A 72,089-nucleotide genomic window follows, 5' to 3' on the forward strand; every position below is an offset into this window, starting at 1 on the left:
TTGTTGCAAATCATAACACACACACAAGTCACAAAAACCCTAGCTCTCCTCTCTCTCTCTCTTTCGCGAACCGAAGGCAGCCAAGCATTCCTCCTCATCGAAGCTTTCTTGTAATCGGATCACCCTCTATCTTTTGGTTAGTGTCTTGCTTTATGATTTCGTGTTAATTGATGTTATGATTTCCATGTTAGAATGTAATTGTGATGATAAACTAGAACCGATTGATGATGCTTGTTAAGCTATTGTTATCGTTCATGTTGCATGAAAACCAAATGGATACATGTAATCGGTTCATATGTGTGCTTTGTAATATGCTCTTTGGATGTTATTTTTATAGATCCGAATGGTAGTATTGATCGGGTAGGAGGACATTATGTTTAATCCGAATGAATGTTATCAAGTTGTGTTCTTGAACTAAGATTTGAGTTGTATGTTATTGTTCATGTTGATCGGATTAGGGTTCATACGAATTAGTAATATAATTGCTTGTTTGATCGATATTAGGTTAACCGTATGTTTGGATATTGTGTTGATTGATCTGTTTTAGAAACTGCCAAACTTGTTAACTGATATCACGGTAATCATGAGCATGAAATCAGGAAATCTGTTACAAATTGATAGACTCAACACGGTTGCAAGTCGAGATCGTGTGATCTCGACCTGAGCATGATAACCCGAGACCGGCGTTGCGAGTCCCGTTGCGACTCGAGACCTCACACCGACACACAGCAGCACGAGCCGAGACCACGGTTGCGAGTCCCGTTGCGACTCGAGACCTCACACCGACACACAGCAGCACGAGCCGAGACCACGGTTGCGAGTCCCGTTGCGACTCGAGACCTCACACCGACACACAGCAGCACGAGCCGAGACCATGGTTGCGAGTCCTGTTGCGACTCGAGACCGGACCATGACAACTCGAGATCATTCCTTTTGCGACTCGAGACTTGGAACCAGCCCAACTCGAGACCGCTTGGTCCCGACTCGAGACTGTGAGCACGGACACCTTATTGGACTGTTTAATCTTATTGGGCCGAGAATTTGTATTATTGATTTGTTATAATATTTGGGCCGGAGGTCATTGGACCGACTCCTAGTTTTACAAGCTGGATATGTTATGACAGTTAACTTATGTTACGTGTTTGCCATGATTATTACGTGCACGTTATCTGCTAGCTTACGTGATACATACGTGCAATGCTTGAGTCAAAACCTGACTTGTGTGGTAACCCTGTTAGGACGAGATTGACCACTTTAGTTCAAGGAACCTTTTTGTGTATCTGCCGAGCAAACCAAGGTGAGTTCACACAGCCAAGGCATGGGATTCCCGGGTTGGGAATTGGGTTGGAATGTTTGATATGGAATGATTACTCGTACTTACGCAATCACTAGACTATAGACCATCGTCCTCAGGATAGTCAGGACACTTACGTAAAACCTACGTAAACTAGTATCTACCATTGTCTCCCGGGTCGGGAGGACACTTACGTAAATCCTACGTAACCTAATACCCACTACTGTCTTCCGGGTCGGAAGGACACTTACGTAAATCCTACGTAAACCCCACGCGTACCACTGTCCTCGGGGAAGGGCACTCACGTAAATCCTGCGTGACCTTGTACGTATTCCTGTTCTCGGATTAAGAAGAACACATGGTTGCAAATAGTCTAGTAAGTACCAATATTGGGAAGCCCCCATTAGTAAAGATAAACGTGGGAATCCCCCACTAGTAGTACATATATGAGGCATGGGAAACCCCCACCATTAGTACATACGTGCATGGGAAGCCCCCATTAGACGAACTTACGCATTACTGTTATGAACTTACTTTCTGTGAACTCGCTCAACTAGTTGTTGATTATCTGCTGCATGCCTTGCAGGACCTTAGGTACATTATGGAGCTTGCACAGGGAGGAGCAGGTCGTTGTGGGATACGGATCGTGAACGATATTTGAATTTTATAACTTATATTGGGTTTTCATTATTATGCTTCCGCTACTTAAACAAAGTTTGGTTTGAACATCAATCGTATTGATTTGGGTTTTTGAACTACTTTAACTATTATATGCTTGTTCAATATGATTGGTGGCTTGATCCTGGTCATGTCACGCCTCCAAGCGGTGGTACTCCGCGGGTGGATTTTGGGGGTGTGACATTTTAAACAATATTTTTTATACAATTTGGAGATTGGAATTTTAAAACAATACATTAAATCAAAACACTTATTTTATGTAAAACAACAACAAAAATACAAAACATAAATTATAGCTCTATTGACCATATAACCACAATCATAGGTCAGGTCTTATTCGCTGCCATAGTTTTCCATCTTTAAAAAGAACCGATATCATCCCGATATATGAGATATGAAGAATCGGAACTCAAACACTCATAACATTTGTGAACAAAGACTTGATATAATCTTGGAATTCATCTCCAACGTTTTTTAACATATCATCATACTTATAGAGCGTGTCCATTACACGTGCCAAGTTGAACATACGCATTTTAAGAGCCATAGGAATGTCTTTACGTGTGAGCAACTCGTGGTTCATATTTTTCGTTTCATCTTCCACTCTTTGGTTGAACCTCCCAAATTTTGATGCTAAAATATTTGGAAAAATATTTGGCTCTTCAGCCCTAGGCGCTGGTTGCATAATTATCTTATCAGGCAAGAAACTGTTGATGCAAAAAATGGGGAGAAGCCTGAAAAACAAGATATGATAGCCATAGGAGCTGCAACAGCCAAGAAAAGGACCGATGATTGAAGCAGGGGCGGAACCAGTGTTATGTGAGCCGTAGCACGGGATACCCCTCAACTTTCTTGGCGTACTGCAATTTTTTATTTCATTTCCGTTTTTTTTTTGTTGCGATACGCTTAATCAAATGTTAGGATACCCCTGAATGTAATAGAAGAGGATAAGATGAAATGAAGTTTCAGAGAAAATGAAAATTTTCGGTTACATAAAGTTGCAGGTTACATAGCATACTTTCTTGAAGAAGGAAGAAGGTGAACTCATAATAATTAATATTTAATATAATATTATGAGTATTGGGATACTAAATGAAAATGAACACTACTAAATCTGGAAAAGTCAAAAGTCACTTTTCAAAATATCCAAGTAATGTTCAACCTTTTATTCAATTTACTATAAACATTCTTTTTTTTGAAAAATAATTTATTGTAAACATTACTTAATTGTTTTTTTTACTTTGTTTATTTATTATTTTATAGTTTTTCCTGCATAAAAGATTCCCTGAAAATGATATGCATCAACATTTTTTTATAAACTTTAAGGTGGTTATTTTTTAAACTAACAAAAAGGCTAAAAGTGAAAATAATACTTGAAAAAAGATTAAAATAGTTCTTTTTAAATACATAATAATACTTGAAAAGATTAAAATGGTTCTTTTTAAATACGTGATTTAATAAATTATCTTTTTTGTTTAAATGTAAAGAAATATTATATAAACATGAAGAGTATATAAATGTTTTATCTATTCTATGGATATACGAATAAGAAAAATTTTAAACTCCAGTCATAAAATTAAAGATAAAGATCTTAGATACGATTCGTAATATTATTTATTATAAACTAAATATTATTTATAAAACCTGTAGATAACATTTAAAGTTTTATAAAAAAAAATATTTGATAATGTTCTCGTGTGTGTGTGGTACACACATTAATAAAAAAAATGATAATCAACATATGCTTTAAATTGTAAAAAGAAGAATTTAAGGGCCTATTTTTACTAGCTGCACAAGGCCCTTGAATTCTCAGGGACGAGTCTAGGTAAAAAAAAATTGGGATACCCCTAAATTTTTCTTCTAGTTCCGCCACCGGATAGAAGGGCCATTGCTATGGTTGAAAAACAAAAAGAGCCCTTTGTTGGTGACATAGACCATGAAGAAAGAAGATCAAAATTCAAAAGAGATCAAAGAGGTCTAAGTGTTGCCTTGGTGAAAGATCAGATAGAAAGTTAAAGAGCGAGGAAAGAGAGATGTGAGGCAAGATATAAAAATAAATAAAATTGATAAAGTTGATATGAGGCCTCCAATAGTTATCCAAAAATCCAAAACTCTGGCAAAATTTGAAGCTTAAAAGAGACAAGTTCCTCAAACTCAACCAGCAGTTCAAACTCAAGAAAAATAAGAATGTTATAAAATGGTGGTTAAACGTGTTAGCTGGTTTGGTCTTGTGACTGCCACAAAACATACAATTCGTAAAATCGCCCTGACTATCCATGAACACCCAAAAGTTTATTATTGGTGATTATCTAAGTAAAGGAATGAATCAGTATATAATGTAAAAGTTTTTAATCTCTTTTTTATTTTTAATTCACAAATAATTAAACCAATTGTTATAAATAGGACAGTTTAAAACCATACATGTTAAGGAAGAGCATCTTGAAACAACTTAATTTAAATGAGAAAATGAAAAAACTAACTAAAAAACACGTTGAGGTCCGCAAGGGCGTTTTTTATATTATACATGTGATAAAGTGCCTTTTAATATATATATATATATATATATATATATATATATATATATATATATATATATATATATTGGATATACTGCATATATGCATTATGCATTATACGAAACACAAAAATTTTGAGAAAAAAAACGTTTTATTACACATGTGTAATATAACATGTATTACATATCTTTTTTCCTTGCGGACCGCAAAGACTTTTTCTTGCGGTCCACAACGTGTTTTTTTAGTTCCGGATATATGTATTACATACGTGTAATATAGCTTCGGATGATTTTTTTTTTTTTTTTTTTTTTCTCGTTAAAAGGAGTTTCTGTTGATCCTTCCCTATATGATAATTTATCAGTATGTGGTTTTATTAGTATAAAAAATGGAGAGACCATAGACATGGATGAACCATTCAGGATGGATAATACATGCATTCAAATATAAGTAAATCAGTTATTGTGGGCTTATAGACAGATTAGAATAATTATAGAATTTTCAAACTACTTATATTAATCCAACTTTAAAGAAGACAAATAAAAATGTTTATAAGGTGTTGGTCAGACGTGTTTGGTCTTGTGACTTGTAAAATCCACCCAAAAAAAAGCAGATTAGTGTCTCTTTTTATTTATAAATACCCGAACACATACTCTTCTCATTCTGCAATCACAGTTTCCTCAGGAACGCTCTCAGGCTGCAACAACAACAACAACAACAACTTGTTCACTTGCAATATTTCTCAAAGGTAGAATTCTTTGTTTCATGATCATCAACTACTGTTTTATGTCTTTGTTTCTTGCATTCTTCATCATCATGTTGTGTGGTCATCAAAGAAATTAATCTTCAAAGCAATAATTAAAAATGTATCTATTTGATGCAAAAAATGTATCTGTTAACCTTTGCGTCGTCACGTGGGATTCGTTACATTCAAGTTTTGTAAGCTTTTTTTGATATATTTTTTCATTGCTGTAGCATTAAACTTATATAGGTTTGATCTAATTGTTTATGTTTTCATCGCGAATGCTTTTAGTTATCGATGCTTATACTTTAATATATGTTCATGGCATTCACTGTTTTTTTATGTTAATTTCTGTTCAATTTGGTATTGTTGTATGTGTTCAAGTAGTTACCAAATTGTTTCGATTCTTGGGTTCATTATAGATCTGAGTTTGATTTTCTATAGGAGCTAATCACCTAAATTAAATTGGTTAATTATGGAATAACTTAACTTGATTTATTGAATTGATTGAAATTTGCCAACATAAATGCGACAAAGTTTCTGTTTAGATGCAAAGATTTGGAATAGTCGTAAATCGCGTTAAATTCGAGGGGAAAATTAGGTTCCCAATAGTATAAAAGATATTTGGGGACAAAAATGTGTTTAGTCATACAATCATGAACTTGTGTTTGATTGAAACATGACGCTAACAAGTAACGTTGTCTGTTTTCATGTTTAGTTGTGGATAGATGGATAGAGATGTTGATCAACGTGTCGAATGGCTCCATTCTGAACAATATTCTGCTGCTGGTAAAATCTTTGGAGAGCCACAAAAGATCGCGCGGGTTGGAGATGAATATCAGGCACAAATCCCATCTTTGATGACAGAAAGCGAGCGATCCCAACTCAAGAAGGTACCCATCTGTGAATGTGGTCTGTCAATTCCTGTCACATGGGTTCACAGTCAACATAAGAACAAGGAAGAAACCATGGATATTGAAGCAAATGCTATGGGCTGGAAAACAGACAACGATTTGGTTCCAGTTCCTTGTTCACAAACTGAAGAATCTTGGAGCGCAATTGAACATGATAGCTTTGTTCTTGGTTTATATATATTTGGTAAGAATCTTCGTGTTGTGAACAAGTTCATGGGGAATAAAGGTATGCAAAATGTTATATCTTATTACTATGGGAAGTTCTACAGAAGCAGTGAACACCAAACATGGTCAGTGTATCGGAAGAAAAAAATTAGCAAGTCCCTTCCTGGAAAAAAGATTTTCAGAGGGTGGAGGCTGCACGAGCTTTTGTCTCGCTCGCTTTCTAATGTAACCGATGAGTGTAAAGCTAAGTTGACACAGGTACTTTTTTTATTGCTGATTTTTCTACACTTCAAAACATTGGTTATTAATGTATGGTTTCTTGCAGGTCATTAGAACGTTTGAGGAGGGTAAACTTTCATTTGAGAAGTATGTGTTCAGTTTAAGAGATACAATGGGCCTCGATCTTCTTGTAGAAGCCGTAGCCATAGGCAAAGGAAAAGAAGACCTTACAATCAAGACCCAAACGCGATTAAGCAGCAAAAAAGTAGAATCTACTTGCTCTTCTCTTAAAACGGAAGAAATTGTTGATATTTTGAAGGATCGCATTGGATTAAGTAAAGCGCGGTTAAGTGAGTTCTTCTGGGCTGCTGTGTGGCCTCGTCTTTTAGCTAGAGGATGGCGCTATGAACAGGCTACAAACTATGCGTTCCAAAACTCGAAGAATCTAGTGTTTCTTGCACCTGGTGTGACAAAGTTTTCAAGGAGGGATCTGGTCAAAGGAAGTCAATATTTTGACTCGTTGACTGAAGTGCTGAATAAAGTTGCATCTGAACCGCACCTTCTTGAACGCGAACCTGACAATGATGAACAAGATTTGATGAAATGCACAGTTGTGGATACCTGTTTGGTTGGGATTGTTAAAGTCAGAGAGCTCACAAATTTGACTGTTTCTAAACCTGCTGATATGCAAGCATCAGCTAATGTATCTGGAGAAACTACACATGACACAATAGAAGAATCTCAGAATGACGATGTGAATCTTAACACAGTGGAAAATACCAAAATGGATCCCTCTACAGACGAGCAACCAGAAAAAAATCAGAAGTTGGTATTCAAACGAAAAACAAAACGTCAAACTGTTGATAATATTAAAAATGAAAACAGCTGTGGTCCACATGAAGACATGGAAGATGCTGCATGTTCTCAGAAGAAGCGTATGAAAATAGTGATCGACTTGAACAACCCACGAGCAGGTCCAGGTTCAGATGATGATGAAAAACAATCTTCTGCTAAGCAATCAGTTTTATCTGAAACAACCACCAACCAGAATGACTCGTTGACTCCTCTTGCCAATGGTCAACGACAGAGTAGAAGAAACCGTTTGTTGACCACAAAAGCATTGGAAGCTATTCAGAACGGATTTATGGACCCAAAAAAGAAGAGGAAAGAGCCGGAGGCGTGTTGGTGCTCGATAAACAAACAAGCTTTGTTTTAAGGCTCAAGCTCGGCTCGGGCACGAATCTCGTATGATAAATGAGAGAGTGAAATTGATAATTATATCATTTTGGTATTCAGTTTCTGAATCTCGTATGATAAATGAGAGAGTGAAATTGATAATTATATCATTTTCTCCTAAATTTCTATCAGAATGCTTGCTTATTACGATCGTGCCACCACGTATAATCAAGTGAAGATTGTATCAGATCCTGTGGTTGTGGTTGCTGCGTACGCACCATACGTTAACCGGCCTATATATTAAACAATACTTGCACAATTTATAAAAGTCTAGTTGTTTTTATACAAGTTTAACATCTTCTAATACTTGTTTAAACCCAAAAAAAATGAGAATTATTATTTTCCCACTAAGTTTATCAAAATTTTACTAACTAGAATAATATTTGGTGCTTAGTAGTACCTAGGATCTTTGAAAATCGTTAAAGATCTAAAACGCATGCGAATTCCGGGCAATTCCAAACAAAAACAATAAAGTAGGGTCTTGTTGTGCTTTCACCTAAGTTCCACTTATGACCTATTATTCCATATCAAACCAAACATATTGGACAATTCATGGACTTCTAAACACTAAGTGATCGTCGTCACCAACGTTCGTTTTGGGTATAATATTGTTACACAATACAATAATTTTTTCTAAATCCACCATTTGCAAATCCATTGCACACTAGGGCTCTATTAACTTCAAATTGACTTTAATCACATATATATTAAGTCTAATTGTACCATCACGAAATAACGCATTTTAATTACAGTGCGGATAATGATCGGGAAAAATACGGGATGTCACATTCCAATCCTCCCTCCAAATTTTGATGCTAAAATATTTGGAAAATATTTGGCTCTTCAGCCCTTGGCCCCTGGTTGCATAATTATCTTATCAGGCAAGAAACTGTTGATGCCAAAAACGGGGAGAAGCCCGAAAAACCAGATATGATAGCCATAGGAGCTGCAATTGCAAAGAAAAGGACCGATGATAGAAGCAGGGGCGGAACCAGTGTTATGTGAGCCGTAACACGGGATACCCCTCAACTTTCTTGGCGTACTGCAATCTATTATTTCATTTCGGTTTTTTTTTTTTTTTTTTTTTTTTTTTTTTTTTTTTTGGCGATACCCTTAATCAAATGTTAGGATATCCCTGAATGTAATAGAAGAGGATAAGATGAAATGAAGTTTCAGGGAAAATAAATTTTCGGTTACATAAAGTTGCAGGTTACAGAGCATACTTTTTTTAAGAAGGAAGAAGATGAACTCATAATAATTAATATTTAATATAATATTATGAGTATTGGGATACTAAATAAAAATGAACACTACTAAATCTGGAAAAGTCAAAAGTCACTTTTGAAAATATCAAATTAATGTTCAACCTTTTATTCAATTTACTATAAACAATTTTTTTTGAAAAGTAATTTATTGTAAACATTACTTAATTGTTTTTTTACTTTGTTTATTTATTATTTTATAGTTTTACCTGCATAAAAGATTCCCTGAAAATGATATGCATCAACTTTTTTTTTAAACTGTACGGTGGTTATTTTTTAAACTAACAAAAAGGCTAAAAGTGAAAATAATACTTGAAAAAAGATTAAAATAGCTCTTTTTAAATACATAATAATACTTGAAAAGATTAAAATGGTTCTTTTTAAATACATGATTTAATAAATTATCTTTTTTGTTTAAATGTAAAAAAATATTATATAAACATGAAGAGTATATAAATGTTTTATCTATTCTATGGATATACGAATAAGAAAAATTTTAAACTCCAGTCATAAAATTAAAGATAAAGATCTTAGATACGATTCGTAATGTTATTTATTATAAACTAAATGATATTTATAAAACCTGTAAATAACATTTAAAGTTTTATAAAAAAAAAATATTTGAAAATGTTCTCGTGTGTGTGGTACACGCATTAATAAAAAAATGATAATCAACATATGCTTTAAATTGTAAAAAGAAGAATTTAAGGGCCTATTTTTACTAGCTGCACAGGGCCCTTGAATTCTCATGGGCGGGTCTAGGTAAAAAAAAAATTGGGATACCGCTAAATTTTTTCTTCTAGTTCCGCCACCGGATAGAAGGGCCATTGCTATGGTTGAAAAACAAAAAGAGCCCTTTGTTGGTGACATAGACCATGAAGAAAGAAGATCAAAATTCAAATGAGATCAAAGAGGTCTAAGTGTTGCCTTGGTGAAAGATCAGATAGAAATTTAAAGAGCGAGGAAAGAGAGATGTGAGGCAAGATATAAAAATAAATAAAATTGATAAAGTTGATATGAGGCCTCCAATAGTTATCCAAAAATCCAAAACTCTTGCAAAATTTGAAGCTAAAAAGAGACAAGTTCCTCAAACTCAACCACTAGTTCAAACTCAAGAAAAATAAGAATGTTATAAAATGGTGGTTAAACGTGTTAGCTGGTTTGGTCTTGTGACTGCCACAAAACATACAATTCGTAAAATCGCCCTGACTATCCATGAACACCCAAAAGTTTATTATTGGTGATTATCTAAGTAAAGGGATGAATTAGTATATAATGTAAAAGTTATTAATCTCTTGTTATTTTTAATTCACAAATAATTAAACCAATTGTTATGAATAGGACAGTTTATAACCATATATGTTAAGGAAGAGCATCTTGAAACAACTTAATTTAAATGAGAAAATGGAAAAACTAACTGAAAAACACGCTAAGGACAGCAAGGGCGTTTTTTTATATTATACATGTGATAAAGTGCCTTTCCAATATATATATATATATATATATATATATATATATATATATATATATATATATATATATATATATATATATATATATATATATTGGATATACTGCATATATGCTTTATACGAAAAACAAAAATTTTGGGAAAAAAACGTTTTATCACACATGTGTAATATAACATGTCTTACATATCTTTTTTCCTTGCGGACCGCAAAGACTTTTTCTTGTGGTCCACAACGTGTTTTTTTAGTTCCGGATATATGTATTACATACGTGTAATATAGCTTCGGATGATTTTTTTTGTTTTCTCGTTAAAAGGAGTTTCTGTTGATCCTTCCCTATATGATAATTTATCAGTATGTGGTTTTATTAGTATAAAAAATGGAGAGACCATAGACATGGATGAACCATTCAGGATGGATAATACATGCATTCAAATATAAATCAGTTATTGTGGGCTTATAGACAGATTAGAATAATTATAAAATTTTCAAATTACTTATATTAATCCAACTTTAAAGAAGACAAATAAAAATGTTTATAAGGTGTTGGTCAGACGTGTTTGGTCTTGTGACTTGTAAAATCCACCCAAAAAAAAGCAGATTAGTCGTCTCTTTTTATTTATAAATACCCGAACACATACTCTTCTCTTTCTGCAATCACAGTTTCCTCAGGAACGCTCTCAGGCTGCAACAACAACAACTTGTTCACTTGCAATATTTCTCAAAGGTAGAATTCTTTGTTTCATGATCATCAACTACTGTTTTATGTCTTTGTTTCTTGCATTCTTCATCATCATGTTGTGTGTTCATCAAAGAAATTAATCTTCAAAACAATAATTAAAATGTATCTATTTGATGCAAAACATGGATAGACATCTGTTAATCTTTGCGTCGTCACGTGGGATTCGTTACATTCAAGTTTAGTAAGCTTTTTTGATATATTTTTTCGTTGCTGTAGCATTAAACTTATATAGGTTTGATCTAATTGTTTATGTTTTCATCGCGAATGCTTTTAGTTATCGATGCTTATACTTTAATATATGTTCATGGCATTCACTGTTTTTTTTATGTTAATTTCTGTTCAATTTGGTATCGTTTTATGTGTTCAAGTAGTTACCAAATTGTTTCGATTCTTGGGTTCATTATAGATCTGAATTTGATTTTCTATAGGAGCTAATCGTCGAAATTAAATTGGTTAATTATGGAATAACTTAACTTGATTATTGAATTGATTGAAATTTGCCAACATAAATGCAACAAAGTTTCTGTTTAGATGCGAAGATTTGGAACAGTCGTAAATCACGTTAAATTCGAGGGGAAAATTAGGTTCCCAATGGTATAAAAGATATTTGGGGACAAAAATGTGTTTAGTCATACAATCAAGAACTTGTGTTTTGATTGAAACATGACGCTAACAAGTAACGTTGTCTGTTTTCATGTTTAGTTGTGGATAGATGGATAGAGATGTTGATCAACGTGTCGAATGGCTCCATTCTGAAGAATATTCTGCAGCTGGTAACATATTTGGAGCGCCACAAAAGATCGCGCGGGTTGGAGATGAATACCAGGCCCAAATCCCATCTTGGATGACAGAAAGCGAGCGATCCCAACTCAAGAAGGTACCCATCTGTGAATTTGGTCTGTCAATTCCTGTCACATGGGTTCACAGTCAACATAAGAACAAGGAAGAAACCATGGATATTGAAGCAAATGCTAAGGGCTGTAAAACAGACAACGATTTGGTTCCAGTTCCTTGTTCACAAACTGAAGAATCTTGGAGCGCGATTGAACATGATAGTTTTGTTCTTGGTTTATATATATTTGGTAAGAATCTTCACGTTGTGAACAAGTTCATGGGGAATAAAGGTATGCCAAATGTTATATCTTATTACTATGGGAAGTTCTACAGAAGCAGTGAACACCAAACATGGTCAATGTATCGGAAGAAAAAAATTAGCAAGTCCCTTCCTGGAAAAAAGATTTTCAGAGGGTGGAGGCTGCACGAGCTTTTGTCTCGCTCGCTTTCTAATGTAACCGATGAGTGTAAAGCTAAGTTGACACAGGTACTTTGTTTATTGCTGATTTTTCTACACTTCGAAACATCGGTTATTAATGTATGGTTTCCTGCAGGTCATTAGAACGTTTGAGGAGGGTAAACTTTCATTTGAGAAGTATGTGTTCAGTTTAAGAGATACAATGGGCCTCGATCTTCTTGTAGAAGCCCTAGCCATTGGCAAAGGAAAAGAAGACCTTACTATCAAGACCCAAACGCGATTAACAAGCAAAAAAGTAGAATCTACTTGCTCGTCTCTTAAAACGGAAGAAATTGTTGATATTTTGAAGGATCGCATTGGATTATGTAAAGCGCGGTTAAATGAGTTCTTCTGGGCTGCTGTGTGGCCTCGTCTTTTAGCTAGAGGATGGCACTATGAACAGGCTACAAACTATGCGTTCCAAAACTCGAAGAATCTAGTGTTTCTTGCACCTGGTGTGACAAAGTTTTCAAGGAGGGATCTGGTCAAAGGAAGTCAATATTTTGACTTGTTGACTGAAGTGCTGAATAAAGTTGCATCTGAACCGCACCTTCTTGAACACGAACCTGACAATGATGAACAAGATTTGATGAAATGCACAGTTGTGGATACCTGTTTGGTTGGGATTGTTAAAGTCAGAGAGCTTACAAATTTGACTGTTTCTAAACCTGCTGATATGCAAGCGTCAGCTAATGTATCTGGAGAAACTACACATGACACAATAGAAGAATCTCAGAATGACGATGTGAATCTTAACACAGCGGAAAATACCAAAATGGATCCCTCTACAGACGAGCAAGCAGCAAAAAATCAGAAGTTGGTACTCAAGAGAAAAACAAAACGTCAAATTGTTGATAATATTAAAAATGAAAACAGCTGTGGTGCACATGAAGACATGGAAGATGCTGCATGTTCTCAGAAGAAGCGTATGAAAATAGTGATCGACTTGAACAACCCACGAGCAGGTCCAGGTTCAGATGATGATGAAAAACAATCTCCTGCTAAGCAATCGGTTTTATCTGAAACAACCACCAACCAGAATTACTCGTTGACTCCTCTTGCTAGTGGTCAACGACAGAGTAGAAGAAACCGTTTGTTGACCACAAAAGCATTGGAAGCTATTCAGAACGGATTTATGGACCCAAAAAAGAAGAGGAAAGAGCTGGAGGATGGGACCCACAGACGTGTTCGTGCTAAAATGGGTCATGGATCAAGTTGTGGTGCGCGTTACTTGGTGGATGGAGTCATTGATGGTTCTTCCCATATGGTCACCGAGTCTCCGAAATGACATGAGGTTGACTTTTATAAGTAGTTTTCCTAAACCTGATCATGAGTTCAATTATCAAAATATGCAAAGTTAGTTGGTTCTTGTTTGATTAATACTTTATAATTCTAATATAAGGTTTTATATTTTCGGGGTGTTACAAGTCCACCCCCTTAAAGAGGTTTCGTCCCGGAAACCTTTATTTAGTAGTTCTTTGGTTTGGACCCAACTACCTTAGTTTCGTTTTTCAGACCTCATTTCTTTTTGTCAAGAGTTATCATTTGCCTCGACGCATGCGTCTTCCATGTGTAAGTTCCCATGGACTTTAACTTGTGTCCTGTATTTCTTATCTTGCCGCCTACTCGGCCTCAATTTGCCACTTGACCACTCAATAATACGAGTTCTTTAACATGTTTATTCTATATTACCCCATATTGTCAAGTGTTTTATGTGAGTCACAACACTATTTTGACCCCGGGTGATCTTGTCGGCTAGACTGATCAATCACCGTCACCTCTTGTCCCGTTAATTTGGGTTTATCCCTTCACCATATTCGGAGTTATGTGAGTTTACGATTTTCTATCCCGTATCTCGCGCTACAGCCTAATTATATTCTATATCACTTTTCATGACCATGATTGCATCGCATCACGTCGTGTTTAAGTTCTTATAAACTTTTCATCATCAAAACCTTCTTTCTAATGTATCGTTTTGCACCTATCGGTGTTAAGACCTACACCCTTTATTATTAACCATTTTCTATTTTGTCTCATAATGTGCATATTTGTTAAACGTTGTTTTTCACCGAAACTGAATTCTTTATACAATCACACCTATCAATGTGATCGTTGTTCTTCCTCATAAGGATTTTTATCAATTACATGTTACTTGGATAGTTACCCGTATCCAAGTTTCTAATCCATATTTATTGATACTTTATTAAGTTTCCGGGTTTGAGTGACGCGCACCCCTTCCCATGGCAATATTTATCATGACTATTTTTGCCTAGGTTCCGCATACTCACTATTGTATATTTTCTTATACACACACACACACACACACACATATATATATATATATATATATATATATATATATATATATATATATATATATATATATATATATATATATATATATATATATATATATATATATATATATATATATATATATATATATATATATATATATATATATATATATATATATATATATATATATATATATATATATATATATATATATATATATATATATATATATATATATATATTGCCCACGGCATCAGGTTCTATCTTGACTTCGGTTGCAGTTAATTGGAAAGATCTGGCCCATGCCTTTTGTGCTTCCATCTGCACATCCTTCTCATTCAACTCCGGGCACTCAAATTTCCTGTGACCCGGTTGGTAGCAATTGTAACAAACCGAAACCTTCCCTGGGCAGAGCGAAGCCGTATGCCCTGTCTTTCCGCATATGGGACACGGTTTATCCTTAAAGAGACACTCGCCTTTATGCCCCTTTCCACATACCTTACAGCTCGGCGATCCGCCCTTCATATCCGGCTCCTTTGCCGATTCAGTTGTTCGTGCCTGCTTTGTAGGGCTTGGGTTCACATCCTGCGCCCTTCGTTCGCCCCTCTCTACTTGTTTCTTCAATTCAATCTCCCGCTCCCGGGCGGTGTTAATGATTTCAGTGAGGGTCTGGTACTTCGAAGGAGTCATAAACTCCCGATATTCGGCACTTAACATATTATAATAATAATATATTTTCTGCTCCTCATTCGTCACAAGTTCGTCACAAAACCTTAATTTATCGAGAAAGATGCCCGTAATCTTGTCTATTGATTCACCCTTTTGTCTCAACTGGATGAATTCTTCCTTGATTCTGTTGATGACCGCCTTGGGACTGTGATGTTTAAGGAATGGTACCGTAAACTCATCCCATGTCATGGACCTTGCCGCATCGGCTCCAATCTCTTTCTTTTTGTTATCCCACCAGTCTTTGGCTTGACCTCTCAACTGACCCGTACCGTAAACTACAAAATCGCTTACGTCACAGTGGGTCCTTTTAAACACTCCTTCAATATCACTTAGCCATCTTTAGCATATTATCGGGTCAACTTCCCCGTTGTAACTTGGCGGTTTACACGCCATAAACTCCTTATATGAACAACCCTTACGTTCTCCAGATTTTTCTTTCACAAGGTTGACATTGTCTTCCAACCTTTTAACCCGTTCCTCAACTAACGAAAGCACTGTATTCTGGATTTTGTCTATAAAACCGGATAGACTATTCTCGATTGCCTTTCCTACCTCTTCGGCAATCACCTCTTTCATTTGCTCGGTGACTATCGGCACCGCATCATTATTACCCTTTTCTTTCGTCTCGAATCTGAAATATTTATACCAATTGTTAATCACTTCATTTATAATATATTTTATTCGCTTTGGTTTAGCCAAGTTCATAACTTGCTTTAACCGTTCTCATTTAGTGCACTTTCCGGGTTTGAGTGTGTTAACGCGCTCTTCCTGTGCACGTCAATTCACATCTCTTTTGTAACATATAATTAAATATACTAAAATAACTAATTCTTACCGGATGATCGATCAAGCTTGAACCGAACATTTTGTTGACAACCTTGAGCTCTGATTACCAACTTGTAACACTCCGTTTTTTTATAATAATTTATCATAAACTAAGCATTTATAAACCAAAACTTTGATTTACATATCAAACATAAAGAAATTTTCATCGAGTTAACAATTTAGATAAGTACTACTAGTTTAACAACCCCAAAACAATTATTTAAGTGTTAATTACATAGACATTGTTTTAGACATAATTAAGTAATCGCGGAAGCTTCAAAATATCGTTTTCGGTTCTTGGAATTGTGCTTGATCGCCATCCGGATTAAGTCCATCATCACCAACGGTCAAAACCACATAAACGATTAGTTTTGACACCTTAGAATCAATTATAAACAAGTTCCATGGTTAAAAATGAGAAACAAACAAAGATTTCAGCGGAGTTGGCATAATCCGTCGCGGCCCGCCATGGCCGTCGCGTCACGCGACGGTGATGGTGTTTCGCCGTGGCGTGGCGCGAAGCCACGTTTCGGGCAGTAAGTTCGTTGCTGGGTGCTGTATATCAGCCCATCATCACTATTTCCCATTTACAAACTTTAAACTATCATAACTTTTGACTCGAGCGTCCGTTTTAGCCGATTCTTTTTCCTTTACGGACCCGTTTATCAACACAAATCACATAAAAATTCAGTTTACGAACAACTGGCCTATGATTCAGCTCTTTGTTTATTCGACCCATTCGTTTACAAGTCCTACAACTTGTTTTTGTTATCATCTCTTGTTTCAAGGATTTTACCCATTCCCGAGTTTTCAAACAATAGCGTTTCGCTCCCCTACCAAGAGTTGCTTACGCCTTAACAACATGCATTGTCTACGAGGATTTTAACATGCTCCTTTTAACAATTTGACAAGCATAACTTCTAAATTTTAAATCCCCATACAAAGGGTTTATTTGCAACAAGTTTAGCGTGTCCGCTTCCCGGATTACGCTTTAATTATGACCATTCATCGAGTGATAGGTCAATCGCTTCAACAATTACAACTCGACATTGTTTTGACCCGTTTGGATGTCGAATGGAGGCCACCATTTCAAAGACATACCAAACTCTACATCTAACACATGTTTTGACCCGTTTTATTTGTCTAAGGCACTTCGTCACTTCCATGACTTAACGGGTTTTACTCTTTGGCTAAATTCTAATACAAAAAACTAGAACAAATAAATAACATAATGTAACGAAACCATAGGTCGCGTACCTTTAAAGCACACCCTTCAAACGCGTATCACCTCCGACTTGTCCGCTTGACGATCCGGATTCTTTACCTAAAGATTTCCATTCACAACCAATTTAGAACTCTTTTATAATTAATAACGCATAATTCATTATGATATTCGAATCTGCATTTTTGTCCAATCTTTAACATTTTAATCCTCATTTAGGCGTTTTAACAAACACCTAGCGGTTCAGATTTTACATAATCAATACTAAGTTCATGTCTTGTTATTTCCATTGCTATCAACTTCAATTAAGCACATCAACACATAATTTTAACCTCAATATTCCAGAAATTTCTTCATAAATTCATATTTCACTAGAACAACCATTATGATCCTAGTGTTCACCTAATTTCTACAAACCCATTGATCACCTACAATGGTGATTATAAACCCTACAAGTATGATGTAAGGTTTTTACAAGAAATCATCTAGGGTTTATCCCTAGACATCATATCACTTCTAATTTCATCTATACAACAATCATGCAGGCTCAAATTCAAAACTCAAGAGTTCATTTAAAATTTGAAGTAGAACCAAATATCAAATTTTCACATACTTTACAATCCCTTCGTCGAGGTGATCGCTAATACGTATTCAGTTTTTGATTTAGACTTGATTTAGGCTTCCAATTTGTGAGATTTTGTGAAACTTAGGGTTTGAAAAGAAACCCCCTGATCGCCCCTGTGTTCTTGTTCGACCAGACACACACATGTGTGTGTGTTTGGTGTGTTAATTGTTACTTTAAACATTTAAGTTTCAATTTTTACAAGTTTGGTCCCCTTTTATTTTGCTATAGTTTAGGTGTTTAACCTTATTTTAAGTTACTTCAAGACTCGTGGGTTATAAATTCCTAGTTAGTTGGTTCTTGTTTGATTAATACTTTATAATTCTAATATAAGGTTTTATATTTTCGGGGTGTTACATCCACTTAATAGAATTCATGTTACTTACGAAAACGCCACCGCGCCAATCTAGTCCATAGATTGTTTTGATTTGACGATCCGTAAGCGTTCTCACCGTTCTCACACTTTCTACCGTTTCCTCTAAATCCAGACCCTATATATATATATATGTATATATATATATATATAGAGAGAGAGAGAGAGAAAGTGTAGAATACAACACCCCTAATCGTAAGTTACTAAGTTACGTACGCGACAACTAGATGACGACACATGTCATTCTTTTATTTTCATACCAAGGGAAAATCAGACAATTACCTTCAACACCAGAGGATTACGAGTTCGTTACACCACTATCTCGGTAATTTTCAATTGTATCAGTTTCAAATATTCAGAAATTTTAAAATTATCCATTGCGGTTAAAGCTCTGCAATTAGGGTTTCAATTAATTTCGATTTTAGTGGATCCACAGACCAGTTCCAGATGAAATACAGAAGATGTTGAAATGGGAGATGATCATGATTCGATTAAAGAAGTTCGAAATCTAAATTCAAACAATTTCGAAACAGGGGATCCGTCCAGCATGCATCTTTTACATGTTTTCCAACATGCGTGATTATTTTTTCTATAATATGCGTGATTAGCAAAACACATTATTACTAGATTTATATAACATGCTTCATTACATAATTATAACATGCGTGATTAGCAAAACACACTTATACTAGATTTATATAACATGCTTCATTACATAATTGTAACATGCTTCGTTACATAATTATAGCATGCGTGATTAGCAAAACACACTATTACTAGATTTATATAACATGTTTCATTACATGACTATAACATGCGTGATTAGTAAAACACATTATTACTAGATTCATATAACTTGCTTCATTACATAATTATTAACATGCTTCATTACATAACTATATAACATGCTTCATTACATAATTATAGAACATGCTTCATTACTTAACTATATAACATGCTTCATTACATAATTATATAACATGTTTCATTACATTATTATATAACATGCTTCATTACATTATTATATAACATGCTTCATTACATAATTATAACATGCGTGATAAGCAAAACACATTATTACTGATTTATACAACATGCGTGATTAGAAAAACACATTATTACTAGATTTATATAACATGCTTCATTACATAATTATAACATGCATGATTAGCAAAACATATTATCACTATATTTATATAACATGCTTAATTACATAATTATAACATGCGTGATTACAATGTCTACACGCAGTGCTGAAGTAGTATATGAGGTTCTATGGCAATGGAAGGTATGGCTTAATTGTGTGTAGAATCGGAAGTGAGAAGAATGTGTGTTGAATCGAAAGCAATAAATGAGATATTTTAGGGCTAGAATTTCGCTCCAATTTGGTATGCAGTTTCTGAATCTCGTATGATAAATGAGAGAGTGAAATTGACAATTATGTCATTTTCTCCTAAATTTCTATCAGAATGCTTGCTTATTACGATCGTGCCACCACGTATAATCAAGTGAAGATTGTATCAGAGCCTGAGGTTGTGGTTGCTGCGTACGCACCGTACGTTAACCGGCCTATATATTAAACAATACTTGCACAATTTATAAAAGTCTAGTTGTTTTTATACAAGTTTAACACCTTCTAATACTTGTTTAAAACCAAAAAAAATTAGAATTATTATTTTCCCACTAAGTTCATCAAAATTTTTACTAACTAGAATAATATTTGGTGCTTAGTAGTATCTAGGATCTTTAAAAATCGTTAAAGATCTAAAACGCATGCGAGTACCGAACAATTCCAAACAAAAACAATAATGTAGGGTCTTTTTGTGCTTTCACCTAAGTTCCACTTATAACCTATTATTCCATATCAAACCAAACATAGTGGACAATTCATGGACTTCTAAACACTAACCGAGTCGTCGCCAACGTTCGTTTTGGGTATAATATTGTTACACAATACAATAATTTTTCTAAATCCGCCATTTGCAAATCCATTGCACTCTAGGGCTCTATTAACTTCAAATTGACTTTAATCACATATATATTAAGTCTAATTGTACCATCACGAAATAATGCATTTTAATTACAGTGCGGATAATGATCGGGAAAAATACGGGATGTCACATTCCAATCCTCCCTCCCAAATTTTGATGCTAAAATCTTTGGCAAATATTTGGCTCTTCAGCCCTAGGCCCTGGTTGCATATTTATCTTATCAGGCAAGAAACTGTTGATGCCAAAAATGGGGAGAAGCCTAAAAACCCAGATATGATAGCCATAGTGTTATGTGAGCCGTAGCACGGGATACCCCACAACTTTCTTGGCATACTGCAATCTTTTATTTCATTTCCGTTTTTTTTTTTTTTTTTTTTTTTTTTTTTTTTTTTGTGGTGATACCCTTAATCAAATGTTAGGATACCCCTGAATGTAATAGAAGAGGATAAGATGAAATAAAGTTTCAGAGAAAATGAAAATTTTCGTTTACATAAAGTTGCAGGTTACGGAGCATACTTTCTTGAAGAAGGAAGAAGATGAACTCATAATAATTAATATTTAATATAATATTACGAGTATTGGGATATTAAATGAAAATGAACACTACTAAATAAATGGAAAAGTCAAAAATCACTTTTCAAAATATCCAATTAATGTTCAACCTTTTATTCAATTTACTATAAACATTTTTTTTGAAAAGTAATTTATTGTAAACATTACTTAATTGTTTTTTTACTTTGTTTATTTATTATTTTATAGTTTTACTTGCATAAAAGATTCCCTGAAAATGATATGCATCAACATTTTTTAAAAACTGTACGGTGGTTATTTTTTAAACTAATAAAAAGGTTAAAAGTGAAAATAATACTTGTAAAAAGATTAAAATAGTTCTTTTTAAATACATAATAATACTTGAAAAGATTAAAGTGGTTCTTTTTAAATACGTGATTTAATAAATTATCTTTTTTGTTTAAATGTAAAGAAATATTATATAAACATGAAGAATATATAAATGTTTTATCTATTCTATGGATATACAAATAAGAAAAAATTTAAACTCCAGTCATAAAATTAAAGATAAAGATCTTAGACACGATTCGTAATGTTATTTATTATAAACTAAATATTATTTATAAAACCTGTAAATACCATTTAAAGTTTTTTAAAAAAAATATTTGATAATGTTCTCGTGTGTGTAGTACACGCATTAATAAAAAAATGATAATCAACATATGCTTTAAATTGTAAAAAGAAGAATTTAAGGGCCTATTTTTACTAGCTGCACAGGGCCCTTGAATTCTCAGGGACGGGTCTACGTAAAAAAGATTTGAGATACCCCTAAATTTTTCTTCTAGTTCTGCCACCGGATAGAAGGGCCATTGATATGGTTGAAAAACAAAAAGAGCCCTTTGTTGGTGACATAGACCATGAAGAAAGAAGATCAAAATTCAAAAGAGATCAAAGAGGTCTAAGTGTTGCCTTGGTGAAAGATCAGATAGAAAGTTAAAGAGCGAGGAAAGAGAGATGTGAGGCAAGATATAAAAATAAATAAAATTGATAAAGTCGATATGAGGCCTCCAATAGTTATCCAAAAATCCAAAACTCTTGCAAAATTTGAAGCTAAAAAGAGACAAGTTCCTCAAACTCAACCAGCAGTTCAAACTCAAGAAAAATAAGAATGTTATAAAATGGTGGTTAATGTGTTAGCTGGTTTGGTCTTGTGACTGCCACAAAACATACAATTCGAAATCGCCCTGACTATCCATGAACACCCAAAAGTTTATTATTGGTGATTATCTAAGTAAAGGGATGAATCAGTATATAATGTAAAAGTTATTAATCTCTTTTTATTTTTAATTCACAAATAATTAAACCAATTGTTATAAATAGGACAGTTTAAAACCATACATGTTAAGGAAAAGCATCTTGAGACAACTTAATTTAAATGAGAAAATGAAAAAAACTAACTAAAAAACACGCTGAGGACCGCAAGGGCGTTTTTTATATTATACATGTGATAAAGTGCCTTTTAATATGTGTGTGTATATATATATATATATATATATATATATATATATATATATATATATATACTGCATATATGCATTATACGAAAAAAAGAATTTTGGAAAAAAAAACATTTTATTACACATGTGTAATATAACATGTATTACATATCGTTTTTGCCTTGCGGACCGCAAAGACTTTTTCTTGTGGTCCACAATGTGTTTTTTTAGTTCCGGGTATATGTATTACGTACGTGTAATACAGCTTCGGATGAAGTTTTTTAGTTTTCTTGTTAAAAGGAGTTTCTCATGATCCTTCCCTTCCATATATGATAATTTATCAATATGTGGTTTTATTAGTATAGAAAATGGAGAGACCATAGACATGGATGAAGCATTCAGAATGGATAATACATGCATTCAAATATAAGTAAATCAGTTATTGTGGGCTTATAGACAGATTAGAATAATTATAAAATTTTCAAACTACATATATTAATCCAACTTTAAAGAAGACAAATAAAAATGTTTATAAGGTGTTGGTCAGACGTGTTTGGTCTTGTGACTTGTAAAATCCACCCAAAAAAAGCAGATTAGTCGTCTCTTTTTATTTATAAATACCCGAACACATACTCTTCTCATTCTGCAATCACAGTGTGACACTCTAGGTTTTTCCGAACGAACACCTTGTAATATTTTGTGTATATAAAGGTTATTAAATGAAAACGTGATCTTTATTTGCATAATGTGTGTTGTATGTACGTATTATATATATTTATGAGAGCCGAGACCACGACCCGAGACCATGACTCGCAACCACTCGGTTGCGAGTGGGCCACTCGGTCTCGAGTGGGCCTTTGGGCCGTAACCGGTTTGGGCCGAAACCCCAAGCCCAACTCAAAGACCCCTTGTATATAAATCCCACCTTTCCCCACCTTCCCTCATTTTACACACACAAACACTTCTACTCTTTCTCTCAACTAGAAACCCCAAGCAACAACCCATTTCTCTTCTTCTACTTTCGGTTCAAGCTCAAGGATCTCGGACAAGAAACTCGGTCAAGACCATCACTCGGACACTCCATCTTCTCGGTTCCTTTCTCTTTGTTTTCGGCTCCTTCTTCACAACCGGTTAGTGATTGTCTTGTGCATAAGACTTATGGATGTTGAATGGACTAGAAAATGCTTGATTAGTAGTATTATGCATGATCTTTAGGATGATTTGTGAAGTTTGACTATGTGTAAACTTTTATGTGTAAAATGCTTGTAACATGTTAAAATGGCTAGAAAATGGTAGTTTAAGAATGATTTTGGCCAACCAATCTATGCTTCATTGTTTCTTGCAAAATGGTGTTATTGAACATAAGATTTCGGCTACAAAAGTGTATGTTTCTTTGTTCTTGCATGATAATCTTGTAAAATATGTGAGTTTTGGTTCAAAAATGCATGATTATGTTAAAGATGAAAACCCTAGAATTTATGAACTTGTGATGAACTAGTTGAATATGACTTGAAGATTCAAAAATGGCTAAGTTTGATCTATTTTTTACTAAAAGTCAGATTAGGCAAAGTGTTAGTAGAAACCTCATTGGCTGTTTCCCGATTTGGGCCTGATTACATGGTACAAATTGGACTGATGCATCTGCATCATCACGTGTACATGAAAGGGACAGCATTCCGACTCGAGACCACGTAGTTGCGACTCGCAACCATAGCATGACAACTCGAAACACACGATTGCGACTCGAGACTACGACGGTTGCGACTCGCAACCACAACGTGACAACTCGAGACCACACGGTTGCGACTCGCAACCACAACGTGACAAGCCGAGACCTCCTGGTTGCGACTCGAGACCATCTGGTTGCGACTGGGCTGTTCACTTTGGTTATTGGGCCATTATGTGTATATGGGCTACCTGTTGACTGATCTGCGTGTTACTGTTTGACTGTTTAAATGCTAGGGCCGGCCCAATAACCCACTGTCTATATTTTTATGCATGCAACGTGTTAGTTATGTGTAAGTTTTTACGTGATTGCTTGTGCGCCGAACCTGACCTATACCGGTAACCATGTTAGGACGTGGTGACCAACGTGTTTGACAAGTAACCCAATCTGCCGAGCAACCCAAGGTGAGTTCACACACTAAAAGCATGCGTCCCGCGGAGGGACACGAACAAACTACCAACTTTGGGAAAAACACTTTTGACCCATTACTCCGGGGGAAACAGAATGGGTAATTACTATCTCCGGGGGAGATACGTTTGGATATTATTTATAAATCACAACTAGCCAGACTAAACGAAACTCTATCACCTTAAGTCCCTGCTTACAGTACCGATTAATCGCCGGGGGCGAACGGGTTATTAGTTGATAGCGCTATTAGGTTTGACAACCTCACACCGTGACCGGGGGGATCGGGCGTGAACTAGTAGACCTTGCAAACATGGTCAATGACGATAGACATTGACTCGGGGCACGAATATTTATATTCCGTCAACAGTTTCGGTATCTACAGTTTAGTGAGCTTACAGATGGGGTAGCTCCCCACAACGTGATTATAAATGCTTTATCTAAACAACTTAAGTTTTTGGTAAACTAAAACTGGACAACTAGTGAACTCACTCAGCATTATTGTTGACCCCTTACTGCATGCTTTGCAGGTAACCAGTGACTCAGGAGCTGCTGCTTGGGGATGTGTAGTGTTCGTCAAACCCGTGTGTTGGGTTAATTATTTTCAACTAAGAACTACCTTTAAAACTACTTTGGTTTATGCTTCCGCTGTTTTGTTAAACTAATTACCGAACCTAAACTCTGATGTTGCTAATTACTTCGGATATTAAATATTTCTACTATTAATTAAATGCTCAGTATAATTGGTGGCTGGATCCTGGTCAGTCACGCCCTCAAAGCGGGTGTTATCCGCAGGTGGATTTTGGGGGTGTGACAGATTGGTATCAGAGCCATTGGTTATAGTGAACTTGGTTTTAAAAAGGGGGAAAAATCTTTTTGGAGAAAACCAGACTATAACCTGTGACTCGCGACGACACTACACTCCAAGTGCAAGGCTCGACACATTTGACCTCATAGCTCGGACCAGTGTTTACTTGTTTGCTTACCTTATGTTTCCTGTTATGCTATACGTACTAGTGTGCCTAAATTAGATAGATACACCTCTCTCTTCTATCTCATTCTCGCTACATTACGACATCACACTCATACTTTGTTTTCTGGTTATGAAGACAATGAGTGGACGCGGAAGAGGAAACATTAACATGACACAGGCTCAGTTCACTAACCTGCTCAACACAGTGGCTGCAGCTTTCGCAGCTCACCCTTTAGGTAAGCTCGTTGTTTTAGGATGTTTAGATCCTATCGCCACATCGTCTCTTCGCCTCTAAATCTATACACTTCGCTTCTCACGAACAGGTCAGCATGCACCTGCGCAACCACCCGTGTGTACTTTCAAGACTTTCATGGATTGCAAGCCTCTCCCTTTCAACGGCACTGAGGGTGCCATAGGTCTTCTGCATTGGATTGAGAAAGTTGAAGTTGTCTTTGCTGTCTGTGAGTGTCCCCCTGCAAATTGGGTGAAGTTTGCTACTGCTACACTTGAAGGAAACGCGCTTTCTTGGTGGAAGGCGCAAATTCAGATGTTTGGTTTGGAAACTGCTAATGCTACTGCGTGGGAGGATTTCAAGGACATGATTAAGGAGGAGTACTGTCACCGGGATGACATCCACAAGCTTGAGAATGAGTACTATGCGCTTAAGATGGTTGGGTCAGAGATTGAGACCTACACCAAGCTGTCCAACGACTATGCTGCTCTTTGCCCAAACATGTCTCGACCTATGTATCGAAGAATCGAACTGTACATCAAGGGTTTGGCTCCAGAAATTCGAAGCCATGTAACTTCAGCCAACCACACTACCATTCAGCCGATCGTTCGACTTGCTCACAAACTCACTGATCAAGCCGTAGAAGAGGGCAGGTTGCCCAAAAGGATCAGTGCTACTGTCGGAACTTCTAGTGACAACAAGCGTAAGTGGGAACGAAATCAAAGCAAGGATGCTAACCCCACTCAGGCCCCAGCACAGCAAAGGAAAACTGAAAGCAACAAGGGCACTCAACAACAGGGTGGCTATCGCGGTAACCACCCCAAGTGCAACAAGTGCAATCGACATCACAGCGGGCAGTGTGTGAAAGGTCAGTGTCAGCGATGTAACAAAATGGGGCATGAGGCCAAGGACTGTAGGAGTCCACGACCCGTGGGGCAGAACCAGCAGCAACAACATCACGGGAATGCCAAGGGTTGTTTCCAGTGTGGAGCTGAGGGGCACTTTAAGAAGAATTGCCCTGAACTGAACCAGAACCGCAACAACAATCAGGGAGCTGGAAACAACGATCAGAACAACAATGCTGGGAATGGTGCTAGAGGAAGGGCTTTTGTGATTGGAGCTGGAGAGGCAAGGAATAACCCCAATGTCGTGGCGGGTAAGTTCCTACTCGATGATCGTTATGTTTCTGTATTATTTGATTCTGGAGCCGATGCTAGTTATGTGTCTCTACGTATTAGTAAGAAGCTTAAGCGTCCGCTTTCGTTACTAAGTTCGCACCATATCGTCGAGTTAGCTAATGGTAGAAACATCGAGGCCTCACATGTTATCAAAGGCTGCAAACTAGAATTGTCTGGTCAGACATTTAGTATCGATCTTTTCCCTGTTACTCTTGGAAGCTTCGACGTCGTTATTGGTATGGATTGGCTATCCAAGCATCGCGCTGAGATCCTCTGTCAAGAGAAAGCAGTTCGTATTCCCCGTCGTTCTGGCAAACCCCTCATTGTACAAGGTGGTAAAGGCGGAGAAATCTCCGGCGTTATCTCTTTCTTGAAGGCCCAGAAGTGTTTACGAAAAGGGCACACCGCTATCTTAGCACTCGTCACCAACACGCAGGAAAAGGAAAAGAGGATTGAAGATTTTCCGGTAGTGCGTGACTATCCCGAGGTATTTCCTGAGGAATTACCCGGACTCCCTCCCCACCGTCAGGTCGAATTCCAAATCGAGCTAGCTCCCGGAGCAGCGCCTATAGCTCGTGCGCCTTATCGACTAGCCCCCGCAGAATTGAAGGAACTCTCTACTCAGCTACAGGAACTGTTGGATAAAGGTTTTATCCGCCCTAGTTCATCACCCTGGGGAGCACCGGTACTCTTTGTCAAGAAGAAAGATGGCACGTTCCGAATGTGCATTGACTATCGTGAGCTGAACAAGGTTACCATCAAGAATCGTTACCCTCTCCCGCGAATCGACGACCTATTCGATCAGTTGCAAGGATCGAGCTACTATTCTAAGATTGACCTGCGATCAGGCTACCATCAGCTAAGGGTCCGTAATGAAGACATCTCCAAAACTGCATTCAGAACTCGCTATGGTCATTATGAATTCCTCGTTATGCCCTTTGGAATGACCAACGCGCCTGCGGTATTCATGGATCTCATGAACCGAGTATGCAAACCCTACCTCGACAAGTTTGTGATCGTGTTTATAGACGACATCCTGATCTACTCGAAAAGTCAGGAAGAGCATGAACAGCACCTGCGCCTTATCCTCGAACTCCTTCGCAATGAGCAACTGTATGCCAAGTTCTCGAAATGCGACTTCTGGCTTCGAGAAGTCCATTTCCTTGGACACGTGGTTAACAAAGATGGAATTCACGTTGACCCTGCAAAGATCGACTCTATAAAGAATTGGCCTACCCCTAAGACTCCGACCGAAGTCCGCCAATTCTTGGGACTAGCAGGGTACTATCGAAGATTTATCATGGGATTTTCAAAGATCGCTCAGCCTCTCACGGCTCTTACTCAGAAGGGTATGGTTTATAAGTGGGGTGAGGCTCAGGAAACCGCATTTCAGAAACTAAAGGATAACCTCTGTAGTGCTCCTATTCTCTCGTTACCTGAAGGAACAGACGACTTTGTGGTTTACTGTGATGCGTCCATCCATGGGCTCGGTTGTGTGTTAATGCAACGCGACAAGGTTATTGCTTACGCCTCTCGACAACTTAAGACGCACGAAAGGAACTACACTACGCATGACTTGGAACTAGGAGCAGTGATCTTTGCGCTTAAGATATGGAGACATTACCTGTACGGTACCAAGTGCACTATCTACACCGATCACAGGAGTCTCGAGCATATCTTCAAGCAAAAGGAATTAAACATGCGACAACGTCGATGGGTCGAACTCCTGAATGATTATGAATGCGCCATCAAGTACCATCCGGGCAAGGCCAATGTCGTGGCAAACGCCCTCAGCCGAAAGGACACTATACCAAAGCGCGTGCGAGCATTGCAACTTACTATCCAGTCTAACCTCCCTACCCAGATTCGAAATGCTCAGACTGAAGCTCTGAAACCGGAAAACATCAGGGCTGAATCGTTGCGAGGATCGAGACAACGACTAGAGCAAAAAGAAGACGGCGCCTACTATGTGGCAGGGCGCATTTGGATCCCACTTTACGGAGATCTACGAGAGCTTGTGATGGACGAAGCCCATAAGTCCCGTTATTCAGTACATCCTGGTTCAGATAAGATGTACCACGACTTAAGGACCACTTACTGGTGGCCTAGCATGAAAGCTCACATAGCAGCTTACGTCAGCAAATGTTTGACCTGCGCAAGAGTCAAGACTGAGTATCAGAAACCAGCAGGCCTACTCCAGCAACCCGAAATCCCGAAGTGGAAATGGGAGCAAATTTCCATGGATTTTGTTACAGGATTACCTAGATCTCAACGCGGAAATGACACTATTTGGGTAATAGTAGATCGATTGACCAAGTCTGCACACTTTCTGGCCATTAAGGAAACAGACAAGTTTTCTACCTTGGCAGAAATCTATTTAAAGGAAGTAGTCTCGAGACACGGGGTGCCAACTTCCATTATTTCCGACCGAGACGCTCGTTTTACTTCCGAGTTGTGGCAAGCTATGCACAAATCCTTTGGCTCACGTTTGGACATGAGCACCGCTTACCACCCACAAACGGATGGGCAGTCTGAACGCACCATCCAAACCCTGGAAGACATGCTTAGAGCATGTGTGATCGATTTTGGCAAGAACTGGGAGAAGCATCTACCGCTGGTGGAATTCTCCTACAATAACAGCTACCACACTAGCATTCAAGCGGCACCTTTTGAGGCATTGTACGGTCGTAAATGCCGATCACCTCTTTGCTGGGCAGAAGTCGGTGATAGTCAACTCACAGGCCCAGAACTGGTGGTAGATACAACGGAAAAGATTTCCCAGATAAGGCAACGCATGGCGGCAGCTCGTGACCGTCAGAAAAGCTACGCTGATAAGCGTAGGAAACCGCTAGAATTCCAGGTCGGGGACCGGGTTCTACTTAAAGTCTCACCCTGGAAGGGTGTGGTTCGTTTCGGTAAACGAGGCAAGCTGAATCCACGATATGTTGGACCATTCGAAATTACCGAGAAAATCGGTAAGGTGGCTTATAGATTGAACCTGCCTGCAGAGCTGAGTGCAGTGCACAATGTCTTTCACGTGTCTAATCTGAAGAAGTGCCTGTCAGATGAAACACTCATAATTCCTTTCAAGGAACTCACTATTGATGAACAGCTACACTTCACTGAGGAACCGATTGAGATTACGGATCGAGAGATCAAAACCCTCAAACGTAGCCAGATACCTCTCGTGCGAGTTCGTTGGAACTCACGACGTGGCCCAGAGTTTACCTGGGAGCGGGAAGACCAGATGAAGTCCAAGTATCCCCAGTTGTTCCCAAACGAAACCCCCAGCACTGAAGCTACAACTGAATTTCGGGACGAAATTCCAAACTAACGGGGGGATGATGTGACACCCCGTTGAAACACGCTAGCTTGGCAGTGGCTGCCTTAACTTTCGGGACGAAAGTTCTTAAAACTTGGGGATAATGTGACACTCTAGGTTTTTCCGAACGAACACCTTGTAATATTTTGTGTATATAAAGGTTATTAAATGAAAACGTGATCTTTATTTGCATAATGTGTGTTGTATGTACGTATTATATATATTTATGAGAGCCGAGACCACGACCCGAGACCATGACTCGCAACCACTCGGTTGCGAGTGGGCCACTCGGTCTCGAGTGGGCCTTTGGGCCGTAACCGGTTTGGGCCGAAACCCCAAGCCCAACTCAAAGACCCCTTGTATATAAATCCCACCTTTCCCCACCTTCCCTCATTTTACACACACAAACACTTCTACTCTTTCTCTCAACTAGAAACCCCAAGCAACAACCCATTTCTCTTCTTCTACTTTCGGTTCAAGCTCAAGGATCTCGGACAAGAAACTCGGTCAAGACCATCACTCGGACACTCCATCTTCTCGGTTCCTTTCTCTTTGTTTTCGGCTCCTTCTTCACAACCGGTTAGTGATTGTCTTGTGCATAAGACTTATGGATGTTGAATGGACTAGAAAATGCTTGATTAGTAGTATTATGCATGATCTTTAGGATGATTTGTGAAGTTTGACTATGTGTAAACTTTTATGTGTAAAATGCTTGTAACATGTTAAAATGGCTAGAAAATGGTAGTTTAAGAATGATTTTGGCCAACCAATCTATGCTTCATTGTTTCTTGCAAAATGGTGTTATTGAACATAAGATTTCGGCTACAAAAGTGTATGTTTCTTTGTTCTTGCATGATAATCTTGTAAAATATGTGAGTTTTGGTTCAAAAATGCATGATTATGTTAAAGATGAAAACCCTAGAATTTATGAACTTGTGATGAACTAGTTGAATATGACTTGAAGATTCAAAAATGGCTAAGTTTGATCTATTTTTTACTAAAAGTCAGATTAGGCAAAGTGTTAGTAGAAACCTCATTGGCTGTTTCCCGATTTGGGCCTGATTACATGGTACAAATTGGACTGATGCATCTGCATCATCACGTGTACATGAAAGGGACAACATTCCGACTCGAGACCACGTAGTTGCGACTCGCAACCATAGCATGACAACTCGAAACACACGATTGCGACTCGAGACTACGACGGTTGCGACTCGCAACCACAACGTGACAACTCGAGACCACACGGTTGCGACTCGCAACCACAACGTGACAAGCCGAGACCTCCTGGTTGCGACTCGAGACCATCTGGTTGCGACTGGGCTGTTCACTTTGGTTATTGGGCCATTATGTGTATATGGGCTACCTGTTGACTGATCTGCGTGTTACTGTTTGACTGTTTAAATGCTAGGGCCGGCCCAATAACCCACTGTCTATATTTTTATGCATGCAACGTGTTAGTTATGTGTAAGTTTTTACGTGATTGCTTGTGCGCCGAACCTGACCTATACCGGTAACCATGTTAGGACGTGGTGACCAACGTGTTTGACAAGTAACCCAATCTGCCGAGCAACCCAAGGTGAGTTCACACACTAAAAGCATGCGTCCCGCGGAGGGACACGAACAAACTACCAACTTTGGGAAAAACACTTTTGACCCATTACTCCGGGGGAAACAGAATGGGTAATTACTATCTCCGGGGGAGATACGTTTGGATATTATTTATAAATCACAACTAGCCAGACTAAACGAAACTCTATCACCTTAAGTCCCTGCTTACAGTACCGATTAATCGCCGGGGGCGAACGGGTTATTAGTTGATAGCGCTATTAGGTTTGACAACCTCACACCGTGACCGGGGGGATCGGGCGTGAACTAGTAGACCTTGCAAACATGGTCAATGACGATAGACATTGACTCGGGGCACGAATATTTATATTCCGTCAACAGTTTCGGTATCTACAGTTTAGTGAGCTTACAGATGGGGTAGCTCCCCACAACGTGATTATAAATGCTTTATCTAAACAACTTAAGTTTTTGGTAAACTAAAACTGGACAACTAGTGAACTCACTCAGCATTATTGTTGACCCCTTACTGCATGCTTTGCAGGTAACCAGTGACTCAGGAGCTGCTGCTTGGGGATGTGTAGTGTTCGTCAAACCCGTGTGTTGGGTTAATTATTTTCAACTAAGAACTACCTTTAAAACTACTTTGGTTTATGCTTCCGCTGTTTTGTTAAACTAATTACCGAACCTAAACTCTGATGTTGCTAATTACTTCGGATATTAAATATTTCTACTATTAATTAAATGCTCAGTATAATTGGTGGCTGGATCCTGGTCAGTCACGCCCTCAAAGCGGGTGTTATCCGCAGGTGGATTTTGGGGGTGTGACACACAGTTTCCTCAGGAACGCTCTCAGGCTGCAACAACAACAACTTGTTCACTTGCAATATTTCTCAAAGGTAGAATTCTTTGTTTCATGATCATCAACTACTGTTTTATGTCTTTGTTTCTTGCATTCTTCATCATCATGTTGTGTGTTCATCAAAGAAATTAATCTTCAAAACACTAATTAAAAATGTATCAATGTGATGCAAAACATGGATACCCATCCGTCAATCTTTGCGGCGTCACGTGGGATTCATTACATTCAAGTTTAGTAAGCTTTTTTGATATATTTTTTCATTGCTGTAGCATTAAACTTATATAGGTTTGTTCTAATTGTTTATGTTTTCATCGCGAATGCTTTTAGTTATCGATGCTTATATATGTTCATGGCATTCACTGTCTTTTTATGTTAATTTCTGTTCAATTTGGTATTGTTGTATGTGTTCAAATAGTTACCAAATTGTTTTGATTCTTGGGTTCATTATAGATCTGAGTGTGATTTTCTAAAGGAGCTAATCATCTAAATTAATTTCGTTAATTATGGAATAACTTAACTTGATTTATTGAATTGATACAAAGTTTCTGTTTAGAGGCAAAGATTTGGAATAGTCGTAAATCGCGTTAAATTCGAGGGGAAAATTAGGTTCCCAATAGTATAAAAGGTATTTGGGGACAAAAATGTGTTTAGTCATACAATCAAGAACTTGTGTTTTGATTGAAACATGACGCTAACAAGTAACGTTGTCTGTTTTTTTATGTTAAACAAAAATGTGTTTAGTCATACAATCAACGTGTCGAATGGCTCTATTCTGAACAATATTCTGCTACTGGTTACATCTTTGGAGAGCCACAAAAGATCGCGCGGGTTGGAGATGAATATCAGGCACAAATCCCATCTTTGATGACAGAAAGAGAGCGATCCCAACTCAAGAAGGTACCCGTCTGTGAATGTGGTCTGTCAATTCCTGTCACATGGGTTCACAGTCAACATAAGAACAAGGAAGAAACCATGGATATTGAAGCAAATGCTAAGGGCTGGAAAACAGACAATGATTTGGTTCCAGTTCCTTGTTCACAAACTGAAGAATCTTGGAGCGCAATTGAACATGATAGCTTTGTTCTTGGTTTATATATATTTGGTAAGAATCTTCGCGTTGTGAACAAGTTCATGGGGAATAAAGGTATGCCAAATGTTATATCTTATTACTATGGAAAGTTCTACAGAAGCAGTGAACACCAAACATGGTCAATGTATTGGAAGAAAAAAATTAGCAAGTCCCTTCCTGGAAAAAAGATTTTCAGAGGGTGGAGGCTGCACGAGCTTTTGTCTCACTCGCTTTCTAATGTAACCGATGAGTGTAAAGCTAAGTTGACACAGGTACTTTGTTTATTGCTGATTTTTCTACACTTAGAAACATCGGTTATTAATGTATGGTTTCTTGCAGGTCATTAGAACGTTTGAGGAGGGTAAACTTTCATTTGAGAAGTATGTGTTCAGTTTAAGAGATACAATGGGCCTCGATCTTCTTGTAGAAGCCGTAGCCATTGGCAAAGGAAAAGAAGACCTTACAATCAAGACCCAAACGCGATTAAGCAGCAAAAAAGTAGAATCTACTTGCTCATCTCTTAAAACGGAAGAAATTGTTGATATTTTGAAGGATCGCATTGGATTAAGTAAAGCGCGGTTAAGTGAGTTCTTCTGGGCTGCTGTGTGGCCTCGTCTTTTAGCTAGAGGATGGCACTGTGAACAGGCTACAAACTATGCGTTCCAAAACTCGAAGAATCTAGTGTTTCTTGCACCTGGTGTGACAAAGTTTTCAAGGAGGGATCTGGTCAAAGGAAGTCAATATTTTGACTTGTTGACTGAAGTGCTGAATAAAGTTGCATCTGAACCGCACCTTCTTGAACACGAACCTGACAATGATGAACAAGATTTGATGAAATGCACAGTTGTGGATACCTGTTTGGTTGGGATTGTTAAAGTCAGAGAGCTTACAAATTTGACTGTTTCTAAACCTGCTGATATGCAAGTTGTGGTGCGCGTTACTTGGTGGATGGAGTCATTGATGGTTCTTCCCATATGGTCACCGAGTCTCCGAAATGACATGAGGTTGACTTTTATAAGTAGTTTTCCTAAACCTGACCATGAGTTCAATTATCAAAATATGCAAAGTTAGTTGGTTCTTGTTTGATTAATACTTTATAATTCTAATATAAGGTTTTATATTTTCGGGGTGTTACAAGTCCACCCCCCTTAAAGAGGTTTCGTCCCGGAAACCTTTATTTAGTAGTTCTTTGGTTTGGACCCAACTACCTTAGTTTCGTTTTTCAGACCTCATTTCTTTTTGTCAAGAGTTATCATTTGCCTCGACGCATGCGTCTTCCATGTGTAAGTTCCCATGGACTTTAACTTGTGTCCTGTATTTCTTATCTTGCCGCCTACTCGGCCTCAATTTGTCACTTGACCACTCAATAATACGAGTTCTTTAACATGTTTATTCTATATTACCCCATATTGTCAAGTGTTTTATGTGAGTCACAACACTATTTTGACCCCGGGTGATCTTGTCGGCTAGACTGATCAGTCACCGTCACCTCTTGTCCCGTTAATTTGGGTTTATCCCTTCACCATATTCGGAGTTATGTGAGTTTACGATTTTCTATCCCGTATCTCGCGCTACAGCCTAATTATATTCTATATCACTTTTCATGACCATGATTGCATCGCATCACGTCGTGTTTAAGTTCTTATAAACTTTTCATCATCAAAACCTTCTTTCTAATGTATCGTTTTGCACCTATCGGTGTTAAGACCTACACCCTTTATTATTAACCATTTTCTATTTTGTCTCATAATGTGCATATTTGTTAAACGTTGTTTTCACCAAAATTGAATTCTTTATACAATCACACCTATCAATGTGATCGTTGTTCTTCCTCATAAGGATTTTTATTAATTACATGTTACTTGGATAGTTACCCGTATCCAAGTTTCTAATCCACATTTATTGATCATTCGCACTCATATTAATTAAAATTCGTGTTAAAAATTGAATTTACAAGAGACATACCCGAAACGGCATCAGGTTCTATCTTGACTTCGGTTGCAGTTAATTGGAAAGATATGGCCCTTGCCTTTTGTGCTTCCATCTGCACATCCTTCTCATTCAACTCCGGGCACTCAAATTTCCTGTGACCCGGTTGGTAGCAATTGTAACAAACCGAAACCTTCCCTGGGCAGAGCGAAGCCGTATGCCCTGTCTTTCCGCATATGGGACACGGTTTATCCTTAAAGCGACACTCGCCTTTATGCCCCTTTCCACATACCTTACAGCTCAGCGATCCGCCCTTCATATCCGGCTCCTTTGCCGATTCAGTTGTTCGTGCCTGCTTTGTAGGGCTTGGGTTCACATCCTGCGCCCTTCGTTCGCCCCTCTCTACTTGTTTCTTCAATTCAATCTCCCACTCCCGGGCGGTGTTAATGATTTCAGTGAGGGTCTCGTACTTCGAAGGAGTCATAAACTCCCGATATTCGGCACTTAACATATTATACTAATAATATATTTTCTGCTCCTCATTCGTCACAAGTTCGTCACAAAACCTTAATTTATCGAGAAAGATGCCCGTAATCTTGTCTATTGATTCACCCTTTTGTCTCAACTGGATGAATTCTTCCTTGATTCTGTTGATGACCGCCTTGGGACTGTGATGTTTAAGGAATGGTACCTTAAACTCATCCCATGTCATGGACCTTGCCGCATCGGCTCCAATCTCTTTCTTTTTGTTATCCCACCAGTCTTTGGCTTGACCTCTCAACTGACCCGTACCGTAAGCTACAAAATCGCTTACGTCATAGTGGGTCCTTTCAAACACTCCTTCAATATCACTTAGCCATCTTTGGCATATTATCGGGTCAACTTCCCCATTGTAACTTGGCGATTTACACGCCATAAACTCCTTATATGAACAACCCTTACGCTCTCCGGATTTTTCTTTCACAAGGTTGACATTGTCTTCCATCCTTTTAACCCGTTCCTCAACTAACGAAAGCACTGTATTCTGGATTTTGTGTATAAAACCGGATAGACTATTCTCGATTGCCTTTCCTACCTCTTCGGCAATCACCTCTTGTTGGTGCACTTGTGTCTGTACTTTGTCTGTATTCAGCCTCGATGTAAAACGATGTCTATGTTAGTCTTGTAAGTTTGACCAAGTCAACTATCCTCCTAGTTTGACTTGGCCAAACAGTTAGTTTATGCATGTAACATGTCTGGTTCGAAGGATATCTCATCGAAGGATAGTTAGATCCTTCGATGAGCTCGAAAGTTGAACCCTCGATGGATGGACCTCGATAGATAGTCCTTCGAGGTCACTGCGAACCCTTCGATGGAAGTCTGATCGAAAGATGATCTTTCGATCAGTATTCCTAATCCTTCGACAGGTTCAACATCGATAGATGATCCTTCGTGACATCTATCGGATCCTTCGGTCAGACCTGCTGTGTATGGGTATAAATACCCATGCAGTGTGTTCAAGACAGATAGATGCACACATAGAGAGATAGAAAGTTGAGAGCATTCTGTCCGAAACACACACACACATAGTGAGAGTTTGCAAAACTGATTTGTAAACATTGTGCTTGTAACCGGAACCTTCATTCGTATTAATACAGTGGTGTTAATCGGTGAACCTTTGTGTGTTTGTGTTTATACTTGTTTCATCTCGGTCTGCTTGCTAGCTTGGATTCCGCACTCGCTAGTGGGTTTGTATAACAAGGTTTAGGTTCGTCATCCTCCGAGAGGGACCTACAAGTGGTATCAGACCCGTGGCTCTTTACCTTGTTTAAAACCGGGTTTGTTCAAGTTCTTGGTGTGTTTGGACACTTGGTTTAGCACCCGTTTTTGGTGGTTTTCTTGCATTTTTAAACTGAAAAACGAGTTCTAAACCTTTCGGGAGTGTTCAAAGTTGGGTTGGGTAACTTAAAAATCTGTTTTTAAGTAACTTGGTGTTTTCCGGCCATATCTCCGGTGTGTTCCGGTGACCGGACCTTCTGGATAAGGTTTGCCATTTTGGGAAATTTTATTTGAAAGTCAAAAAGTTGGTGAAAAGTCGTGTGCAGAACATCCCTTCTGCCGAAAGTTGGTACACCAACCAATCACCTTTCTCACCAACCTGTCACCTTTTGTCAGTTGTGTCAGTGTGATCGAAGGATATCCTTCGAAGTCGAAAGACCATCTTTCGATCAAGGAAGGCTCGATAGATAATCATCTTTCGACCCATCCTTCGAAGTCAGAGATCTATCCTTCGATCCAGGGAATCTTTTCGAAAGATAGTTATTCGAAAGATAAGGATCTTTCAAATTGTGAATCTTTCGAGATAACTGCTCGAAAGATAAGGATCTGTCAATTGTGAATCTTTCGAAGTCTTTGCTCGAAACTCAACAGTGATCTTTCGAACACTGTTGATCCTTCGAACAAATCTTGATCTTTCGAACAAGGTTGTATCTTTCAACTCTTGTCTGTTTGAACTTAACAGTTTGTGGTTGTGTAGGTTTTCTATTAGTATTTGATCAAAATGAGTTGTACAAGTCCTTGGGATTGGAGCTTGGACTCACAATCTAGTCAAGAACTAACTTCTGCTGCAGCTTGGGCTAAAAGTATGTTTCCTCCGCCATCAATCAGTCCAAGTCAATGGGCTTTGGTATCCAATCAAAGTCAAAGCATTCAAAACCTTTTGATTAGTGAAAGCGAAACGGGCAGCAACAATCGTCCACCAAAGTTGAATCATATGAACGACTTTCCATCATGGAAAAACCGCTTTCACACGTATGTTCAAGGGCAAAGCACCGATCTTTGGACGTGTTTCATCAATTCATTCAATGCTAATCTTGAGGTTGCGGCGTCCACTTCAGAAGGTTATGCAAACATGCTGGAAAATGACAAGAAGGCTTATGAATTGGAGAAAAAGGCCTTTGCTACACTTACACAAGCACTCAACAAAGATATCTATCATCAGTTCTCCTACTGCAAGACCACGAAAACATTGTGGGATGCCTTAGTTGCTAGAGGAGAAGGCAATGCAGCTACTCGAAAGTCTCGTCATGATTTGTTGAAGAAAGAGTTTGAATCGTTTCAATTTTTGGAAAACGAAACTCTAAATGATATGACAACACGGTTCTATCATTTGATTAGTGAAATGTGTGCTTATGGGGTTGTATCTACTCAACAAGACATGGTGAATAGGTTTGCTGACGCCTTGCCTCCAAAATGGAGTTCGTTTATTGAGTTGTTGAAGCATACTGGAACTCTAGACACTATTAACATCTATGAGTTCATTCAGAAGCTGGAACATAAAAATGATGAAGAAATCAGGAAAGCAAAGCGAGCTCCCGCTCCTCAGAATACAGAAATGTACCTTCCAGGTTTCGATGTTTTGGCAAGATCTGATGCAGCTCAGCAACTTAAGCTGCAAACTGCATTTGTGTCCAACACAAGTTCAAGTTCTCTTCCGTTTCCTCAATCTACTGCTGCTCCAGCTTTTGATCCGAGGTCGTACATTCCTGTCCCAACACAGCCACAAGTCCAACCTCCACAACAACAACAGCAGGCTCACTATACAAGCAATCCTCAACCTCAAAACCCTAACACAATCCGAGTCGATAATTCAAACCTTTCACACCTCAGCATTGAAGTTGCTAAGGAGCACATGGAAATTATCAATACAATGGTCAGTGCTTACTTTGGTTTGGTAGCGGGTCAGCTTGGAAACATCAACATGACCAATGAAGATTATCAACAGATCGACAAGGAAGAAATGGAGTTGATGGATATTAAGTGGGCTTTTGCAAGTGCGGTTAGAAGGGCCAAAGACTTCATGGCTCGTACTGGTAGAACTTCGTTGGAAGGAAAGAAAGATACGAAGTATGGGTTTGATATCAACGCCGTTACATGCTTCAACTGTGGTAATAAAGGGCACTTCAAACGTGAGTGCACTCTACCAACAAAACATGGCAATCACAACCCTTTCAGAAACCAGACGAGTACTACAAATGTGAATGCCCAGCAAGAGAACCGTGAAAGGAGGATGGTGGCAGTTAATAACAATCAGGGCCAGCCTGGAACTTCAAATCCCAATCGGGCTTTGGCTGTTCAAGCTGATGAGGGATGTGACTGGTCAGTGCAGTTTGGTGAAGATGATCAGAGAAGTGGAACAGCTTGTTATGCAAAGATCATCGAGCATGTTCATAAAGAAGAGTCTTCTGGAAGTGATGACAGTTCTGGTTATTCTGGAAGTTCTGATGAAGAAGGCTCTGTTTCTGGGGATAATCACTCAGAGCCTGATGTGAAGGAGGAAGGAGGTGATGATATTCAGGATCTACTGAATGAAGCTGATGAGCTTAAAAGTCAAAAATCGATTCTGATTAGGAAGGCGGCTACTGCATCAAAGGAAATGGAGAAGTTATTTTCTGAAGATGGAGCTTTTTCTTTTCAAACTGCCTTTATGGCAAACGGTTCTGCCTCTTCTAGTCAGGTAAATTCTGAACCTCCTGCTCCTAGTGTTTGTACATCATGTGCAGATATGAAGCTTGAATCAGAAAAGCTTCATAGTCATAATCAGAATTTGGTTATTGAACTGTCGAAATGCAAAGAGGTGAACATGGCTTTAACTCGGAATGAAAAAGAATTTAAATCTGTAATAGAAACATTAAAGAAGAATGTGACCGAGGTTAACAAAGTAGTTTACCACAAGCAAGTAAGTATAAATGAATACATTAACATTGTGGAAGAAACTAAGAAGCAATTAGCCATTGCCCAATGCGAGCATGATGCGATCAAACAAAAATTGGAAAGTTATTCTAACTCCCAATTTGTGCTTGATCACATCATCGATGTTCAACAACCGAAAGGAAATCAGAAAGGCATAGGGTATAAGAAATGTCCGCCGCCTTTGATGAACAACTATACCAAGATGCCTGATGAGGAGGAAATGCCTCGGTATGAACCCAGTGTGCCTCTTGATGTTGAGGAATTTGCTACTGGCCTAGGGTTCAAACCGGACATTTCTTCAAACACATCCTCTAAGCAACAAGAAACTTCATCATCCATGAAGCAAAGTCCTCCAATTATCGAGGACTATGAGACATCGGATGATGAGTCAGAAGTGGATGTAGGTGAACAAGACAAATCACTTAACAAGATAAAAGGAGTAGTTATTCCACGAGAGAATCACATCCTTTGTGATCCTGATACTCCTGATGTCTCATCTGTTCAGAAACAAGTGATTGATCCTGTCAAAGTTGATAAGACATGTGTGTCTACTGTTAAAAGCAGTAACGTGTTGTATACATTGGTTGGAGATAATAAAATCTACTCAGATCATGTTTTCCCAATTAAAAATGTAAATAAATCTTTGATTGACAAAGTCTTTGAAGACAACACAAACAAATTTTTGGGAAAAACACTTCCGGGAATTGTGGTAACACAATGTGATCCAATTCCTAAGGCTGGGATTAGAAAACAGTTTGGTAAACAAAAATCTTCAACCACTCAACAACCTACTGCTTCTAATGGTAAACAACCAGTCAAATGAGCTCAAAAGCATAAAGTCTCTCAGATGAAGTCTGAAACAAAAGGAGCTCGATTTCAAAAGAAAGCAAAAGATGTCAAGTTCGTGTCATCCAAGGGTACTGATAAGATTGAAACTTTTGAGAACAAATCTAACACGGATTTTGTAAAACAAGTGACAATCTTAAAACGTAACAGTGATAACAATTACACTCAACATACAAATGGATGTGATGAAAAGGCGAGTACCTCGGGTTCCACGAGTTCGACATCTTGTGGTCAATCAAGTTCTCCAAAATTTGTTGAAAGGAGAACATGTTTTAAATGTGGAGAAATTGGGCACATCATCAAAAACTGCCCAAATGCTCCAAAGAATAAATTTGTTGAGAAAGCTCCACCTGAAATAGTTCATCCTCAACGTCGGTCAGTTTCACCTAAACATGACAAACGAACTGTAAAAGAACAAGAAACTAAGCAACGGCGTAAGAACATGAAAACTGTTGAAAAGGCTTTAAAATCTGAAGTTAAAACAATTCAAAGGGAACCAAGTGTGTCACAACCTGTAAAACCAGAATCTTCAAAAACTGGTAGGCAAAAACGAACTTGGTTACCTAAGGTGGGTGACAATTCAGGGGGAGCAGTTGTTCTTGAAAACCATCAAGAGATTGATATCACGTTTCGTGATGCTCAGGGACGACCCAAGACCACTAAGGCTTGGGTCCCCATTCTCAGCTGATGTTTTTAAATGACATGTGCAGGATGTTCTAGGAGGAACTATTAATAGTCACTGGATTGTTGATAGTGGAGCATCCAGGCACATGACTGGCGACTTACGGCTCCTATACGATGTGAGAAACATTAGAGGAGGGTATGTTGCATTTGCGGGAGACAAAGGAGGATTCATCACTGGAGAGGGAAGTATATCAAATGGCATCGTGTGCTTTGATAAGATCAATTATGTTAAGCAAATTGATCATAATCTTCTCAGTGTGTCGCAAATTTGCGATAAAAAATTCACCGTGCATTTTGATGATGTCGGCTGCTATGTGCTGAAACCTGGATTCAAAATTCCACAAGAATGGATTCTCTTATCGGCTCCGAGAGTTAATGATCTTTATATTCTCGACATGAGCCAAGCGATTACAACATCTGCACAAGTCACTTGCTTTGTCTCGAAAGCCATGGAAAAGGAGTCTATATCTTACCACAGAAGAATGGGACACATTCACTTGAGAAAGATGAACCATTTGGTGAAAAATAATCTTGTGAATGGTGTGCCTGTGAGAAGTTTTCATTTACAAGATATCTGTGTCTCGTGCCAAAAAGGGAAGCAAACAAAGAAGTCTCACCCTTTGAAGAAAATCAACACTGTCAGCATGCCTCTCGAACGTCTTCATATGGATCTTTTTGGACCTATGAAGCACAAGACAACATTCGGAGATGCTTATTGTCTAGTTGTTACTGATGATTATTCTAGATTTTCTTGGGTATCCTTCATGGCACACAAGAGTCAAACTCCTGGCATCCTCAAGGATCTTCTTACAATGTTGGAGAATCTCTATTCGTTGAAAGTAAAGAGGATCCGAAGCGACAATGGTACTGAATTCAAGAATCAAGTTATGGATGAGTTTTGTACTTCTAAAGGCATTCTTCATGAGTACAGTTCTCGTTATACTCCACAACAAAATGGTGTCGCGGAGAGGAAGAATCGAACAATTATAGAAACTGCAAGAACAATGTTAGTAGAGTCGGAACTCCCTATTCAATTATGGGGGGAGGCTGTATCGGCTGCATGCTACACGTTAAACAGAGTTCTTACAGTAAAGAGACATGGCAAGACTTGCTTCGAACTCCTTCAGAAAAGGAAACCGGATCTTTCTTACCTAGAACCGTTTGGTGCTCCATGTACTATGATTGAGCCGGATGGAAAGTTTGGAGCAAGAGCTATCGAGGGTTTCTTCCTTGGATATGCTACTCCGAATTTTCGTGTTTGGAATCTAGCTACCAAAAAGATTGAGCTATGGAGTGAAGTCAGGGTTCAAAGGTACACGAGTCCTGTAAGGGCTCCGGGTGATCCGTGGATGTTCGACTATGATGGGCTATTTGACTCCTTCAATCTGCCAACCTTTGACGAAGAATCAGCAGCGGCTAGAATGTTGTTGGAAAGTGACAACGCTGCTGTCTCGCCTTTGGTTAGACCTATTGTTGTTGACCCCCAAGCTTCTTCGTCTGTCAACAATATGGTTCAAAATGAGGTTTATGAAGATGCTGCTGATTATAATGATTCTTCTGAAGATGATGAATATCATGATGCAGCTGAAGGATCTTCGGCTCCAGCTGCTCCTGTTCAAGGTGCCTCTGGTGATACACCTCATACGCAGAATGTAGACACTGCTGAAGGGAATGCATCCACCTCTACCCACATTCCTGGTGTGGAGTTGGTTGTTGATCTTAATCTTACCAATTTGGGTATCAATGCACGTGTGCCAGAAAATCCTGAAATGAGGATTCATGATACCCACCCCAGCAGAATATTATAGGAGATGTCCATCGCGGTGTGCAGACGCGTAATCAGCTGAGAAACAACCGGAATGCTGGTTTGTATTCAGCTATAAGAGAATCTGGTCAACAAAATGACTGGTCCTTCGCGTGTTACGTGTCACAAGAAGAACCAAAATCGTGGAAAGAAGCGTTGAAAGATAGTGCTTGGGTTGAAGCCATGCAGGAAGAATTGCAGCAATTTCAAAAGCTTGGTGTTTGGAAGCTTGTTGAAAGACCTGAGAACTACAAGAAGATTGGCACTCGATGAGTCTTCAAATGCAAGAAAGACGACCGTGGAGTGGTTATTCGGAACAAAGCACGTTTAGTCGTTCAAGGTTTTCGTCAGATAGAAGGAATTGACTACAACGAAGTCTATGCACCTGTTGCACGTCTGGAAGCTATTCGGATCTTTCTGGCTTATGCCTCATTCAAAGGATTCAAGGTTTACCAGATGGACGTCAAAAGTGCATTCTTACATGGTGTGGTTGAAGAAGAGGTATATGTCGAACAGCCTCCAGGTTTTGAAGATCCTGTCCATCCCGATCGGGTTTGGTTGCTCAACAAAGCTCTCTATGGTCTTCATCAAGCACCGCGAGCTTGGTATGCAACCTTATCTACATATCTGCTGGAGAACGGTTTTCGAAGAGGTCTTATCGATTGTACTCTCTTCATCAAAGAACAAGATGGAGATCTTCTTCTGGTACAGGTATATGTTGATGATATTATTTTTGGTTCTACTAATGATGTTTTGTGTAGGAATTTCGAGCGCATTATGCAGGATAAATTCGAGATGAGTGCTATGGGGGAAATGACTTTCTTCTTGGGCCTACAAGTGCAACAAACTGAGTCTGGGATATTCATCCATCAGACTAAATATGTTGGTGACATCTTGAGCCGGTTCCAGATGTCCGATGCAACGCCCATTGGTACCCCACTGCCACAAAATCACGGAATTACTCCAGACTTGAAGGGTGAAGCTGTTAGCCCCTCATACTATCGCGCAATGATCGGATCTCTTATGTACCTCACAGCATCAAGGCCAGACATAATGTACCCAACGTGCCTGCTTGCCAGATATCAAGTTAACCCGAAGGCCTCACATCTTGCAGCTGTAAAAAGGATTTTTCGTTATTTGAAGGGTTATCCTGACACCGGTCTACGGTACCCTAGGGATAATAACTTTGACTTAGTCGCATTCAGTGATTCTGATCATGGCGGATGCAAAATCGACGGCAAATCCACAACGGCTGGATGTCAGTTTTTAGGAAATCGCCTAGTCACATGGCAGTGCAAGAAGCAGACGTGCGTCGCTACATCAACATGCGAAGCTGAATACATTGCTGCCTCAAGTTGTTGCTCCCAAGTTCTTTGGATCCAACAACAATTGCGGGACTACGGTTTTGAATTCCTAACTACTCCTATTTACGTTGATAATTCTGCTGCATTACAGATCACTAGAAATCCTGTGCAGCACTCAAAGACCAAACACATCGAAATCAAATATCACTTCATACGTGATTGCTTTGAGAAAAGGCTAATCAATGTTGTTAAGGTCCACACCGATGACCAACGTGCCGACCTTTTTACCAAAGCTTTTGACAAATCTAGATTTGACTTCTTATTATTGGTAAACGGCATTAAGGTCAAGCAAGAGTAAACCAACATCGGAAAATCATTTTTGTAAATACCTTTGTGTTTTAAATTTGTCTTAGTTTGTTGATTTTAGGAGGAGTAAATCCAAAAATCGGAAAATCCAAAAACATCGAAAAATTTCAAAAACACAAAAACAATAGAAAAACAAAAATGAGTTTCCTGGCGAGCAAAAGAGAAAATGATAGTACATCAGTGGTCTATCCAAACCTCTTTAAACCTTAAATGAAAAACGATAAGCAGCTCTATATAAGATGTATCGGTAGGCTCACAATCATTTTAAAGTGTGCAGGGTGATATAAATCTTAAATCGACTGAAGACCTGGTGGGAACCATTCATTGGCGTATGGTCTTAGTACCGAAATTTCGTTTGATAGATTGCCGAGGTTCTGAGATATTCGGTCTTTATGTTGCTTATCATCTGGGTATCATGGTTGTATCTTTTACCGAAAAATAACCGGGACGCAAGTCTAGATCTTCCATGATACTATACATACGTGTACATGATACATACTGCATTCGACCTCAATAAGTGATAAACAATCACATGTCCAAACAAATAAGTGATAAAATATCACATTCATCCGGGAGTCAAGTTCGTCTCTCTGCTGTACGAAAGTACTGACCTGTTCACGGACTTGCTCCTGTGCCCTCATGCATATGAAAATCAAGTTCCTCATCAATAAGTGATTATATCACATAGGGCTTGTTTTCAAATCAAAATAAGTGAGTATCTCACATTTTATACGGTCAAACAGATGATAATCGGTATACTCACCGGTAAGATGAATTCTCGTGCATACCTTGATACGGGAATGTGTCGTGATGTGGATGAACACCGGTCGGTAAGTATAAATCATACCTTAACGTATCCCCTCGCCATGATTACATCTGATAAGTTGAGCTTTAGTGGACAACAATACCAATAATTGTTATAGGATGCTTATCTTAATGTTAACTAACTGAACAACAAGAGTGTTTTGACATGACCGTACACTGATATGATTCTCTTACCCTCGAAACTCGCAAAAAGAATGTCTGTATATATCTACTGCTTAACTTTTATTGTTTTATTTTTAAACAGTTTCGTCGTTTGGTGCATATCAGTACGACATTAGCGGTGATGTCGTTTGATAACACTCAAAGGATATTAAAATTGTTGTCTTTTAATTTATTCAAAAATACCAAAAAGATTTTAGGAGAGTTTTAATATAAACTTTATAAAAGCCAAAAAGATTTTATTTCTGCTTTACTTTCGATCGTACGATGTTGGAGCTCGAGTCTTCGTTACCTGAAACCTGAACGAAAACCGAATTGACTAAATCTTCATAAACGGTCGAAATTTGCAAGTTTTGAAAGTTAAGTCTAAAATTGAGAAATTTATTAATCTTTCAAACTGTCGGACGGTGTTTAATAGCGACATGGTCATTCGTGTGTCATTTGTTTATGCTAATTATTCCAAGCAGTTGCTCTCATTACGCGTTTAGATTTCTTGCATGTGCAGATTCTAAAGGCTAGGAGAACATGGTCGATGACAAGCTTCGGAATGAAGACACGACGTGAAGGCACTCAAGTGATGAAAATGATCGAGTAGCCGCTGACCATCATCACCACCACAAGGATCTCACTTCATAAAGATCAAGTCATTCACGAGCATAACTCAAGGGGGAGCTTATGTTAAGGGGGAGTTTGTCAACACACTTCCTACATGATACGGGTAGTTTGTTGATACACTCTCTGCTTTCAAGACGTGAAGACTTTGAAGATCCTCCGACATTGAAGACTCGAAAGGACATCCGAGACTTGAAGACATGAAGATCAACGATGATCAAGATCGAGACAAATCTGCAAACATCGAAGATCGAGACAAAGCTACAGCCAAGGGGGAGTTTGTTGGTGCACTTGTGTCTGTACTTTGTCTGTATTCAGCCTCGATGTAAAACGATGTCTATGTTAGTCTTGTAAGTTTGACCAAGTCAACTATCCTCCTAGTTTGACTTGGCCAAACAGTTAGTTTATGCATGTAACATGTCTGGTTCGAAGGATATCTCATCGAAGGATAGTTAGATCCTTCGATGAGCTCGAAAGTTGAACCCTCGATGGATGGACCTCGATAGATAGTCCTTCGAGGTCACTGCGAACCCTTCGATGGAAGTCTGATCGAAAGATGATCTTTCGATCAGTATTCCTAATCCTTCGACAGGTTCAACATCGATAGATGATCCTTCGTGACATCTATCGGATCCTTCGGTCAGACCTGCTGTGTATGGGTATAAATACCCATGCAGTGTGTTCAAGACAGATAGATGCACACATAGAGAGATAGAAAGTTGAGAGCATTCTGTCCGAAACACACACACACATAGTGAGAGTTTGCAAAACTGATTTGTAAACATTGTGCTTGTAACCGGAACCTTCATTCGTATTAATACAGTGGTGTTAATCGGTGAACCTTTGTGTGTTTGTGTTTATACTTGTTTCATCTCGGTTTGCTTGCTAGCTTGGATTCCGCACTCGCTAGTGGGTTTGTATAACAAGGTTTAGGTTCGCCATCCTCCGAGAGGGACCTACACCTCTTTCATTTGCTCGGTGACTATCAGCACCGCATCATTATTACCCTTTTCCGTCATCTCGAAACTGAAATGTTTATACCAATTGTTAATCACTTCATTTATAATATTTTTTATTCGCTTCGGTTTAGCCAAGTTCATAACTTGCTTTAACCGTTCTCATTTAGTGCACTTTCCGGGTTTGAGTGTGTTAACACGCTCTTCCCGCGCACGTCAATTCACATCTCTTTTGTAACATATAATTAAATCTACTAAAATAACTAATTCTTACCGGATGATCGATCAAGCTTGAACCAAACACTTTGTTGACAACCTTGAGCTCTGATTACCAACTTGTAACACTCCGTTTTTTTATAATAATTTATCATAAACTAAGCATTTATAAACCAAAACTTTGATTTACATATCAAACATAAAGAAATTTTCATCGAGTTAACAATTTAGATAAGTACTACTAGTTTAACAACCCCAAAACAAGTATTTAAGTGTTAACTACATAGACATTGTTTTAGACATAATTAAGTAATTGCGGAAGCTTCAAAATATCGTGTTCGGTTCTTGGAATTGTGCTTGATCGCCATCCGGATTAAGTCCATCATCACCTACGGTCAAAACCACATAAACGATTAGTTTTGACACCTTAGAATCAATTATAAACAAGTTCCATGGTTAAAAAATGAGAAACAAACAAAGATTTTAGCGGATTGGGGCGGTCGCGCCCCGCGACCGAGTTGTCATCATCCGTCGCGGCCCGCCATGGCCGTCGCGTCGCGCGACGGTGATGGTGTTTCGCCATGGCGTGGCGCGAAGCCACGTTTTGGGCAGTAAGTTCGTTGCTGGGTGCTGTATATCAGCCCAACATCACTCTGTATATCAGCCCAGCATCACTATTTCCCATTTACAAACTTTAAACTATCATAACTTTTGACTCGAGCGTCCGTTTTAGCCGATTCTTTTTCCTACGCGCCCGTAATTAAATTACGGACCCGTTTATCAACATAAATCACATAAAAATTCAGTTTACGAACAACTGGCCTATGATTCGGCTCTTTGTTTATTCGACCCATTCGTTTACAAGTCCTACAACTTGTTTTTGTTATCATCTCTTGTTTCAAGGATTTTACCCATTCCCGAGTTTTCAAACAATAGCGTTTCGCTCCCCTACCAAGAGTTGCTTACGCCTTAACAACATGCATTGTCTACGAGGATTTTAACATGCTCCTTTTAACAATTTGACAAGCATAACTTCTAAATTTTAAATCCCCATACAAAGGGTTTATTTGCAACAAGTTTAGTGTGTCCGCTTCACGGATTACGCTTTAATTATGACCATTCATCGAGTGATAGGTCAATCGCTTCAACAATTACAACTCGACATTGTTTTGACCCGTTTGGATGTCAAATGGAGGCCACCATTTCAAAGACATACCAAACTCTACATCTAACACATGTTTTGACCCGTTTTATTTGTCTAAGGCACTTCGTCACTTCCGTGACTTAACGGGTTTTACTCTTTGGCTAAATTCTAATACAAAAAACTAGAACAAATAAATAACATAATGTAACGAAACCATAGGTCGCCTACCTTTAAAGCACACCCTTCAAACGCGTATCACCTCCGACTTGTCCGCTTGACACGATCCGGATTCTTTACCTAAAGAGTTCCATTCACAACCAATTTAGAACTCTTTTATAATTAATAACGCACAATTCATTATGATATTCGAATCTGCATTTTTGTCCAATCTTTAACATTTTAATCCTCATTTAAGCGTTTTAACAAACACCTAGCGGTTCAGATTTTACATAATCAATACTAAGTTCATGTCTTGTTATTTCCATTGCTATCAACTTCAATTAAGCACATCAACACATAATTTTAACCTCAATATTCCAGAAATTTCTTCATAAATTCAGATTTCACTAGAACAAGCATTATAATCCTAGTGTTCACCTAATTTCTACAAACCCATTGATCACCTACAATGGTGATTATAAACCCTACAAGTATGATGTAAGGTTTTTACAAGAAATCATCTAGGGTTTATCCCTAGACATCATATCACTTCTAATTTCATCTATACAACAATCATGCAGGCTCAAATTCAAAACTCAAGAGTTCATCTAAAATTTGAAGTAGAACCAAATATCAAATTTTCACATACTTTACAATCCCTTCGTCGAGGTGATCGCTAATACGTATTCAGTTTTTGATTTAGACTTGATTAAGCTTCCAATTTGTGAGATTTTGTGAAACTTAGGGTTTGAAAATTTATGAAACTTAGGGTTTGAAAAGAAACCCCCTGATCGCCCCTGTGTTCTTGTTCGACCAGACACACACACATGTGTGTGTTTGGTGTGTTAATTGTTACTTTAAACATTTAAGTTTCAATTTTTACAAGTTTGGTCCCCTAACTTTTATTTTGCTATAGTTTAGGTGTTTAACCTTATTTAAGTTATTTCAAGACTCGTAACTAACTGGGTTATAAATTCCTAGTTAGTTGGTTCTTGTTTGATTAATACTTTATAATTCTAATATAAGGTTTTATATTTTCGGGGTGTTACATCCACTTAATAGAATTCACGTTACTTACGAAAACGCCACCGCGCCAATCTAGTCCATAGATTGTTTTGATTTGACGATCCATAAGCGTTCTCACCGTTCTCACACTTTCTACCATTTTCTCTAAATCCAGACCCTATATATATATATATATATATATATATAGAGAGAGAGAGAGAGAGGGAGAGAAAGAAAGTGTAGAATACAACACCCCTAATCGTAAGTTACGTACGCAACAACTAGATGACAACGCATGTCATTCTTTTATTTTCATACCAAGGGAAAATCAGACAATTACCTTCAACACCAGAGGATTACGAGTTCGTTACACCACTATCTCTGTAATTTTCAAATGTATCAGTTTCAAATATTCAGAAATTTTAAAATTATCCATTGCGGTTAAAGCTCTGCAATTAGGGTTTCAATTAATTTCGATTTTAGTGGATCCGCAGACCAGTTCCAGACGAAATACAGAAGATGCTGAAATGGGAGATGATCATGATTCGATTAAAGAAGTTCGAACTCTAAATTCAAACAATGTCGAAACAGGGGATCCGTCCAGCATGCATCTTTTACATGTTTTATGTTTTCCAACATGCGTGATTATTTTTTCTATAATATGCGTGATTAGCAAAACACATTATTACTAGATTTATATAACATGCTTCATTACATAATTATAACATGCATGCTTAGCAAAACACACTTATACTAGATTTATATAACATGCTTCATTACATAATTGTAACATGCTTCGTTACATAATTATAGCATGCGTGATTAGCAAAACACACTATTACTAGATTTATATAACATGTTTCATTACATGACTATAACATGCATGATTAGTAAAACACATTATTACTAGATTCATATAACTTGCTTCATTACATAATTATTAACATGCTTCATTACATAACTATATAACATGCTTCGTTACATAACTATATAACATGCTTCATTACATAATTATATAACATGCTTCATTACATTATTATATAACATGCTTCATTACATAATTATAACATGCGTGATAAGCAAAACACATTATTACTGATTTATACAACATGCGTGATTAGAAAAACACATTATTACTAGATTTATATAACTTGCTTCATTACATAATTATAACATGCGTGATTAGCAAAACATATCATCACTATATTTATATAACATGCTTAATTACATAATTATAACATGCGTGATTACAATGTCTACACGCAGTGCTGAAGTAGTATATGAGGTTCTATGGCAATGGAAGGTATGGCTTAATTGTGTGTAGAATCGGAAGTGAGAAGAATGTGTGTTGAATGGAAAGCAATAAATGAGATATTTTAGGGCTAGAATTTCGCTCCAATTTGGTATGCAGTTTCTGAATCTCGTATGATAAATGAGAGAGTGAAATTGACAATTATGTCATTTTCTCCTAAATTTCTATCAGAATGCTTGCTTATTACGATCGTGCCACCACGTATAATCAAGTGAAGATTGTATCAAATCCTGTGGTTGTGGTTGCTGCGTACGCACCGTACGTTACCCGGTCTATATATTAAACAATACTTGCACAATTTATAAAAGTCTAGTTGTTTTTATACAAGTTTAACACCTTCTAATACTTGTTTAAACCCAAAAAAAAATAGAATTATTATTTTCCCACTAAGTTCATCAAAATTTTTACTAACTAGAATAATATTTGGTGCTTAGTAGTATCTAGGATCTTCAAAAATCGTTAAAAATCTAAACGCATGCGAATACCGGGCAATTCCAAACAAAAACAATAAAGTAGGGTCTTTTTGTGCTTTCACCTAAGTTCCACTTATGACCTATTATTCCATATCAAACCAAACATATTGGACAATTCATGGACTTCTAAACACCAACCGAGTCGTCGCCGACGTTCGTTTTGGGTATATTATTGTTACACAATACAATAATTTTTCTAAATCCACCATTTGCAAATCCATTGCACTCTCGGGCTCTATTAACTTCAAATTGACTTTAATCACATATATATTAAGTCTAATTGTACCATCACAAAATAACGTATTTTAATTACAGTGCGGATAATGATCCGGAAAAATACGGGATGTCACATTCCAATCCTCCCTCCCAAATTTTGATGCTAAAATATTTGGCAAATATTTGGTTCTTCAGCCCTAGGCCCTGGTTGCATAATTATCTTATCAGGCAAGAAACTGTTGATGCCAAAAATGGGGAGGAGCCTGAAACCCAGATATGAAAGCCATAGGAGCTGCAACTGCCAAGAAAAGGACCGATGATAGAAGCAGGGGCAGAACTAGTGTTATGTGAGCCGTAGCACGGGATACCCCACAACTTTCTTGGGATACTTCAATCTTTTATTTCATTTCCGTTTTTTTTGTGGTGATACCCTTAATCAAATGTTAGGATACCCCTGAATGTAAAGAAGAGGATAAGATGAAATGAAGTTTCAGAGAAAATGAAAATTTTCGGTTACATAAAGTTGCAGGTTACAGAGCATACTTTCTTGAAGAAGGAAGAAGATGAACTCATAATAATTAATATTTAAAATAATATTATGAGTATTGGGATATTAAATGAAAATGAACACTACTAAATCTGGAAAAGTCAAAAGTCACTTTTCAAAATGGCTCATTCTATACGCACCCCCCCTCTTTCCTGATTATACCCCCCCTTGTGAGAGGAAAACTGTCGGTCCCACGCAGGCCCCATCTGTAAGTATGTGAGAGGAGGGGGGTGAAAAAAGTAAATAGGGGGTGTAGAAAGTAGCACCCTTCAAAATATCCAATTAAGGTTCAACCTTTTATTCAATTTACTATAAACATTTTTTTTTGAAAAGTAATTTATTGTAAACATTACTTGATTGTTTTTTACTTTGTTTATTCATTATTTTATAGTTTTACCTGCATAAAAGATTCCCTGAAAATGATATGCATCAACATTTTTTATAAACTGTACGGTAGTTATTTTTTAAACTAACAAAAAGGTTAAAAGTGAAAATAATACTTGAAAAAAGATTAAAATAGTTCTTTTTAAATACATAATAATACTTGAAAAGATTAAAGTGGTTCTTTTTAAATACGTGATTTAATAAATTATGTTTTTTGTTTAAATGTAAAAAATATTATATAAACATGAAGAATATATAAATGTTTTATCAATTCTATGGATATACGAATAAGAAAAATTTTAAACTCCAGTCACAAAATTAAAGATAAAGATCTTAGACACGATTCGTAATATTATTTATTATAAACTAAATATTATTTATAAAACCTGTAAATAACATTTAAAGTTTTATAAAAAAAAATTTTTGATAATGTTCTCGTGTGTGTAGTACACGCATTAATAAAAAAAATGACAATCAATATATGCTTTAAATTGTAAAAAGAAGAATTTAAGGGCCTATTTTTACTAGCTGCACAGGGCCCTTGAATTCTCAGGGACGGGTCTAGGTAAAAAAAAAATTGGGATACCCCTAAATTTTTCTTCTAGTTCCGCCACCTGATAGAAAGGGCCATTGATATGGTTGAAAAACAAAAAGAGCCCTTTGTTGGTGACATAGACCATGAAGAAAGAAGATCAAAATTCAAAAGAGATCAAAGAGGTCTAAGTGTTGCCTTGGTGAAAGATCAGATAGAAAGTTAAAGAGCGAGGAAAGAGAGATGTGAGGCAAGATATAAAAATAAATAAAATTGATAAAGTTGATATGAGGCCTCCAATAGTTATCCAAAAATCCAAAACTCTTGCAAAATTTGAAGCTAAAAAGAGACAAGTTCCTCAAACTCAACCAGGAGTTCAAACTCAAGAAAAATAAGAATGTTATAAAATGGTGGTTAACGTGTGCTGGTTTGGTCTTGTGACTGCCACAAAACATACAATTCGAAATCGCCCTGACTATCCATGAACACCCAAAAGTTTATTATTGGTGATTATCTAAGTAAAGGGATGAATCAATATATAATGTAAAAGTTATTAATCTCTTTTTATTTTTAATTCACAAATAATTAAACCAATTGTTATAAATAGGACAGTTTAAAACCATACATGTTAAGGAAAAGCACCTTGAGACAACTTAATTTAAATGAGAAAATGAAAAACTAACTAAAAAACACGCTGAGGACCGCAAGGGCGTTTTTTATATTATACATGTGATAAAGTGCCTTTTAAAATATATATATATATATATATATATATATATAGCGGAGGGTTCAAATGAGAAGAATTTTTTTGTAAGAAGAAAAAAGAAGAAGTTCAACCAATAAGAATGCTTCATTTTACTTCATTTAATATTTGAATTTAATTTTAATATAAGGGTATATTGGTAAACTTACTAAATCATTAATGTGTATTCTTCCCATTTAATAACTAGCTAAATTAAATTTGTAACTCCTTTTCAAAATATATATATTTTTTTCAAATTAAAAAAACAACTTAATTTAAAGTGTAGAATAAATTACTAGTTTGTGTAGGATAAATCACGAGTTGTGTAGGATATATATTTCGAGATGTGTATGATAAATTTCGACTGTGTAGGATAAAATTCTATAATGTGTAGGGTATATGTAGGAAAATTTTGATATGTGTAGGTTTTGTAGATTATATGTAGGATAATTAATAATTAGTTGACTAATTAATTAAAGAGAGAGAAAAATTAATGATATGAGTTATAAATGAAATAACATTTTACTAATATGCCCTTTATTCTTTTTCTTCTCACATTAAATTTCTTTTCAAATGAACCTTCCCTATATATATATATATATATATATATATATATATATATATAGTGGAGGGTTCAAATGAGAAGAATTTTTTTGTAAGAATAAATAAGAACAAACTTCAACCAATAATAATGCTTCATTTTACTTCATTTAATTTTTGTATTTAATATGGGTGTAAGGGTATATTGGTAAAATTAGATAGATCATTAATTCTTAGTCTTCCTTTTTAATAGCTCACTAAATTAAATTTGTAACTTATTTAAAAAAAATACATATATTTTCAAAGAAGAAAAAAATTAATTTAAAGTGTAGGATAAATTATGAGGTGTGTAGGATGAATTACGAGTTGTGTAGGATAAATTTCAGTATGTGTAGGATAAATTTCAAAAACGTGTAGGATAAATTTTGATGTGTCTAGGCAAAAATTTTAGTGTGTATGATGATACTCTTTATGACTAATTAATTAGTAAAAAATAATAATAAATGAGATAAGAGAAAAACTATTTAATGTTTTACAATTGTACCCTTTATTCTTTTTCTTCTCAAATGAAGCTCCCTATATATATATATATATATATATTGGATATACTGCATATATGCATATATGCATTATACAAAAAACAAAAATTTTGGAAAAAAAAAACGTTTTATTACACATGTGTAATATAACATGTATTACATATCGTTTTTGCCTTGCGGACCGCAAAGACTTTTTCTTGTGGTCCACAACGTGTTTTTTTAGTTCCGGGTATATGTATTACGTACGTGTAATACAAGCTTCGGATGAAGTTTTTTAGTTTCTTGTTAAAAGGAGTTTCTCATGATCCTTCCCTTCCCTATGTGATAATTTATCAATATGTGGTTTTATTAGTATAAAAAATGGAGAGACCATAGACATGGATGAACCATTCAGGATGGATAATACATGCATTCAAATATAAGTAAATACCTTGTGGGCTTATAGACAGATTAGAATAATTATAAAATTTTCAAACTACATATATTAATCCAACTTTAAAGAAGACAAATAAAAATGTTTATAAGGTGTTGGTCAGACGTGTTTGGTCTTGTGACTTGTAAAATCCACCCAAAAAAAAAGCAGATTAGTCGTCTCTTTTTATTTATAAATACCCGAGCACATACTCTTCTCTTTCTGCAATCACAGTTTCCTCAGGAACGCTCTCAGGCTGCAACAACAACAACTTATTCACTTGCAATATTTCTCAAAGGTAGAATTCTTTTTTTCATGATCATCAACTGCTGTTTTATGTCTTTGTTTCTTGCATTCTTCATCATCATGTTGTGTGTTCATCAAAGAAATTAATCTTCAAAACAATAATTAAAAATGTATCTATTTGATGCAAAAAATGTATCTGTTAATCTTTGCGTCGTCACGTGGGATTCGTTACATTCAAGTTTAGTAAGCTTTTTTGATATATTTTTTTCGTTGCTGTAGCATTAAACTTATATAGGTTTGATCTAATTGTTTATGTTTTCATCGCGAATGCTTTTAGTTATCGATGCTTATACTTTAATATATGTTCATGGCATTCACTGTTTTTTTATATTAATTTCTGTTCATTTTGGTATTGTTGTATGTGTTCAAGTAGTTACCAAATTGTTTCGATTCTTGGGTTCATTATAGATCTGAGTTTGATTTTCTATAGGAGCTAATCATCTAAATTAAATTGGTTAATTATGGAATAACTTAACTTGATTTATTAAATTGTTTGAAATTTGCCAACATAAATGCAACAAAGTTTCTGTTTAGATGCAAAGATTTGGAATAGTCGTAAATCGCGTTAAATTCGAGGGGAAAATTAGGTTCCCAATAGTATAAAAGATACTTGGGGACAAAAATGTGTTTAGTCATACAATCAAGAACTTGTGTTTTGATTGAAACATGACGCTAACAAGTACCGTTGTCTGTTTTCATGTTTAGTTGTGGATAGATGGATAGAGATGTTGATCAATGTGTCGAATGGCTCCATTCTGAACAATATTCTGCTACTGGTAACATCTTTGGAGAGCCACAAAAGATCGCGCGGGTTGGAGATGAATATCAGGCACAAATCCCGTCTTTGATGACAGAAAGCGAGCGATCCCAACTCAAGAAGGTACCCATCTGTGAATGTGGTCTGTCAATTCCTGTCACATGGGTTCACAGTCAACATAAGAACAAGGAAGAAACCATGGATATTGAAGCAAATGCTAAGGGCGGGAAAACAGACAACGATTTGGTTCCAGTTCCTTGTTCACAAACTGAAGAATCTTTGAGCGCGATTGAACATGATATTTTTGTTCTTGGTTGATATATATTTGGTAAGAATCTTCGCGTTGTGAACAAGTTCATGGGGAATAAAGGTATGCCAAATGTTATATCTTATTACTATGGGAAGTTCTACAGAAGCAGTGAACACCAAACATGGTCAATGTATCGGAAGAAAAAAATTAGCAAGTCCCTTCCTGGAAAAAAGATTTTCAGAGGGTGGAGGCTGCACGAGCTTTTGTCTTGTAGGTCCAGGTTTCGGGACTGAAACCGTGATTTTATGTTTATGTTCAAAGATGGAAGAGATAAGAGAGATGATAACAAACAAACTTTGTATTAATCCGGTAGTAAACATTACAAGTCGGCCCGATTACATGATAACCGAACTAATACCAAAGAAGTATACATCCAGGGAGAAATCAAGTGGTGATTTCTCCCGGTGAGGACTCAAACCTCCATTCACTCTCTAGCACACACTTGTGCTCTCACTCTTATGTTTTACAAGACAAGGTGTTGGTATTTATACCAAACACAGGTTGCACAGTCGAAGGATCAAGCTGACTGGTCGACAGATCATCTGTCGACCATCCAGCTTTCGAAAGACACATACATACCTCGAAGGATCACATATCCTTCGAGGTCCATCCTTCGATGGATATCTTTCGAGCTCATCGAAGGATACACAATCCTTCGATGCCTTATCCTTCGACACCAACATTAACAACCATAACTTGTCTTGCAACAACACACGGTCAACCGAATAACCCTCTCGTTTGACCACTTCAAACGAGCGGGTCTATACACGTTCGATAGACCGTTTCACTAACTATTACAAATTCAGCGTAAAATAATAACTAATCTATTCGACAAGCATCGGACACAAAATCTGCATCAACAAATTCCCCCTTGTCCGTTGCTGTCGAATGCTGAACATGCAACTGCAATCGATCTTCAGTCAAGTATTCATCTTCTCTGTGTTAACCAATTCCCCCTTGACCGATGATCCAGGTAAGTAGTATCTTGATGCTCCTTGTATAATGTTTCCCCCTTAAAGTACGCGTATCCGTGTTGAGTGTTGTGCAATTTCCTCAAGAGGCTCAATTGACCGATCTTCCGCTGATCTTCCAATACTCCAACCGGCATTTGATAAGGGTTCCATTCTTTAAAAGCTGCATCAAGTCTTGATCTTCAAGCATACTACATTGATAGAGATTTCTGGTGAACTGTCTTCTGTAAACCGTCTTTGTGAAATCGACCAAGTAATGCACTTTAATCTTCAGCATCAACACTCAGGAAAGTCAGCTTGACCAAGTGTATCCCTTGCAAGCTCAACCAAACGGCACGCTTAGTTTCACTACATCCAGATCTCATTGTCTCGCCTTTGTGAAGTTGACCACGTAATGCACTACGAATCTTCAGCATCAGTACTCAGGAAGTCAGCTTGACCAAGTACATCGTTTGCAAACTCAACGAATTGAGTTACCCCCAGATCCCTGTAAAATCCCAAAGAAACATCAAACCCAAAACCGAATCCTGCAGGTCTTCAGCCTTGAACTATCAACTTCCATAAAGATTCCCCCAGGTCTTCAGTAAACAGCGCTTTGAAACAACTGTCGACTTTAGATACCTGTATGTTTCCGTGCAAAACCCTTCACGCTAGCTGGAGAATTAATTAAAATCCTCAAATATGTGCCTGTGCAAAACATTCCACTCCGAACCGCTTGTATCACCAGAAAAATCACAAACTCTACCACCTGTGATTGCGTTTAGAAATTTACCGAAGAAATTCAACAAATGAAAATTTTTATCCCCCCATTTCTTTGGTAAAATCTCTAAACCTTAACAGATTCTTTCCACTTCAAAGAAACTGTCGTCAAATGTTCACCAATTCCCTCCACTGAGCGGAACTGTCATCAATCTTCATTGAATGTTCTCGGTTCCGAAAATTCACGAACATGACTTTCTTCTTTGCATAATCTAGTTGAATAAGAACGTCCCCTGGTACCCCGTAGGATCTGAATTGTATCCCTCCAAAGAATTTGTGAACTCGTTAGGACCGGTATTGACATTCTAGGTTCATTCATTCGTTACCAAATGCGAGAATATGACAATAAACAAAAAGATTTCTTCGTTGCATATTCTAGTTGATAAAGAAATTTCGCCTAGTACCCCGTAGGATCCGACTTGTATCCCTCCAAAGACTTTGTGAACTCGTTAGGATCGGTATAGACGTTCCAGGTTCATACGTTCGTCTTCAAATGCGAGAATATGACAATAAACAAAATCCTTTCGAACATTTCCGAATAACCGGTAACAATCATAAATACTGATGTGCGGAAGCGAACATACCGTGTTGTTTTTGGCCCATAATAGTCGCGTTACCATTTTTGCCATTGCATCGGTAACCGTGACTACCCCACATTTTCAACAATCAAGTTTTCATCATCTCTTGTTTTCATCATGCCGCATCATCCCGCGCGCTCCCAAATTCATACGAATTTTGACGTTGATATTTAGAAGCGCGGTTCAAATCAACTTCGCAAATACCCGACCCCACTCTGCATCAAAAACCTTTGTTCCAATGGATTTTTTTTTTTTTTTTTTTTTAACTAGCAAAATATAACTTTAGGCGCTAGATTTTCACATTGATACACTTTGTGTGGACGCGACTCGGCTCGGTTCGACTCGGTTTCGACACGGTTATGTCCGGCTCAAGCCCGACGTCACGACATTCCTCCGTCGTGCGTCCCAGAGTTCGACACGCGAAGCACGGAGCGCCACAAACTCATTCCCGTTTACACATCACCATGACATCACATTAGTGATGTCATGATGATGTCAACCTTTGTCCTATGTTGACCAAATGAAAGATTGAATACCCACAACAAACAACGAATATCATTTGATGTCTTGGAGGTGCATTGGGCTTGCTTTGGGTTGTATTGGCTGAATTGAGTTGTATGGGCGGTGATCATAAACAACAAACAATCAACTTATTGGTTAATTGGGGCGGTGACTTGAGCCAAGAACACACACATTTAATTGAGGCACTTGGGCGGTGCACATGGGTGTTGCCTTGGGCAGTGTACACAAGCAATAAACAACAAATTTTTTTTTTTTTTATTTATTGATAAAGTCACTGTGTACGATGTCCTTCGAAAAGTCACTGTTCTGTCTGCTCTCTATCAATTAATACAGACACAGACAGGTATCCATAGCCCACTTTTTGACTTGATAAAGTCACCACCGCTAAAATTGACCAACCCTATACTTCCATTTAGCCGACAACAGTTGTAATCTCTTTCCCCAAAGTCAGCCGATAAACATCATCTTCATTTTGTCTTTATTTTCTTCTCTTGTGTGATGATAACAACAGCCGACAACAACATCAACCCCAAAAGTCAACAATTTTTCTTGTGTGACAGCTGTTTCCACAACCGAAGGATGTATCCTTCGAAGTTGTTGAAATAATTATCCTGTGACAGCTGTTGAAATGATCTTTCGAAGGTGTTGGAAGTTTCGAGCACAGATCTTTCGGTCTCGAAAGATGATTCACAGATCAGTTTCTGTCTTTCGAACAGATTTGATCTTTCGAGGTTGTGAGATAATCCTTCGAGAAAAGAATCTTTCGAAGGTTGTGAAGTTGACTTTTCTGGCACATGTCAGATCTGGATCTGACACACATCAGCTGCTGTCAGAACTGATCTTTCAAAAATTTGACCCTTCGAAGCAAGAATGATCCTTCGAAGATAGTTGGGTTGACCTTTCGAGGTTGCTTTTGGGTGGAGGTTGATCCTTCGATTGAATGGCAGACCTTTCGAAGTTCTTCACATCTTTCAACACATGAAGATGTGAAGAACACCAAGAACACAGACATCTGGGTAAATTTGCAGATTCAATGAAAACGTTTGAATACGAATTTTGATGAAGAAAACTTGAAGATTTAGGAGAAAAACATAAAACCCAACACTCGTTTTATCACAGATCTGGATATTCGGGTCCAGATCTGAGTTTTTCTCACTTTCACCATTTTTACATCTTGAACAAAAACCCACAAAAATCACAGATCTAGAGCACATGTGACTTAGTAAACGGTTAGTTTTACTAAATCGGGCACCATGGCTCTGATACCAATTGTAGGTCCAGGTTTCGGGACTGAAACCGTGATTTTATGTTTATGTTCAAAGATGGAAGAGATAAGAGAGATGATAACAAACAAACTTTGTATTAATCCGGTAGTAAACATTACAAGTCGGCCCGATTACATGATAACCGAACTAATACCAAAGAAGTATACATCCAGGGAGAAATCAAGTGGTGATTTCTCCCGGTGAGGACTCAAACCTCCATTCACTCTCTAGCACACACTTGTGCTCTCACTCTTATGTTTTACAAGACAAGGTGTTGGTATTTATACCAAACACAGGTTGCACAGTCGAAGGATCAAGCTGACTGGTCGACAGATCATCTGTCGACCATCCAGCTTTCGAAAGACACATACATACCTCGAAGGATCACATATCCTTCGAGGTCCATCCTTCGATGGATATCTTTCGAGCTCATCGAAGGATACACAATCCTTCGATGCCTTATCCTTCGACACCAACATTAACAACCATAACTTGTCTTGCAACAACACACGGTCAACCGAATAACCCTCTCGTTTGACCACTTCAAACGAGCGGGTCTATACACGTTCGATAGACCGTTTCACTAACTATTACAAATTCAGCGTAAAATAATAACTAATCTATTCGACAAGCATCGGACACAAAATCTGCATCAACATGTCTCGCTCGCTTTCTAATGTAACTGATGAGTGTAAAGCTAAGTTGACACAGGTACTTTGTTTATTGCTGATTTTTCTACACTTCGAAACATCGGTTATTAACGTATGGTTTCTTGCAGGTCATTAGAACGTTTGAGGAGGGTAAACTTTCATTTGAGAAGTATGTGTTCAGTTTAAGAGATACAATGGGCCTCGATCTTCTTGTAGAAGCCGTAGCCATTGGGAAAGGAAAAGAAGACCTTACTATCAAGATCCAAACGCGATTAAGCAGCAAAAAAGTAGAATCTACTTGCTCTTCTCTTAAAACGGAAGAAATTGTTGATATTTTGAAGGATCGCATTGGATTAAGTAAAGCGCGGTTAAGTGAGTTCTTCTGGGCTGCTGTGTGGCCTCGTCTTTTAGCTAGAGGATGGCACTATGAACAGGCTACAAACTATGTGTTCCAAAACTCGAAGAATCTAGTGTTTCTTGCACCTGGTGTGACAAAGTTTTCAAGGAGGGATCTGGTCAAAGGTGTTGGTATCATCGTCATCGGAAACCCAGGACCAATCGGAACGGATGGTATTGTGACCACAAACACAATCGGTTTTGAACAATCCACAACATTCACAAGTGTTCATGATGAATTGAAACGAAACTGATTTGCAAAACAAACTAACCGAATTGAACTTTGAACAAACTAGAACTTGAATATGATAACCGAATGTAAACACACGTTCTTGATTACAAACTAACTCACCGACCGAACAAGGATGATGGCAGCGGTTTTATAGGAATGAAAGGGTATGTCTCCAAAAGTCACGTTGTTTCAAATTGAAAAGAGATGACGTTTCATGAATAACCGCCCATTCGGTTATTTCTTGGAGACACACCGGTTCGCTAACCTTGGCCCAACTTCCTTGTTCATAACCGCTAACTAATGGACTGGACATAAGACTTCTGTTCGACCCATACATGTGGCCTACGGCCCAAATAATAAACATAACATAACATTGTTTGACCCATAACTAATTAAACTAAAAACAAATAAACATAAACCGGCCGAGAGGCCCATTGCTTGTAACTCGGATGAACTTGGTTAACGTTACATTCTTCATTCTCCCCCTTAAACAAGAACATCCGAGTCCTTCGATCACGATCACTCCTTGCGGTTGTTGGTGACCTCGATCTTGACCACCACGTCATCGTCGCTTGAATCGTCGATCCAACCGCAATTGTTGCTTGAGCTTTCCGCCATGCCAACTTTCTCTCTTGCACGCTCCTTCTTGATGTAGTCGAAATACCATTCGACCAACTCTAGATAATAAATGTAGGCGACCTTCGTCTCGTAAGCGTCACCCGCTTCGTAGCCATACTTCACCGAAATATCGCCCCACATGTCTTTCTTCATTATCTCTTCGAACCCACCGTTATGCTTCACGATGCGGTGTAGTAGTATGAGACTGAGATCACGCCCATCAATTAACTCTGGCGGCATTGCTTTCTCACAAACAATCCCTAGAAAATCCGTGATGAACCAAACTAAAACTTCCTCGAACGGTGCGTCGAAGAATCTTGGGTGCTTCTTGATTTCTTCGTGTAGTGTGATAAGATCCCCTGGTTCCACGCAACTTTCCATAATTAAATCTCTTTCAACGACGTCCTCCTCGAGTTGAGAGAGAGTTATTGCCCGTTCCCGAAGCATTTCTCTAGATTGGCGCGGATTATCTTTCTCGCCTTCAATGTAGATTAGCAACACCTTTTTCGCTTTCTTGGAGTATACAACCTTTTCTTTCTTAGCGTTTGAACGTTCACCGTACACTTTCTTTTTATTTTTCGACTTCTCGAATTCTCGTTCATAATAATCCCCCGGACACTCTTGAAATTCTTCTTTCTCTTTCTTGTAGCCATTATCAACCCCAAGATTATCGTAGAAAGCGTTAAGATAATCTTGTTCCAAATCGGTTTCCGACTTGTCTTCGTATATGTCGAACCCCTTTGATCGACAACCAAACATTTTCTTCAATACACACTTCTCACCCATAGTAACCGTCTCAATCCCTTGAAACAAGAGTTGTTCTAAACTTAGAACATTCCTGTCAAGTTTTGGTGCGTAACTTAGGCACGGGATTGTCTTATCCTTGCCGTCCACCGGCACTCTTACTTCACCAATTCCATGTACAAACGAAACGTCTTTCTTACTTTCATTCGTTACAACCCCAAAGTGTCTCTTGAAACACTTAAACAAATTACGGTTTCCCGTCATCTGCGTTTTAAACGTGGGATCCACAACCCAGATTGAATCCCATTTACCCCCGCAAGTATCCTTCACAATATAATCACACTCGACTGGCAATGGTGATAATATAATATACTTACTAGGGCAAATTGACGCGATGTGGCCGAACTTCTTGCACTTGAAACACCGAACCCCCGGTTTTCTTGGCCTACCCACTGGTGCATTAGGTTTCTTCCCGGACTTCTTCACGAAACCCCTTTGAAACACTTTCTTTGGAAACTTTTTCATTGGTGATACCCCGGTCCGCATGGTTGGCTTCCCCTGCGCGTACTCATCCACTTCCGCCGCCCGGCCGCACTCTCCACTACGAACAAAAACATCATCACCATAATCGGTAACCACCGATTTCCCTTTGTTTCCACGAACCCGGTTTTCTTCTTGATCACAATCCCTTCCGCTTCCTGTTAAACCTTTGGCTCTGATACCAATGTTGGTATCATCGTCATCGGAAACCCAGGACCAATCGGAACGGATGGTATTGTGACCACAAACACAATCGGTTTTGAACAATCCACAACATTCACAAGTGTTCATGATAAATTGAAACGAAACTGATTTGCAAAACAAACTAACCGAATTGAACTTTGAACAAACTAGAACTTGAATATGATAACCGAATGTAAACACACGTTCTTGATTACAAACTAACTGACCGACCGAACAAGGATGATGGCAGCGGTTTTATAGGAATGAAAGGGTATGTCTCCAAAAGTCACGTTGTTTCAAATTGAAAAGAGATGACGTTTCATGAATAACCGCCCATTCGGTTATTTCTTGGAGACACACCGGTTCGCTAACCTTGGCCCAACTTCCTTGTTCATAACCGCTAACTAATGGACTGGACATAAGACTTCTGTTCGACCCATACATGTGGCCTACGGCCCAAATAATAAACATAACATAACATTGTTTGACCCATAACTAATTAAACTAAAAACAAATAAACATAAACCGGCCGAGAGGCCCATTGCTTGTAACTCGGATGAACTTGGTTAACGTTACATTCTTCAAAAGGAAGTCAATATTTTGACTCGTTGACTGAAGTGCTGAATAAAGTTGCATCTGAACCGCACCTTCTTGAACACGAACCTGACAATGATGAACAAGATTTGATGAAATAAACAGTTGTGGATACCTGTTTGGTTGGGATTGTTAAAGTCAGAGACCTCACAAATTTGACTGTTTCTGAACCTGCTCATATGCAAGCTTCAGCTAATGTATCTGGAGAAACTACACATGACACAATAGAAGAATCTCAGAATGACGATGTGAATCTTAACACAGTGGAAAATACCAAAATGGATCCCTCTACAGACGAGCAACCAGCAAAAAATCAGAAGTTGGTATTCAAGCGAAAAACAAAACGTCAAACTGTTGATAATATTAAAAATGAAAACAGCTGTGGTGCACATGAAGACATGGAAGATGCTGCATGTTCTCAGAAGAAGCGTATGAAAATAGTGATCGACTTGAACAACCCACGAGCAGGTCCAGGTTCAGATGATGATGAAACACAATCTTCTGCTAAGCAATCGGTTTTGTCTGAAACAACCACCAACCAGAATGACTCGTTGACTCCTCTTGCCAATGGTCAACGACAGAGTAGAAGAAACCGTTTGTTGACCACAAAAGCATTGGAAGCTATTCAGAACGGATTTATGGACCCAAAAAAGAAGAGGAAAGAGCCGGAGGATGGGACCCACAGGCGTGTTCGTGCTAAAATAGGTCATGGATCAAGTTGTGGTGCGCGTTACTTGGTGGATGGAGTCATTGATGGTTCTTCACATATGGTCACCGAGTCTCCGAAATGACATGAGGTTGACATTTATAAGTAGTTTTCCTAAACCCGACCATGAGTTCAATTATCAAAATATGCAAAGATACAGCAATTAGATTTTACAAAGAGCAAATGCAATGTTATTGCTCTAAATAAAATAGTTCACTAAACCAATCCATATTAGCATAATGATATGGAATGTTAGAAGTTGAAACTTTTATCTACAAGATGTTTGGTTAAATAATTGTAGTCTAAAGTGTTCTAAAGTATGCTAGAGGAATTCTAAAGTGTTCTAATATGCCCTCTAGACTAATGCTTGGCCAAGAAAAAGAAGAAGGTATTAGATTTTGAAATGGGATTTTCCTTTCTCCATGCAACTAAAAAAATCGCTAACACATTACAAGGCCCATTAAGACTAAAAAATACATCATCAATCATACACATGTATTTTTTAAACTAAAACGACTTGGATTTTCCTTTCTCCGTGCAACTATAAATAATCCGCTAACACATTACAAGGCCCATTTAGGCTCAAAAGCGTGTCATTAATCATACATATGTATTTTAATGTTAAAATGACTTGTTATAATCTAATGTGGCTTTGTGTAACTTAAATTAACTCAATAACACATGACTCGTCATTAGCATGTCTCTAATACCAAAACGACTCATTATGTCTTTAATAACCAAGTGATGTGTTATGACTTAATGTCGTCTTGCGTAACCTAAATTAACCCACTAAAACATTATAGTGCATTTTAAGTCGCAAAAGCGTATTATCAATCATACACATGTATTTAATATCAAAATGACTTATTATGACCAAAGAGTGTGAATTAGACTAACCCACTAACAAATGACAGTGCCCATTAAGGCTCAACGATCCTAGCATCCTCATCGATCACTTGCTCCTCTTCAATCGAACGAACACGACCATCCAATTGATCGTACTGGTCATCAATCAATCCAACACTACCCTGTAAAGTATCAAAACGGGTCTCGTTGCGCGCACAACGTGCCGCAAGCAATGGTACTGTTCACCCTACAGTCTTTCCTGTGAGGGGAAACACTCGTGATGTGGTGGATAACTCGCCAACCTCAAAAGCTGGAGGCACTCCCTCCTCGTCGGTCCACTCCTAAACTAGGTCTGCTAACCAACCCCATCATCTCACGACGCGTACCTTTGGCTGGACGCTCAACAAAGTTTCCCAATGGGCTCTGATGGAGGACTCGAATCTCCCTCGGCCAACTTCCTCTTCTTCAGAGGCCTAACTGACTCGGCTGGTAAAAACCACACGGGCACCTCCAGGGCGTAAGTAGGTGGGATGGAAAGATGAAAGTGGCTCGGTCTCCTTCGGCTCTACATCACTAGCATTCTCAACCATCGGCTCTTTACCAGCACAAATCTCAACAACAGGGGTCTCTACAGCGGGAGTCCTTACAGCAAGAGTCTCGGTGACAGGCTCTGTCTCGCTAGGGCCCTCATCGTCAGACTCCTACAACCATCCATTCCCTTCCACTAGGGATGGAAATCGGCCGGGTATGGGTTGGGTATGGCTAATCCCATACCTACCCGATCGTAAAACGTTGTCCCATACCCGACCCATTACCCGTCAGGTATTTGGCGGGTATTACATGTCAGGTATCGGGTATACCTGTTGGGATTTTCATGTATATTGTTTTCTTACTTTCCTTTATAATTTTATGTTTTAAAAATCTATATAATATATTAAATTATGACAAATAACATACATATCATCATCACCATAATAATATTTGATATATTTAAAAATGTAAACAAATTATAATACTAGTCTCAAAAAAATATTTTGTGTTTCATAGCATATAAATATGAATTGTGTCATCAAAAAATAAAACTACAATAATCAAAGATTACTACACTATAGTTAAAGGAAAGTAAGTACAAAACTTAAAAATTTTTGGGTAAACGGGTATACAATTTCAGGTAATCGGGTTGGGTATTATCTAATCCCATACCCGTCTCATGCTCGCGAAATATGTTTTTTTCCATACCCATACCCGGCCCATTACCCATTGGGTATCGGGTATACCCGTCGGGCTCGGATATTCTTACCATCACTACCTTCCAAAGGGGTGAGCACTCTCACAAAACCGGAGAATGAAGGTGGAAGTGGAGAAGTGGGTGAAGCGGAGGCGAACTCCATGTCGCTGTCGGAAGAAATCGTTATAGCGTGTGACTCGGATGACATCTATAACATAACATTATCCAAACTAAATAAACAACCTCGCATAAAAGTAAACACGCATGCATATAACAAATAGACATCTCATAAATTAAACATGGCATACTTATTCGTTCACTAAGGGCTTCCTGTGTTCGGAAGCGCTTTCACGTAAACTCCTTTTGGGTTATAGTCTAGTCTTTTCTCTCATCTTTTTTGAAAAACTTATAGTTCACTATAACCATTCGCTTTGATACCAACTTCTGTCACACCCCGAAATGTCACAGCGGAAGGCGCGCATGGTGGTGACAGAGGTTGACAACCAATAATTATTTCGCAAAGATAGATAATTATAAATTGGATAGATAGTTTTAAAAGTTTTTACAATCATCCAAAATGTAAGGTTAAAAGTGTTTAAACTAAGGGTTCCATTACATGGACCATGACTTTTGCGTTATTATTGTCCATTTTCAAAAGTTGCCACCTAAGTACCTGAAAAATACGTTTAAAGTGTCAACACAAGGATGGTGAGTCATAGGTTTAATTTACTTGTATCAACCTAAAATTTATTTTTCATTTTGAAAAACATGACAACCCTAGACCAACATGTAACATCGTAATTAGCTAGGAATACTAAAATAATGTTCACAACCAAGAGCCCATAATCAAAACGAAACATTCATTGTTTCCCTTATAAACTCCTTTCAACATATATTCCCCGTCCAAAAACTCAAAAACTGGAGCGACCGGTTACGACCTTGGGCTTTGTCAAAAACCCGATAGATCTTTCAATATATCTTGTGTCCTCCCTCCAAGAGGTTAATGATTATAGCGGCAAGGAAAAATCCATGGATAATCCCTCGAAAGGGTAAATATTGGCCTTTACTCAAGGCCACCATTGGCTACATTCATTGCCGTCTATTACTCATGTCAACTCAAACCAAAACGTGTTTCTCCACCGACGAGGGACACTTTCAAACGCCCAATCACATTCGGGTGCGATTGAAAGTTTGAAACAAAAGCCCAATCAAATAGGTATTCACCTAATAGTTCCCTATATACGAGGGACACTTTCAAATCAATTCCAAGTCTACTAAGAAAGATGTTCACTCAACTTTAGACTCATGAAAACGTTTTATATGTTAACCCTTTATTTGGATGACCCGTTGGTGACTAGACACGTGGTTATGTTTCCTATCCTATTAGTGTTAAACAACACATCTTTCATACAAATTATCCTATGATTCTTAATAACAATCACACAAACACACAGATATTTACACACAAGGCTATCATAATAAATTATTTATAATTCACAAAGTACTTAAGAATCTTCATATCATATATCACATAATACTTCACCTTTTTCACCAAACATACCAAATCATACAAGTCCTACAAATTTACAACCAACCAATATGTATACTTATATTACATAAAACGTTTAAGACTTGCTTTTCTATAAGTATATTAGATCATTATAATTTTCGGCGAATCACTACTTAGCGTAGGTAAAATGTAATTTGGAAAAGTCTATAATTTTTATGTAAACAGAATGTCTAGGAATTTTAATATATCAAAATAACCATTTTAATTACTAATACCACATAGTCATAACACAAAAACACATAGATTTCCATAGTAACACAACATGAATTATACGTCTTGTTATCTAATTTTTCATGTATCGATTACCCTAATTTCATCATGTAAGACCAAAATACATCTAATATCATCATATAATTCATGTTTTAGCACATTTTATCATTCAAATCAAGTTCATGTTATTTAATCAAACAATGCATAGTTATAGCAATTTCTAAGCATAGAATTAATGTTTTTGAATCCCAACACCACATAGAACACACCAAGCGTGGCAACATCATTTTATACACCTTAAGACCTGTTTTATCATCATATCATACACCTAAATTTTCTGTTCTTAATTAGATTCATCATGCATGCCTCATTCATACCGAAAGTCTTTTTAAGTCTAAAACAACCACATAAACAACCCTACCCATATTGATCACATCCAATACTTATCATATGACTTTTATGCACAAAATAACATATTTTTATCACCATAATTTCAGTTCCACATAAATCACACATTTATCATGGTAAATATCACATTTACCCCATTTTAAGCATGTTTTACATAACTAACTACAAGCTTCCAAATCATGAGTATCATTTAGATAAATTAAGACCTGATTATTATGACAAAAATGCTACCATAATATCACCACATATTCAGATCATCAATAACTTTCACATGCATGGCACAATCTAGCTTTTATCTTGCATTTTCAACAATCACCAAGTATCCTACACCCTCCTAAATTAGGGTTTTCCACCCACAATCATCATTTAATATTTTAATACAATAAATACTACCTAAAACTCATATTATACATAAACCTAAAATAAATCATGTTTCATGTGACATTTAACACATTTTAAGCACCATTTCCAACAGCATAAACACCCACACCCTCCCTTATTACCCATGACCCACACACACAATTTAACCTTTAAAAACTCTTGTTTAAACCCTATGTTTACTGATTTCATTTGTTCAAAAAGAAAATCCTATTGTTTGGTGAAAAACTTCACTTTAAACAAGCTTAAAATCTCACAATTTCAAGATTCAAGAATGGGTTTACCTTGGATGCAAGTAGGGTTTTACAAAGATGTTGATGGGATCTTGAAGATGAATACTCCTAAGAAATACTCCAATGGATGCTTCAATCTTCAATAAATTTCCCAAAACTCTTATGTGTGTGAAATGAAAGGTGAAATGTAGAGAGATTTTGAGAAGATGAAAATGAAAAGTGTGAAGGAATGGCTAGGGGGTGGGGAGGTTATAGGAGGGAGTGGAAGAGAGAGTGGGTCTTGGAAATGATAAATGGTAATGATGAGGAAGAGGTGTGTGAGTTTATGTAATTAGATGTATGGTGGTGTAAGAGATTTAATCATTTTTGGAGATTTAGAGATATTTCTTAGTGGGTGTGGCCCTATAGCCGAAAATTAAGGGGTTTGGGGAAGGTTATATATATATATATATATATATATATATAGAAACGGGATCAGGAGAAAACGCTCAAAAGTGTGAGAACGGTGAGAACGCATCCTGGCCCAACACATGTCACGCGACATAGAGAAGCGCAGAGGGGCTTTTTTGTCCTTTCATATTTCTTTTTTTAAACGCGTGTCACATCCCGTTTCCATTTTTTGGCATTTAATAAATACGCGGCGTTTTTATTGTTTTTAGATCAGGATCATAGTAATTTTTTTGGCGTTTTAAGTATGTTTTGGCGTTTTTATTGTTTTTAGATC

The 72,089-nt window shown here is 37.7% G+C and overlaps 3 protein-coding genes across 3 annotated transcripts; 2 read left to right on the top strand and 1 right to left on the bottom strand.

Annotated features, from left to right (window-relative positions):
- The first annotated feature begins 5,955 nt into the window (after window positions 1-5,955).
- LOC110943098 lies at window positions 5,956-8,766 on the top strand. Its single transcript, XM_022185034.1, has 3 exons — window positions 5,956-6,564; window positions 6,632-7,710; window positions 8,643-8,766. The coding sequence occupies exons 1-3, from the start codon at window positions 5,956-5,958 to the stop codon at window positions 8,764-8,766; spliced, it is 1,812 nt and encodes a 603-aa protein (XP_022040726.1).
- Window positions 8,767-13,842: 5,076 nt separating this feature from the next.
- On the bottom strand, window positions 13,843-16,620 carry LOC110942383. Its single transcript, XM_022184383.1, has 4 exons — window positions 16,613-16,620; window positions 15,972-16,183; window positions 15,073-15,869; window positions 13,843-13,848 (listed from the first exon to the last, which is right to left on the bottom strand). Exons 1-4 carry the CDS (start codon window positions 16,618-16,620, stop codon window positions 13,843-13,845), a joined length of 1,023 nt encoding a protein of 340 aa, XP_022040075.1.
- Window positions 16,621-19,831: 3,211 nt separating this feature from the next.
- LOC110941594 lies at window positions 19,832-34,995 on the top strand. Its single transcript, XM_022183519.1, has 3 exons — window positions 19,832-19,882; window positions 33,597-34,196; window positions 34,264-34,995. The coding sequence occupies exons 1-3, from the start codon at window positions 19,832-19,834 to the stop codon at window positions 34,993-34,995; spliced, it is 1,383 nt and encodes a 460-aa protein (XP_022039211.1).
- The last annotated feature ends 37,094 nt before the right edge of the window (window positions 34,996-72,089 follow it).

The sequence above is a fragment of the Helianthus annuus genome, chromosome 1 (genome assembly GCF_002127325.2).
Source record: "Helianthus annuus cultivar XRQ/B chromosome 1, HanXRQr2.0-SUNRISE, whole genome shotgun sequence".
In the NCBI taxonomy this organism is placed as follows: domain Eukaryota; kingdom Viridiplantae; phylum Streptophyta; class Magnoliopsida; order Asterales; family Asteraceae; genus Helianthus; species Helianthus annuus.

Bases quoted from the DNA above. Each gene is read 5' to 3' on its own strand.
- LOC110943098 (XM_022185034.1), top strand. From the start codon at position 5,956: ATGGATAGAGATGTTGATCAACGTGTCGAATGGCTCCATTCTGAACAA. The intron at 6,565-6,631 runs GTACTTTTTTTA...GGTTTCTTGCAG, and splicing joins GTAAAGCTAAGTTGACACAG to GTCATTAGAACGTTTGAGGA. The intron at 7,711-8,642 runs GTGCTCGATAAA...TTATCTTATCAG, and splicing joins AAAGAGCCGGAGGCGTGTTG to GCAAGAAACTGTTGATGCCA.
- LOC110941594 (XM_022183519.1), top strand. From the start codon at position 19,832: ATGTCTACACGCAGTGCTGAAGTAGTATATGAGGTTCTATGGCAATGG. The intron at 19,883-33,596 runs GTATGGCTTAAT...AAATGTGTTTAG, and splicing joins AGGTTCTATGGCAATGGAAG to TCATACAATCAACGTGTCGA. The intron at 34,197-34,263 runs GTACTTTGTTTA...GGTTTCTTGCAG, and splicing joins GTAAAGCTAAGTTGACACAG to GTCATTAGAACGTTTGAGGA.
- LOC110942383 (XM_022184383.1), bottom strand. The intron at 15,870-15,971 runs GTAAGGGTTGTT...GTGATATTGAAG, and splicing joins GAAAGAAAAATCTGGAGAAC to GAGTGTTTAAAAGGACCCAC.